Source organism: Tiliqua scincoides, chromosome 1 (genome assembly GCF_035046505.1).
Source record: "Tiliqua scincoides isolate rTilSci1 chromosome 1, rTilSci1.hap2, whole genome shotgun sequence".
NCBI lineage: Eukaryota > Metazoa > Chordata > Lepidosauria > Squamata > Scincidae > Tiliqua > Tiliqua scincoides.
The window spans coordinates 208,864,893-208,936,981 of record NC_089821.1 but is presented as its reverse complement, the minus strand read 5'-3'; the positions used below and the strand labels follow the sequence as shown (position 1 = coordinate 208,936,981).

The following is a 72,089-nucleotide window of genomic DNA, read 5'->3' as shown; positions in this document are numbered from 1 at the left end:
CATGAACAACAAAACCCGCCAATTACAGTGTCATTTTCGGTAGTTGTTAAGGTTTCAAATGTCTCCAACTTTCTCTGGTAGGCCATATTGAGCATGTCAGAGTGAACATCTGAGATAACGATTTGCTAGGCAATGTGTAATTCTCGCTCCCCCCTTTTTTAATATCAGAGAAGAAAGAGTTCTTTATAATAATTTGGCTCCAATGTCTACACACATTGCTCCAGCGTCTGTAGCAGCATGTGTTTCTAGGATTGTTCTGGAAGAGAAAATGCAGAAACAGCAGGGAGCAGAAGATAAACAGGCAATTCGTGACTCATTAAAACCAGCACTGGTAGCCAACATTGTGGAGTGTGTGAAGGCCCCAGATCCAGCTCGCCTATAAACTTTTCTTTACCAGCTGGACTTAGCATCTGTCAGAGTTTGGAAGGAGAGATAATCTGGTACAAATGATTTCAGTGTGTCGCATTTATTAACCTGCCACCTTACATAACACTGCTGCTGATTGGGAACTCGGGGAACTGTTTGAACAATGACACAGCTTATTGTTGAAATGTTACGACTTTGCTGTTAAAAAGGCTTTTAAAAAATTGCAACAAAAGGCAACTAAAAATTATAATGAAACTGACTTGAATAGCAGCAATGCTGAGAAACGGAGGGGCCAGACGACTGTTTTAAGCTGTTTTTTTTTTCTTTTCAAAAAATCTCTGCTGCATTTTCTACTTCACATCCACAAACAGGAAAACATTTTTGTCACATTAAATTTTAGACATAACTGTGAACAGAACAAATGCCACACAGGGAATTCCAGTGCCTAAGTCCACCCCCTCTCTCTGTTCCTCCAGTTGGATGTAATTTAGTTGGCAAGTGCCCTGCTTCTAACTGCAAAGCCTGTAATCCTATGCACACTCACTTCAGAGTAAACTTCACTGTAGAACTTGTTTCTGGATAGAAATGCACATGTCTGGGCTACAAAAGTGGTAGTCAAATGGCTAGTCCCATTGCATTGAAAGAGAGAAAAATATTTACATGTATATGAACATTGTAAACAGGGTGTCCAGATACAATGAAGGACAGAGTACCTATACCTTTAACCACTGTATAAAGGAGGGAATTTTGACAGGTGCAGCTCAACATGGAAGGGTTTAAAAAGCTGCACTTTCCAAAATTCCCTCTTCTCTATAATGGTTAAAGGTATAGGAACTCTGTCCTTTGTATATGGTCACTCTGATTGTAAACTTTACCAAGGTTTACATCCTTACCTGGGAGGAAGTCCCATTGAATACAATGAAGCTTACTTCTGAGTAGATACAAGTCCTTTTATTGCAAGTCCTTTTCCTTTGTCACTATTGCTTAGAGCTATTACCTTGTTTTAAAGGTCTAATCCTGTGCAAAATTAAGCCTGGCACCGTGGCTTAAATTCCCTTTCATTTCAAAAAGAAAGCAACTGGGCACTGCAGCTATGAAGATCTTGCACTGTGATTGTACAGGCTAGTCCATAATGGTCTTTGAAACACTCACTTTTGGAAACCTCTCATACAGTAAAGTAATATTAAATTTGCATGTTAAGGGGTGGCTTGGACAAAATATTCCCCCCTCCCAACACACACAGATATGTGGTGGAAGGATGACACACACAATATAGAGGGGCACATGCATATGATCCTCCACCATACGATTTTAAGGGGCCAGCACAAATATATTGTCCTGAACTGCCTTCTGAATCAGCTTTGTAGTCTTAGTTGCAGGCTATGTTGCAGGGGGAAAAATGATTTAAATATTAGTATCCACAATGTCATCTAAATATAGACTTTCCAGAGCTTGTTTGACAGAGCAAATTTGCAAAGCAGGGTCTATTTGTTCCTCTTCCAGATCAGCTGCCAGAAATTTCAAATTAATGGGGATGTTTATTCTTTATTACAAAATGTGCACACATTATCTGATAAAATATGGATAAGCTGCTTTCCTGGAGCAAAATGCAGATGCCATTTCAAAATAAAGAAAAACTGCAGAGACTTTGCAAAGTGTGTGTGTGTTGGGGGGGGGAAGCAGGCAAAGGAACACCTCACATTTCATAATGGTTAGCCTATTATTTGTAGTTTTGAAACTTTATTGGTCCCCGATCTAATCTTTTCTGAGTATAAAAACATTAACATATGGTTTAACGCAGCACAGGGCTAGAAAGTCTGTATCCCAAATGCACATTGTATGCAGGGTGACATTCACACTAAATATCATCCCACAGGGTCTGTACTCCATTTTACCTGGGATTGGAGAGCCATGAAATCTCTGGAAAAGTTGTTCATGAGTCTGAACCAAATGGTGCACAGTGTACTGAGATAGTAACAGTGTATGCTTCTGCCAAAGGTTGTGGCTCAAATGTCTCTCTAAGTAACATTAAAAATCTGCTGCTTCATGCCTATGAATTTCAATATTTATAGTGTTCAATAAAATGGTCCACTGTCAGAGAGAGATGTGCCACTGTGCACTCTCTGAGCAGATGGGCTGCAATATGGCACATTTACATGGACCAGCTGTGGAGTGCAAAAATGAATGCTGGTCATAGGCAAGGTACAGGCACCACATCTGGAATGCTAACAGACTGGCCTCTGTATCCATTGTAAAGTTTCCTGCACTCTGATTTAGAGCTGCTCACCAGTGTACCTTAAACTGCATCAAGAGTCCTCATTAACACAAGAGACTACAGTGAGGTTTAGAGCCTGGAACTTCTCTGTTGGGCATCTGTTAGAACACAAGAATGGTACTCTGTAGTCTCTTGTTGAAGCACCCCGGGGAGAAATTCTTTCATGTACAGTGCTGTGTGTTCTAAATTTAACTTCTCTTATGCTTTCTCCCATATATGATGGAGTATTTAACATGGTCTGATAATAGCAGACAACATCTCCCTTCCCAATCCCATTTGTAAACACATTTTAAACCTTGATTGAAATGAATGAAAGAATGAAAAAATGTAAGATGCCTGACACATAAAAATAATAAATGCTTTTCACTAAATTTTTATGGTTAGTATCCTCAAGAATCTAAAGGTCTTCGGGACATTATGGACTAGCAAATTCACTCAACAGGGAGATGCAGATTACCACAGCTCCATGATGAATGTAGCTCTGTAATGCATTTGCTTGTTGCATGAGTTTGTCATAGTTGACAAACTTTAGGTATATGCTTAAAGCATCCTAGCTTTACACCTAAAAGTGCAGGGCCCCCAAACACCACATTTTCTGCAAGTGAAACTGAATATCATTTGGCCTCCGATTGTTTCAGGCTGATGCTGTAACACATGAAGTGAAATGAATAGCCACATCTTTGAAGACCTTTGTTAAAATCACTATATAGCCTTCCCTGCAAAGGTATAAAAGGAACTTAGGTCAGTGATAGCATGGGTGCATGGGCCCTCCAAACTGTCATGCCAGCGGGGAAGGGCGTCCTCTGGAAGGGAGAGCAAAGTTGGGCCCCAGGGGAACGCCCAGTAGGTGGGGTGTTGGTGGCAGGATCACACCTGGCAGGGAGCCCAGGACTACCTGGCAGGTAGATCTGGGCTCCAAGTCCAGGCAGGAGACCAAGTCTACCCACCCAGTAAACCTTGGCCACAGAGGCCAAAGTTCAACTGAGAGACCAGGTCTACCTGCCTGGTTGACCTAAGCTCTGGAATTAAGGTAGTGCTCATGCCCTCCACCCAATACAAACACTGTATCTGCCCCGAATGATAGTATACCTACTTTGCTTGAGGTAGATTCCGTGTTCAATTTGTGGCATCTCCAGGCAGGGCATAGAAGAAAATGCTGCCTGAAATCTTGCAGACCTGCTGCCTGTCAATGTTGTCAATACTGAGCTAGTTGGACCAATGCTGTCACTCAGGATGGCAGCTTTCTGTCTTCTTAAATGAACTGACAATAAGCATACAACACACCTTTATTTATTCAGCAACTGTAGGATAACTGGAAGAACTAATTTGGAAAAATAGTTTATATTAACTAATTTATATGCTGGATGCTTTCTGCTATAAATATTTCAAAAAAATCACACAATCTATAGTTATTCTCTGTAACCACCTGTAATAGTTCTTAATATTAAATATTCAAATTGTTCTGCCATAGCCATTTATTATAGCGTGTAGCATAGGGGGTGTTTAAGTATGTAGGTACAGAAGCTCAGATTCATAGGGTGCAATCCTAACCCCTTATGTCAGTGTTTTCCAGCACTGGCCTAGCGGTGCCAATGGGACGTGTGCTGCATCCTGCAATTGGGAGTCACTCACGGAGGCTGCCTCAAAGTAAGGGAATGTTTGTTCCCTTACCTTGGAGCTGCACTGCCCTTATTTCAGTGCTGGAAAGCACTGACGCACTGGCGTCGCTGGGGGGGGTGCGAGGAGTGCGGGCCACACCGGGTGACGCGACCTGGGGAAGACGCGCTAACATCGCGGGGTTAGGAGCTACCACATCATGCCATACACCATTGGATGTGGAATGGCCAGCGGAGTGCAGTGCAGTAAACAGAATCGAAATCGCTCCTTTCGTTCAAAAGTTATGGCCAAAACACCGGAAGGAAAAAATGCACGGAGCCCTTTGGGAAGTGAAAGTGAGCTGTGTCGCATGTTTACTCATGAGTAGGTGTACTTGCCATAGTCCGTCAGAAAGGACAGGCTGAGAGGAATCCAACAACACCAGAATGGTCCTGATCCAATGAATGCAGTCCCCCAAAAAACACCTGAGAAGCTCCCCCCTCCCAGCTGCGAGTCTGAGCAGAAACGAAGCCACGTGGCTGCGTTTACTCGCGAGTAGGCAGACTTGCCTTAGTCGAAGCAAGCCGAGAGGCTCCAAGGACATCAGAATGGTCCTCACCCAATGAGTGCAGCCCCCAAAAACACCAGAGAAGGAGGTTCCTGCCTCCCAGCTGCCTCCCTCCCAGTCTATGAAGCCCTATGGAAAGCAAAGCAGCCTCACTGTCGCATTTACTCACAAGTAGGCAGACGTTCCTTGGCTGGTGGTCAGGCCAGGCAAAGGGGAATGTGAGGACACCAGAAGGGTCCTGATCTGATGGAGCTGGAGTGCAACAGAAGGCAGCCTCCCTCAGCCCCCAAAGAACAAAAAAGAGGCTTGAATGGTAAGGGGAAAGTTTTCTATTTTGCACTTGCAAAGCCAGGTGGGTCTTTATTCCGATATGCCTGAAATAGAAGAACTTTAAACTGCGCACTGGCAGGGCTGAAGATCTCACTGATTCTCTTGGGGGGGGGGGAGTTATTGCAAGCAGACTACACAGTAAGCTCCATTGACCACTATGGGACTTACTTCTGAGTAGACATGCATAGGCTTGAGCTCACAGGCTGCAATCCTACCCACACTTTCCTGAGAGTAAGCCCCATTGACCACAATAGGACTTACTTCAGAGTAGATTCACTTGGTGGAACAGGACTGGCTCCCCCTCATTTAAGTATTTCTTTTCTTTTAATTTAATTATTTATAATTATTTATTTTAATTTGCTTGATGATGTCACTTCTGGCCAGGACATCACTTCCAATGAGTCCTGGACAGATTGTCATTCTAAAAAGTGGATCCCAGTGCTAAAAGTTTGAGAAGTGCTGCAATAAGGTGTTAGTAAGTTGAGAGGGGTGTGTGTGTGACTCTACAAGTTTTCAAAATCACTAAAATCAGAATTTGGAGGAATAAGACCATCATGTTATATATCAATCAATGTGTACTTTCATGCAGAATGCAATGAAACAAACCACACTGAAAAATCTGTGTTCTAACAAAAGGTACAGCCAAAAAACCAGTGGGGGTGGGGTGATGGTACATCACCACACCCACCTGGGGCATTGCCCCACCCCCTACATGGGGTGACGCACAGGCCTCTCGCACCGGGTGACACGAATCCTAGTGAGCCACTGCACTGACATAAGGGGTTAGGATTGCACCAATATTCATATTATGCCATAGATAAGAGCATATTTATTAGGAGGGAGTTAATTACTCAAAATCCAAACACAGATAAAAGATTTTTCTAAATCTTGATTAAAAGTACATGATGGCATAAAGGGACAAGCATGTAGATCAGGGGTGCCCAATATGTCGATCGCGAGCTACCAGTCGATCTGGAGGCGAAATGAGTCGATCACAGTCTTCTGCAGGAGAGTAACTGGCCCACCTCACCCCAGCAGTGTCTTTTCTAGTGGCTGTCTGCTGGTGCTCTTTTGCATCTTTTTAGATTGTGAGCCCTTTTGGGACAAGGAGCCATTAGTTATTTGATTTTTCTTTGTAAACCGCTTTGTGAACTTTTAGTTGAAAAGCGGTATATAAATACTGTTGTTGTTGTTGTTGTTGTTGATCATGCTGATGAGTTGTGATTCTCAGCACAAGGTCCATTGAATGCGCATGGGCTTGTACACATGGAAAAGGGCTTTTAACGGTTTTTCTCAGCAGCTCTCCATGTCTCACCAGAAACAGCTTCTAAATGTCTCTCAAGTGCCAAGCACAGCTTCTGCTGTGGCACAGCAGAGCTGCCTTTAAAATAGCTAAAAGTCCCTCTGTGTACACACATCTATGAGCAAGAGCCATAATTTCCACTGTTAGCCTTTTATTTTAATTTCCCAGAAATATTGTGGCAATTACTGTACTGACAAAATCAACTCCATACTTCCATACTCCACAACACCTTCAGAAGATACAGATCCTCATACAGTAGAACCTCTTTAAGTTCACCACCTAAGGGACTGGAGGAAATTGGTCAACATAGGGAGGTGGTCAACATATGGAAAAAAAGGGCATTTAAATATTATCATGTTTAGCTCCCAGGACAACAAATGCAAGGCCAAGTTATTATTTAGATTGGATTTTTAAAAAGTTTTATTGCAAATATCAATGAGAATTGATCCTGTTGTGATGCTTACTATTTATATCATCTATATCTCTATCAAGAGACAGAGAATAAACAGCCCACAATCGGTGTTTAAAAAAACCCCTGAAAATTCATAAGCTTAAAAAAAATTGCAAGTTAAAAAAAATACTTGGTTTCATAGCAGACAGGCAGACCAATGCTATCCCTTGCCAGCCCATAGCATGTAGCATGTTACATAGCTCCAAAAGCTAAACAAACAAACACTTTTTTTACTTAGGCTGCCTGGCCTCCACTGGATCTCCTCAGATTCACTAAATGCCAGAAGGTGTTTGATACGGTCCCTCACCAAAAGCTGTTGAGAAAACTCCACAGTCAGGGAATAAGAGGACAGGTCCTCTCATGGATTGGGAACTGGTTGAGGACCAGGAAACAGAGAGTGGGTATCAATGGGCAATTGACAAAAAAAGTGGAGAGAGGTGGAAAGTGGAGTGCCTCAAGGATCTGTCCTGGGACTAGTGCTTTTCAACATCTTCATAAATGACCTGGAAACAGGGATAAGCAGGGATGTGGACAAGTTTGTGGATGACACTAAACTTTTCTGAGTGGTGAAGACCAGAAGGGATTGTGAAGTGCTCCAGAAGGATCTATGAACAAGCAACCTCATGTCCTTCACAACTTGGTACATGTCCAGGTACAATCGGCAGCCGGCACAGGTCTCTCGGCTATGTGCAGTGTGCCCATAGAACCTATAAAAACCCTTTCGCACGCGCTAGCAAGCTTAGGGGAGGGATTGTCGCATGGCTTCTTGCTTTTCCAAGATAGGACAAACCAGATAAAACACAGGCCCACAGTATCGCGTTCAGTGGGCAACTTACGGGGGGTAAATTAATACTCTGTGCAATGGTCGAAGTGGTCAAGATACAGCTTATGGAGGTGGTCAATATAGAGAGGTTGGTCTCCCATAGTATATATGCCGTGTCTGTCCATACTGTGAAAATTAGGTCAACTTAAGAAGGTGGTCATTATAGAGAGGTGGTCAACTTTGGAGGTTCTACTGTATGTAATAGTTTTGCTCTATGGTTGGTGGAGATCACATGGTGAAAAGTGTATAGAGCTACTTTCACAACTGGCATGGAATAATCATAGGAGATTCTTAATCTTTCTGTCTTTCAAAGCTCCTCAGATAGGACAAAGGCAGCTGTTAACATCACAAATAACTCTAATGGCTTGTCCATCAGACAAGCAGTGTTCCACTTGAGAGTTGTCTGGTCTGACATGTGCTTGTCATGGATGGCTGAACACTCAAGTTTTCCCATCTTGGAGGGGGCACTCAGAGCATGGTGCTTCTGACAAGAAACATATCTATTTATAACCCATTCAGAGAATGTATGTGTTCACACTGGGAAAAGTGTCAAACTAACTGCGCAAAAACTTTTGAGACAGATAGAGCATCCTAAGCACATTTCTCAGAAGTAAGATCCGCTCAGTTCAGTGGGGTTTACTCTCAAGATCTAAGGCTGCTAAACTATCCACACTTCCCTGAGAGTATGCTCCATTGACTATAATAGGACTTATTTCTGAGTAAACAAGCATAGGAGTGGGTTCTAAGTTAACATTTACAAGAATTTTATCAAAGAAATCAATGCAACAACTTTAAATTAAAATGAGAAGTCTATCAATGATTGATTATCCTAATAATTGTTTTGAGTTGGAGTTTGTGATCCTGTTTATCTGTTACCATTTGTGGGAACAAATTTTGGAACATATATTTAAGCAAGGCCACAGTCTTATTCAGATGCAATACCAGCCACTACAAATGAGCAACAAAGCAACAGTCAACAGAGCCAACCATGAACAGATGCCTCAACACACACGCAAATACAAAAATGTCAGAGAAACACACACACACACAAACACACACACACACACGCACACACGCACACACAGAGGAACCTGTGCAGCAAAGCTGGTCTGCACATCTTCAGGTTCAAGAGAAAAGTGCAACAAAAAGATGCCCCTTTGTTGGGCCACTCCTCTGAGGGTGAGGGCTGCTACCAAATCAAGAGGCTTTCCAGACAGGAATGGATAAGACTTGCCAAAAGCAGATAACATGGATGATTACAGTAGGAAAGAATGTACCACAAAATGGAAAGAAATCTACTGGCAAAGCGACCACCAAATGGACAGTAGCATGGACACTATCAAAGACTGAAAAGTGATGATGATAAAATTCTGCTTCCCAGTGGGGTCATTAGGGGGGGTGTGGGGTGCAGACTGCACTGGGTGATGTGCATGGGGGGCTGTGTGTACGTGACACCACGAGTGACCAAAATCACTGAAGTTGTGGTTTGTAGGATTAATATCATCATGTTATATACCATGTGATGTGTAATTTACAGCAGAATGCAATGAAAACACAGGAGTGAAATATCTCCTTTCTATCAAAGGGTATGGCCAAAAATCCAGATAACAAAAATGCAACTGTCTTATGTAACAAAAAAAGTACATTTCCATATTTCAAAACGAACCAATGATTGTGCAAAGAGCCAATGAGATGTTATTATGACACAGGAACCAATAAGGTGTTAGTAAGGTGACACCGTTGGGAGGGTGACCCCACTTGTGACCAAAATTGCTAAAATCACGGTTTGTAGGAATAATACCATCATGTAATAACCCATTTGATGCATAATTTACAGCAGAATGCAATGAAACAAACCACACCGAAATATCTGTGTTCTATCAAAGGGTATAGCCAAAAAACCAGCAGGGGTTGGGAAATGGTACATCACCATGCCAGCCATGTTGTTGTTCCACCCACCGCATGCGAGGATGCATGGGGATGGCGCACTGGCCTCCTGCACTGGGTGACACAAACCCTAGTGACACCACCCTGCTTCCAGAGAAAGTATGCAAACCATTCAAAAATGGATAGAATAGTGTTTCTCAAACTGTGGGTCAGGACCCACTAGGGGATGGGTCGCAAGCCAATTTCAAGTGGGTCCCCATCCATTTCAATATTTTATTTTTAATATATTAGACTTGATGCTATCATGGTATGTGACTGCATTTGGGGAAATGTGACTCATCTGTACTTTGAACAGGCTACTATGTATATGCTTTTAACAATGATAGTAAATGGGACTTACTCCTGGGTAAGTGTGGGTGGGATTGCAGCCTAGGATTGTTAAAAATTGTTCTGCTTGATGATGTCACTTCTGGTTATGACAACACTTCTGGTGACAGATTCTCATTCTAAAAAGTGGGTCCTAGTGCTAAAAATTTGAGAACCAATGGGATAGCTTTTCCTGGATGTGAAGTTAACAGTTCCTAAACTTGCTCAAGTTTAGGTGTGCCCTTCCAGGAGGACACAAAAGCTTGATTGCATCCCAATCAGAGAAGTTCCTGAGGGACAAAGGGTACGGCAGGGTGTATACTGCACCCATGCAGAGGTCATTAGTGGGGGAGGCTTCCTGATGAAGGAGTCCAAAAAGACTGTCCAACTGAGCACCGGGCAGCTGGAACAATTTAGTATCCAATAGCAGAGGCGGTCCTGGGGCTTTGTCCATCCGGGCCTCCTCCAACTGTGCCACCCCTGTCCCTGACCAGAAATTAATTGTGGTGATGCCATCACTTCACTGCAATCACTTCCAAAACCACGCTGGGAATTGAAGCCACTCCCAGCACAATTCTGTACTGCTCTGGGCTGTCCCCTTCCTCCTCTCCATAGGAGATGAAAGTCGAAGCCCAAAATGCAACTGAATTGCATTGGGAATGGCTGCAACTCTAGGAGTGACGCCTTGTGGGAGACAAAAGATGCGGACTAGAGTGGTGCAGAATTGTACCCAGAGTGGCTGCAAGTTGCAGCCACTACAGAAATAATTCTGTGCTGCTCTGCCGCCTCCTCCTTCCTCCCGTCCAGAGGAGAGGAATAATGTGGCCTAGAGTGGCATGGAATGCTGCGCTGGGCTGCGTCTTTCCTCCCCTCCTATAAAGGAGGAAAGGAAGGGATGGCCCAGATTGGCATGGAAGTATGCCCAGAGTGGCTGCAACTCGCAGCCACTCTCATTTCAATTCTGGGCTGCTCCCTCCTTCTTCAGGAGGTTGTTTTAAGGGAAAGAAGCCAGAGGAGCTGTCAGCCTCTCTCTCTCTCTCTCTCTCTCTCTCTCTCTCTCTCTCTCTCTCTCTCTCTCTCTCTCTTTAAAGATAAAACATGGGCAGCAGGAGGGCAAGGCTGGCAGTGTCACCCCTGCAAGCATTGCACCCAGGGTATTTGCTCCCCTTGCCTCCCAGGTACACCACAGTGCAATAGGACTTGTGCTTGCAGCAAAATTATTTCAGAATGGAGCACTCAAAATTGCAAGATCTTAGAGCAGCAAGTCCTAAACTCTCCGGGAGTTTGGGAATTGAGGTTACTGCTTCCAGGGGAGGAGAGAAGGCTGCAGTGCAATCGCCAGTATCGTGTCACTGCTGGGGCAAAAAGGGATTTTTAAGACTAACCCCTGTCAGCGCTGTCTCTCTGGATGGTACAGGAAGCCTGCAGACCCCTCTGCAGGGCTCCCCAGTCCTCTACAAAGCTAAAAATAGCTATCACAACCCACTTCTAGTTTCACAGTCCAAACTGGAAGTGAATCACGATAGCTATTTTTAGCTTTTTGGAGGCTTGAGGAGCGATGTAGAAGAGTCCACGGGCTCCCCACACCATCCAGAGGGCCTCAGCTGTCGGGGGTAAGTCTCAGAAAAACCCTTTGGCCCCCGGCAGCAATGCTATTATGGGGGTCACCTCACTGTCTTCACCATCAAAAAGCCTGGTGTGTTGTGCTGCACAGTTTGCCTTAAAGGAAAGGAGACACATAGATGCCCCACAGTGCTCCAGCCTTCCTTTCCCCTTAATGCTCCCTAAGAGCTCAGCATCTCTGCCAGTGGTATTGCATCAGTGTCCAGGGTATGTCAGAGTGCTGTTTTTTTCAGCTTTGTGCTAATGCCCCTGGCACATCTGTCTGAAGGTAGAGTTCTGCACTGGAAGGGCCGTCATTGCGCTGGTGTACGTGGAGAAATGATGGTGTATCTCAAGGATAGGATTGGGCTGTTAATTTTAATTCTTCATTGATGCAACTGACAGCCCAATAATACAATAATAATAATAATAATAATAATAATAATAATAATAATAATAATAATAATATGGAGAACTCGTGCAAGGAAAGCGCCCTACAGGTAGACCACAGCTGCGATACAAGGACATCTGCAAGAGGGATCTGAAGGCCTTAGGGATGGACCTCAACAAGTGGGAAACCCTGGCCTCTGAGCGGCCCGCTTGGAGGCAGGCTGTGCAGCATGGCCTTTCCCAGTTTGAAGAGACACTTGGCCAACAGTCTGAGGCTAAGAGGCAAAGAAGGAAGGCCCATAGCCAGGGAGACACACCAGGGACAGACTGCACTTGCTCCCGGTGTGGAAGGGATTGTCACTCCCGGATTGGCCTTTTCAGCCACACTAGACGCTGTGCCAGAACCACCTTTCAGAGCGCGATACCATAGTCTTTCGAGACTGAAGGTTGCCAATATATATATATATATATATATATATATATATATATATATATATATATATATATATATATATATATATATATATATATATATATATATTATAATAATAATAATAATAATAATAATAATAATAATAATAATAATACAGGTATTTCTATACCGCCTTTCTTGGTCCTCAGATTTCTCCTCGGACTTTATTCAAGGCGGTTTACATAGGCAGGCAAATTAAATCCCTGTAGGGATTTTTACAATTTGGAAGAAGGTTCTATCTTTCAAGAAACCACAACATTCAGATGTTTCTTTCTGATCTGGCCGCACATTCTGGCCTCCATCCTCCCACGCTCAGAGCAGATGGAATATCTCGGCTCAGCTTGTCAGCTGCTTCAAGGTCGCACGGTGCCGGTGGCCTCGAACTGGCGACCTGCGGATGTTATTTTCAGGCAAATGGAGGCTCTACCCTCTAGACCAGACCTCCTGCCCAATCCAGTGTATGTCCCCCCCAAACAGTGATGCAGGGTGCTGGGTAAGCTATGCTGCAGCCTGTGTGGAAATTTTGAATGCTGCTGGCCTCCAAAAGGTAAGGGGACATTTGTCCTCTTACCCCAAGCTAAGCCCCAGCAGCTGCCATGGGGTAACGTGAACCTGGGCAATCTACATTGCTGCTGCAAGTCCATGTTGCCTTCTGTTGGCTGATTGGGCCCAGGATGGGGGATAGGATACAGCGTGCACTTCTGCTGCTGATCTCACCTTCTCTGGTGCTCAGTTCACCCACCCTGTCCCTCTTGCTGCCCTTCCCCCCACCCTTTTACACCCCTCGCTATCTTCCCCCTGCCCTGTTCCACCTCCACACTGCTCAGCACAGAACTTACCTTCCATGGCACAAGCTACTCCTTGTGCCAGTGCACAGGGGCTGGAGCAGACCTTTGCACTAGTGCTGACAACCACTATGCCATTGCAAAGTGCTTTACGTACAGTATACAGTGTGCACTGTATTGTTGCACATGCTGCTCAAAATTATACTTTGTATTACTAGCCATTTTATAACAGGCAAATTAAGGCTTGAGTTTATCCATGGGGTTAAATATATCTGTGACAGATGCCCTATTCCCCACCCCCATTTTCCCTTACTTTTGGACCCTTGTAACTCTCCAGAAGCTCCTGTGCAGTTTCAGCAGTTGAAAAAGCTGCTAGGACATACTCCTACAGCAGTTTTTGTCCTTTGTGAAACACCGTTATCAGCTCTTAAGGATTTGAATCATCCTTCCTTTTGTAGAGTGACTGAACCTCACTGATTAAACCTCACCAAACTTGTCTATTTAGGTAATGGGATGGGATAGAGTGGCCATGTGCCAGATACCACACAATCACAAAAGGCAGAACCTTCACGTCAACTCAACCTGATGTCAACTCAAATACAATATTTTTTTTCAACAGAGACACTTCAAACATTTGTTGAGAGTCAGCACCTGTCAAGGAACCAAGCTATGAAAGACCAAATGATATCCATGCTTGCATCAGCCCTCTCACTGTCGCCATGCCCTCACTGTCCTTACTTCACTCCACATATTTGAGATTCAGAGAACCTTATGGTCTATCTAACACAGAGTCCAAGTTATTCATGTGTTCCAATCAACTTGCCTTGGCAGACCTTCAGAAGTGAGCTAGTGTCTCAGTGCTGCTGAAGTCTCCCACAGGCAAGCAGGGTAGTCTCATATGCATATAAATTCATGCCAGTCTTTGGATTTATCTTGGAAATAGAAATGAATAATATATACACCATGATAAACACTCACTGGGGAAATCTAAACAGGCGATCCGTCCTGCCGCTAAATTTTTCCTAATATCTATCATGCTACCTTCTTACTGACCTGGGAGATTTTGTAAAGCAGTAAAACTGTCACCAACCAGTAAAATGAGAAATGGGGTGGGTGGGAGCGTGGGAGATGAGGACATTTGCATTCGACTTTGTCCTATGAAGACCAAACATTAAAATGCTATTTGGTAACTTAGTAATAGAGAAGAATGGCTAGGCAGTATTCTTTTTTTAGGCCCAGCTCTTTTAAGTGTCTCCTTAAGAGAGCTCGGTAGGGTGTGTCAATATTGCTCCCCATGGTAATCATATGGTTTGCCTATGCAGACGCTGAATTGTTTTGTGGATGTGAAATATTGTGTGTTACCCTGTGAGCAGTGGAGTCAGTGGATCTGGGGGCCGTTGTTGAGACTGACAGTTACATTGTGCCTATGAATAGTGCAAAGGCAGAATCAAAAACTCAAGTGGACCCAGACAGAATGTCCTGACCTTTAAGAAAAAAGCTGATTGGTTATGGTATATAAGCTCTCCTTCATCTTTCAACATCATCCATTACACCTTTCTTAGTGAATGCTAGTAATTTATGAGGACGCATAGATATGTTTCCCATAGATTCTTTATCAGAGAAACAAGTTCATGACAATATAATATCCTACATATAATTATTTTAAGTATTTTAGATTCACATTAGTTTGTTTTTACACCTACGCTTTCTTATGCAGTCTTATAATAGAATTCTAACTCACTTAAATAGGAGTCAGTGAATTACAATGCCAGTCTCCCCAAATAAATTTGTGGCATACCAGTCTAACAAAATATTTCCACAGTGCACAAAAAGTGAGAAGTGGAAAAAGATCTATCCTTATAGCCACCATGAAAAAATAACCCAGCTAAGCCAGATAACAGCCATGAACATCATCATCATTATTACTTTATATCCCTCATTTGAGTTTCTAAACTAGATTTATGGAAATATTTGTAGCAGACATGATAGATCATGTAAATTTAATGCGCTATATTTGGAAAGATTGCATCGTAAAACTTAAAAGAAAAGAAAATCATTGTGACTGTTTGCACAAGTTGTGGAAAATGCACATGCAGCATCAGTGATACAGGAAAAAAAATATTTTTACTTGCTGTAATGCAATTATTTATAATGCAATACTGAATGGATCAGTACTGCTGTATCTTAATGAATATATAGTGAACTAATACCATGATTATCTTTTTTATTGTTGTTATTACTAGGTGTGCTATTTTATTGTGTGGGGGAAAGGACAAAGAATATTTTTGACATAATCTTTTAATAAATATATTATTTTATCAGCAGGAGGAATGGTGTTAGTATGAACAGCATTTAAAAAAATAAGCTAGGGATTCAGCAACTTTAAATAATAAATATTAACAAATTGGGAGGGTCCTATGAAATTCACAGTGGTGAGGAAAGTGCACGGGAGAAGGCTGTCCATCCTTTATTTTGCCCTCCCCTTTCACATCTGACTTGCTTTTTATGGATCTGCCTTGTACTGAGCGAACCCATTTAGGGATGGCATCAAGAGCTGGCCAAGGTTGCATCCACATCAGTCAAAGAGTCTACATGGCCTGGCCAACCCCTAAACCTTCAACATCAATGGCAGCAGTAGTACCAGTGCACTGTCAGCAGGCAGACAGGGGCCCAGTACATGGCATTGCCCCAGAGCTCCAAGCAACCTGGTGCTGACACTGAGACCATTGGTCCATCTAGCTCAGTATCATCTTCTCTGCTGATTGATAGTAGTCCTCCAGGGTTTCAGACAGAGGTCTGTCCCAGTCCTATCTGGAGATGGTGGGAAGCAAATCTGGGATTTTCTATGTACAAATCATGTGCTCTAACCACTGTGCACTGGCACCTCTCCATCATGACTACAAGGATATTTTGAGGAAGTCTTGGAGCGGGTGGCTTCATTGAAATGGAAGCCACAGTTATTGTCATCACCACAACCACCATTTATTACTTATACTGTGTTTAGAAGTCATGGCCCAGCCTATCAGTTTACAATCTACTACAATTTGACATACAAGGAAAGGAAATTAGGAGGACAGATGGATAATGAGCCACATATAAATAAGGAAAACCAAAATGATTCATGGAGACAAATCAAGATTAAAAGTTCAAGAGATTCAATAACATCTTAAATAAAGGAAAAGAAGCATTGCATCAATGGTGGAAGAACATTCCAAGCAAAGAAGCCAATGACATAAAAGACATGGCAATGGCACATATAGGAGTGGCATCAGAGGTCAGTTCTGGCACTGGTCAAGGGCCCACTCTCATTTGAAGGCAGTGATCAATGAACCCTCAGTACCAGTGACAAGGGTGACACTCAGTACATCATCGGGGGGTGGGCAAGGAGGTGCCAGAGAACCCAGGGCAGCATTCCCTTTGGGCACATGAGTGACAAGGTTGGTATCTGAACTGTGAAGAGATCAACATGGAGTATGAAGAGAAAGCAGAGATGAGAGACAGCAAACACTAAGACCATGAAGGCACTTTAAAACTAATGCAAGAAAGGTAAAACTAGCTGCCCAATCCTATCCTGGGCCAGCCAAGAGCATGCAGTAATGCTGGGGTAGGCTTCACTGCCTGTGACAGGCCGGCCAGGGACCAACTAGCAACAGAGGCAAGTGAAGCACTTTTTTACTTAGACCTGCTCTGCCACTGCCTGGTCCACAATGGGCCTATTGGGATCTGTGCCAGCTCTTTGGCTGGAGTAAATCCAAGTGGGTCCAAGGGGGGTATGCTGAGCATGGGCTTGGAGGCATAGGATATCAGCACCACCACTGCTGCTGGTATCTGCTCCCAATCTGCCTTTGACAAACCCCCAGCTCAGCCTGATCGTTGCCCCAATTCTCCCCTGGAACATGCCCTCCACTGGCCTACCTGCTCTGGCAGGAGCTCAGCACTCCATCTGCGTGTGCACGCATTTGGCAGCTGTGTGCCTGCCATCAGCTGTAGAAAGATTCCCTTTAGTTGTTTTTGAAAAACTCCAATATTCTGTAAAGTTTCTATGAACATGGGAGTAACCTGTTGTGGTTCTGTTCCCCGGGAAAGGAGAATGTGGTGTTTTACGTGAGCTAGACTGCACGTGATACTGGCAAAAACATAGGCACAAATAGCCTCATTATCGCAATAGTCCTTTAAAACTAGCATAGGACAACTGTCAACATATAATCAATGTGCCATGCTCTGGGGCAGCTATCTGGAAGCAGCTTCTTAAACAAAGCAACCTTTTATCACCTGTATGATTTTATTTTTCACTGATGTGTTTGTAAAATATAGATTTTCTCTTGTGAAACAATCACTATATTTCAAAAGTGCTTTTTTTGTTAGGGGGACTTTGATGTCTGGCTAAAAGGTAGCCTCTTCTGTGCTTTTTTAAAAAAAATTTTTTAAGTACTGTCTTGCTGCCCCTTGTGTACTACAGAATCCTCTGCCTAAGTTAATGACCTTGATTTCTGTAGTGTTTGATCATGAAAGCTTTAAGACAGGCCATCTGGTGAATTTTTGTGTAACAGTGTTTTCCCTCCTAGTCCTACAGCATGCAGTTTACCTTATCCTGTACAGTACAATTCATCACCCACAATCCCCCAAGTTTACACTCGCTCAGTGCTGCTGAAGGGCAATTTTGCCACCTTGTTCTGTGAGAAGCATTAAAAAAAAATCTTCTAACTCAATTAGCATTCTAAAGAATGGGTTCAGTTTTGTGCTCCATTAAAGTCAGCTAAATTGATGCCCTGCATGTCTTTATTTCAAAAATAAAGCTGAACAATTAAAGCCCATGTCTCTTTGCTCAGCTTTTGATTCCTCACAAAGCTTTCCCACTTGCCGCCTTTGGACATAATGTTAACAAAGTCAGTTAACATCAAGAGCTGCGGTAACAGGCATGGCAGAATTCCTTGTTTTTGCTCAATCAGTCTGTGTTCAAACTCTCCGATTGATTTATTTGTCCAGCCTGACCCTTCATCACCACTTAATTATCCTTGTATAATGTTTCAAGAGCCTCCTGACATAAGGGAAAAGACAATTGCTGATGTTCTGGGAAACAACTGTTGACCTGATGGCCAAAATGATGGCTGCAGGTTGAAGGTTGGTTTAATTTTGAAGATAAAATGCCATTCTGAAGAGGTGTGGCTGGAGACACCTAGCTGGAGTGCTACCAGCAGCCTGCTCAGTTTGTCAATCAACTTGCAGAGCTACTACTTAGGACACAACTAGTGAAGAGTTAGGTATGAAGCGATGGCTGCCCAGACAACAATATGAATTTAGGATTTGCTCTTGTTTAAAAATAAACACTGGGCTTAATTCTGATCTCACACTTATTTGACATCATTGAAGTTTAAGTAAATTAACAAGAGGTAGTACTATCCCATGTGTTATAGCTTAGTAGGTGAACACAGTGGCTCTCCTGGCCCCTGTGCCTCCCCAGGGCAAGTCTGGAAATGCCACCCCCACTGGTGAGTCCAGAGGTCTTCTGAGGGCCAGAGACTCCATGCATGACTACACCAGTCCTCAGAAGGCCTTCTAAGGCCTCCCAGAGGCTTTAGAAAAGTACGTCCATTTTTTCCAGGAAAACCAGAAGTACCTTTCTACGGCTTCCAGAGACATTAGAAGGCCTTCTGTGGGCCTCTCCGGCCCTCAGATCACCTCTGGACATGAAGGCAGGGGTGGAAGCAGTGGGCAGCTCTGGGGTGACACAGCCGTGTCACCTAGGAGCACTTGCACCTGCTGACCCCCTCCCCCCCAGTACACCAGTGGATGAACAACTATATGGTTGACACAATCCAGATGAAGTTAATGCACAATTTTTTATTTCAACATGTCTCAGGGCACAATCCTGTCTTGCGCTTGAACTGGCACAAATTCCTTGTTCCAGCCCAGGAGGGTTGCAAATGTGCCATAAGGCATGTTGGCGCCTCCTCATGAGTCGGCTGGGCTGGTGCGTGGAGGCGCATGGAAGTGCGCTGGTCCACTGAGGCTGAATTCAGCCTCTGCGCTGACAGAGGTTGTGAGCCTTGCATCGGCCTTCTCAAGGTATGAGAACATTTCTTTCCTTGCCTCGGAGCTCCATTGCAGCTGCACCTGTGCTGGAAAGCTGAATAGGATTGGGCCCTAGAACTCTAACACAAGCTCCATGGCCCCAGACCAAACCCATGAACTTCATGGCTGTAGTTTGAGAAAGAAAAGACATCTGGAATCCCACATCATGTCTACTTTGAGCTCTCAGTTTCTCTTATGGCCCAATCTTAATGGACCTGGGCAGCAACAGAACTGAACTTGTGTGAACCAGTCTGCACACTCTGTGGCACTCTGGCAGCACACTGAGTAGCAAGCTGCTGAGACGCAAGTGGGAAGGCCAGAGTCTTATCAGTGGATTCCCAGTTGTCTGCTGAGCAAGGTAAGGTGGAGGGGAGGTGGTGAGGGGGTGGGCAAGAGCAAAATGGGTCAGGAAGGGGGCAGAACCGGGCAGGAAAGGGGCGTAATGAGTGGCAGGGAGGCTCTGGGAGAAGGTGGATCTGACAGTGATGATACATACCAGGTCCTATCCCCCTTTTCTGCAGTCTCCCTGCCACCTTCCTCTCCTTGGACTTGCGCTAGCAGAATGGGGAGGAGGACAGATCGCACTCGGGAAGGGAGTGGGTTTAGTGGCAGCAGTGCATTTTGAATCCTAACCCCATTCCCAGGCTCAGTCTACCTTCACAGGTCAACATAGACTTACACCAGCGTTGAAGCAGCAGAGTGGCAGCAGGGGCTTACCCTGGGGCAAGCAAACAAATGTTCCCTTCTCTCAAGGAACCCTCAATGCACCTAATGCCATGTTGGCCACAGCATCACCATGTGAAGAGATAAGTAATGGGTTGCTCCTCCTGGGAGAGTGCAATTGCACTGCAGCCTTAAATTGTAGGGCCCTTCCAGGCCCTAACCAACCTTCCAGGACCTATGTAGCCTCAATGCAGCTCTGAGGGAAAGAAACAAATGTTCCCTTACCTTGAGGATGCCTCCAAGTTATGCCGGATCCCAATTCTGTTGCCCGGCAGTTATGCTGGATCACAACCCTATTCCTTCAAGCCGCCCCACTCCTCAGACTTGTGCCACCTCAGGAGGCAGTGCAAGTCCGAGAAGACCCAGAAGGGCTGCAGTGGCTTACCCGGGAATAAGAGGAACAGTTTCCCCTTACCTTCAATTGAGCCACTGTGGTTCCAGTGCAAGATAGGATTGTGCCCTTAATCTCAGTCATGAACTAGTACAAGCATCTCCAAACCCTAGCGCAGGGGCCAGATGCAACCCTCAACCAGTCTCTATCTGGCCCACAGCCAGCCTCTGGTCCCCTAAGAGCCTCTGGTCCACTTGACTGAACACAACCGGAGCTGTGCTCTGGTTGCATCCAGAGGGTGTTCTGAGGGCCAGGGAGGCTGATGCTCTTTACACTCTCACATAACCACAACCAGGGGACATCTACTAAAATTGAGTGTTGGGAGGGTTAGGACAAACAAAAGAAAATATTTCTTTACTCAGCATGTGGTCAGTCTGTGGAACTCCTTGCTGCAGGATGTGGTGATGGCATCTGACCTGGATGCCTTTAAAAGGGGATTGGACAAGTTTCTGGAGGAAAAATCCATTATGGGTTACAAGCCATGATGTGTATGTGCAACCTCCTGATTTTAGAAATGGGCTATGTCAGAATGCCAGATGCAAGGGAGAACACCAGAATGCAGGTCTCTTGTTATCTGGTGTGCTCCCTGGAGCATTTGGTGGGCCACTGTGAGATACAGGAAGCTGGACTAGATGGGTCTATGGCCTGATCCAGTGGGGCTGTTCTTACGTTCTTATGTTCAGGGCACCTTCTAAAAAACATCACTTCCTTGTTTTCCCAAGAAACCAGAAGTAACTTTTTGTGTCCTCTGAAGCAATGTTTCTCAAACTGTGGGTCAGGACCCACTAGGTGGGTCGCACGCCAATTTCAGGTGGGTCCCCATTCATTTCAGTATTTTATTTTTAATCTATTAGACTTGATGCTACCATGGTATGTGACTGCATTTGGGGAAATGTTACAGATCTGTACTTTTAACAACCTACTATGTATTATCTTTTAACAATGACAGTAAATGGGACTTACTTCTGAGTAAGTGTAGTAGGATTGCAGACTAGGATTGCTAAAAATTCCAGTGGGTCCTCCTGACAAAATTCCAGTGGGTCCTTACTCCTGGGTAAGTGTGGGTAGGATTCAGCCTAGGATTGTTAAAAATTTTCCTGCTTGATGATGTCATATCCGGTCATGACATCACTTCTGGTGGGTCCTGACAGATCCTCATTCCAAAAAGTGAGTTGTGGTGCTGAATGTGTGAGAACCACTGCTCTGAAGGCTTTGGAAGGATTTTTGAAGGTTGGAGAGAACTCCCCTCTCCCCAGAACACACTCCAGCTGTTTCCGGTGATGTGCAGGTTCTGAGTTATCTACTCCTGTATATTTAAGTAAGCTGCTTGTGGGGTGGGGGAATGGGAGTCCATTTAAATGTGTGCTTTATTTCTGTGGTGTGTGCTGGTGCTTGGAGAAATCCTGGAAATTTGATAATGAAAATAAATTTCATTCATTTATTCATTATCTAAGTTCCATCTCTAATGTATTCATTTAAATTTTATATTTAATAATTTATTTCCCAGTCAACCCAAGCACCATGCCAGATATTTAATGGGACCCTCAGGTCAAAAAGTTTGGAGATCCCTGAACTAATAGATTGTCTTAGGCATGTCTCTATCTAACATAGGGTAATAATATTGATCTGCTTTACAGGGTCATTGTAATGTACATGAAGCATTTTGTACCATCTTATAGAAATGCAAAGGAGTGTTATGCCTAGAAAGCAGCATCTTTTTTAATATTTACAATCAGGGCATCACTTGTTGGAAGGCTGAGGACAACACCAAGTGTCACTGAAAGTTGTTCAGCAGTCCTGAACAACTTGAGTGTCAGGTACTCAAATGTGTGAACTGACTGGGGTCACATCAGGGTGGTTTTATGGCACTTAAAAAAAAAGCAAAAGGATTCCACAAATGGCAGCTTTTCATTTTAGAAAGTGCTTCAAAGTGCTCATAGTTTAGATGAGCAAAGTTTTGAAAGAAGAAGAAGAAGAAAAAACCCTTGTCTGAGAGATGGAAAATTTATGACTCCAAAGGGCAGTGTTCTATCAAAAAGTTTGGCCAAGGCCAATGCACCTACTGGGTGATGTGAGGACACAGCAAGATGAAAGTGAAGTCAGTTCATTTCTTCCCATCAAAACAAAAAGGTTGATGAAGAATATACTTGATGTCCTGCTGTCCCCAGTTACCTGGGAGTTTGGAGCCTGCCGTTTGAATAATGCTCCCTGTACAATAGGGATGACAGCAGAAGTGTGGAGAGACTGATGGGGCTTCCTGCAGGTTCAGCTTTTATAGTTCAAACTCATTCTTTACTCTGAGGATAGAGCAGATAATAAATGTGTAAATAAATAGTTAGCAATCTTCGGTCATACAGCAGAGTAACTAGTCTCTTTCTTGTCACTTCAAAACTACACTTGGAAAGAAACTCTTGCAACTGAACCCTGCCCCTATTGCTTCATATTTCACTGTGGATGTTTGCATGAAACGAATAATTTGCACTATTTGCAGCAGAGTATGAATAATGCAAAATTAAACCGCTCAATGAGTTGTTAACCAGGGCTTTAGTTGAAGTGACAAGGCTCAACTATGCATGTTAAATTGTCAAGTGAATGATGCACCCACCAACAATATGGCCCACTACTATATGTACATGCAGCATGATCAAGGGGTTCCTTATGCATGTAGGAATTCAGATGTGTGCTGGGGCAGCTGCATAATGGCCCCCCTGTTGATTTCAATGTTGGGAGCCATTCTGTGCCTGCATTCCTATTGTGCTTCATGAGCTGCCCTTAACATTAAACCCCCAAAAGAAGCACACTTCTGCAGGAGTACTGTGTGCTAAACAGATTGCACTCACAATCTGGGATCAGAAATGGTTGGCAACCTTCTGTCTCCAAAGACTATGGTATAAGCCTACAGCACCTGGTATTCCCAGCTGGTCTCCCATCCAGGTACTAACCAGGTCTGACCCTGCTTAGCTTCCAAGATCAAACAAGATCAGGCATGTGCAGGGTAACAGTTGCTGCTGGGATCAGAACAAATGTGTTCAATACAGACCTGGATATGTTTGTCCAATACGAATGTTGTTAAAATGGCATCTTGAACTTACAGTCCAACAAAGGTGATCATTGTTTCATTACTGCTTTCAAGGGCGTAACAGCCCAATCCTAAGCTGCCCAGTGCCCAGAGGAGCAGCTGTGCTGAAATGGCTTCCACTGCATCCTATGGGTACTGCGACAGCTGCCAGAGTCTCTTGGAGGAAGGGGACATTTTTCCACTTCCCCCGGTTAAGGGCACAGGCCCCACAATGGGTCTCCTCCAGTCTGCACCGGCTATTTTGACTTAGTTTGCCCTCAGTAACATCATCAGATAGACAAATCACATTAATCATCTTGTTCACTGAGTAATCCTTGAATGCCTGGGATTGCCCGCATAGCTAAACCAAGAAGCATCACCCTCATATTCAACCGATTTGGTTTGTTCTAAACTATGTCACCATGTAGCCCAAACAGATTCATTATTTTGCATTATGACATCATCATAACGGGATCACCAATGTGACTGACAGGATGATCCTATCTTGCAGCTGCAGATCGACTGGTGTGCAATGTCATAAAAGTTGCACTGCTGCTGTGCATTTCAGGGCCACAGGTACAAACAGCTGGAGACCCTGTGCGCGTGGCAGTGGCTGCAGGGTACCTTGCTGGTGCAGGTAAGGTGTCGGTTAGGGTGGTTCAAGGGCAGGAGAGAGAGGAGCAGGGTGTGGAGTGGAACAGGCAGGAGGTGTTTCAGGGATGGAAGGGGTGAATCCTGCCAGTGGCTGTGCATGCCAGGATGCTATCCTTGTTTTCCTTGCCCAGTACACTCCCTGCCTCTTCTTGGATTTATGCCAGCAAAATAGCTAGTGTGGGTCTGAGGTGACCAGGTGGCCACTAGTCTAGATGGCCACTACCAGGAGGTAAGTAAAAAAAGACAAAACTGTTTTACTTACCTCTCCCAGGCCCTCTGATTGCCCCCTCCATGGCATGCAGTGCACAATCTGCAGGTGGTGCTGTGGACTGAGGGGGGATAGGATTGAGTGGTAAGACTGATTTATACGACGCTTCCTAAAAGCTAACTTCATTTAGTATGGTTTGACTTACTGCTGAGTAAACGTACATAGAATTCGTTGTAGTTTGGGGATAAAGATAACAAACAGTAGCTGGGAAAATGGTGCTGAAGCTGCAACAGCTCAGAGAAACCAAAGCACTGGAAAATGCTCACAATCAAAGCACTTTGGAAGAAATAATTTCTGTCCCCAAATCACTACTAAAATAAACTTTCCCCAAATGACAAACAATTCATTGTAGACCTGGGGAAAATTCTTTTCTGCTGGTGTTGCCATAAGTTACATCAGTGGTTCTCACACATTTAGCACCATGACCCACTTTTTAGAATGAGAATCTGTCAGGACACACTGGATGTGATGTCATGACTGGAAGTGACATAATCAGGCAGGAAAATTTTTGACAATCCTAGGCTGCAATCCTACCCACATTTATCCACTGTCATTGTTAAAAGAATATACATACTAGCTTGTTAAAAGTACAACAGGTCTGTGACATTTCCCCAAATGCAGTCACATTCCATGGTAGCATCAAGTCTAATAGATTAAAAATAAAATATTGAAATGAATGGGGACCCACCTGAAATTGGCTCGCGACCCACCTAGTGGGTCCCAACCCACAGTTTGAGAAATACTTTTGTTATTGTTTCTTAACTCTGGAACACCAAAGCTCCACAGATAGCAACAAAACAAAACCCTTATGGCTGGTATTCTAATCTGGAAACTTTAATTTCTGTATTTCTGATTAACTTGAACACTGGAAACATATGAGATGAAGCCTCTCTTTCCAAAAGTATAGACAGCAATTTGTCAACTCCTGCCAATACATTTAGTTCTACAGCGGGAATGACTTCAGTTGGGTTTTTTTCAGCTGGGTGGATGCCTATGTGCCAGATTTGCAAATCAAATGCTTTGCCACTGGCATGGGGAAAGGAAACCGTAACTGCCACACTCCAAAACGTCTGTCTTTCCAGTCACCTGGCAGGATTTACAGCCATCGACACAAAACTGCATCTGTTTTCAAGGAAGTAGTGAACAGGGCAGTTGATATCTGTTTGGATGGATTTTTTTTGGTCATTTTCTCAGTTATCAATTTAGGCCCGATTAAATACAACTATCTGTCTTTCTAAAGACAAGAATAGATGGTTCTAGAATGATTCATGTACAGGTTGGCAGGGTGCAAAAACTTTTTTCTGGTGTGCACAAAGAATCAACTTGCACGGCATGGAGAGAAGCAAACACTACCCTCAATCCATATGCATTTATTAATGTCTGGACAGTGCACCCATGCATACAGTAGAACATCGTGAGAGCTGAATCCACATGATGGACAGCTATAGTTTTGTAAACATTTTGATCTCACAGTGAACATCCTCAATACATACAACATACGCATGCAGGCGCTCTTCAGGTATTCAGATGAATCTGCAAGGCAGGGAGCTTCTCACACTTACACCCCTGTGCGCATCCCACATATATCACAGATACTTGAGTATAAGTCAATCTCACAGATAAGGCAAGGACAGGTTTTGAGCCGAAAATTATGGAATTTTCTCTGACCTTCAGATAAATCGGGGGGGGGGGGGAGGTTAAACTTAGGGGAGTGTATGACAGTGGCGGACATCACCAGCTCTGTGCCCTGGGGCAAAGGTTTGTGATGGTGTTCCCTGCAGGATGCCGCAGCCCTCCCACACGAATCCACCCCCCTCACTCACTGCAACGTTCATGTGACTCCAGGACACACTGAGGAAGCCTCCTGAGGTTTCCCTGCACTCTTAAACTGTGCTTCCAGCAACCGGAAGCACAGTTTCCAACCACATCAGGAGCCTCAGTGAAGCTTTCACATGGTCCTAGAAATGCACGAGGTTCCACGCCAGGGGCATTTGCCCCTTTTACTTAATGGTAGATCCACCACTGGTGTCTGACTATAATTTTGTCTGACTTTATCTGAGCCCAGATCCTGAGAAATAACCTACCAGTAATGGTTACAGAAGAACTGTACAGTCTTTAATTTATAAAAAATTTAGTAAAAGATCATAAATACATTTTTATTCATTAACTTTTTAAATTCTGTTCTTCACAGCCTTTTGTAAACACTATCAGAGTAAGTGCACTGTAAACAACATACCAGTAGAACCATTAATCAAATCGTTCTTTAAGGTGCCTGGTGTGTTAAGCCAGAGGCTCTATATATAACATACAACATATAACACAAAACTGGGAGCGTGCAATTCAATTCACAGCAGAGAGACAAGCAACAAGGACCGAGTGTGAGCAAGTTCACCTACACATAGTTGCAACCCTATTGACTCAGAAGTAGACCCATTGTTTTCCATGTGTGTTATTCTTCAGTAATGGTACACTGAATTGTAGCCACGGATGTTGTTTCAGATGGAAATGAGGATTACATCCTGGTGTTTTAAAAACCAGACCTTTGTGAAACATTTTCAAAATGGTGCAAAATGTAAAATTTTCAAAATGGTGCAAAATGTTTTGCAAAATGTTTGTAAAACATTTTCAAAAAAGGTGCAGAAGGGTTAGATGTGATCCTGCCAAAGAGAGTGAGGCTTACTTGATTTCAATGGAAGCCTTAAGCCCTGTCTTACATTTTTTCTCAGAAGGAAGGAGTGAAAGGGTTAACTCTGGCTGCAGCTTGCAGTGACTAATGCTTTGGTTGCCCTGGAGACAAATAGCCCTTAATTATCTCTGCATTGTCCTCTTGCTCTCCTCTGGGCTTCTCCTGCCTGCCTGAGCAACCCTACCCCTGAGTGATCAGCAGATAAGGTGAGGAGATGATTGATTTATTGACAGAAATTTCTCAGCTTATAGTTGAGTATCTACCATGATTCATGTCTGAATGAGGCTTTACACAGCTCACTCATTTCACAGCTCTAAGCTATCACAACATGATCTCACCACAAGCTACTGAAAATCAAGCTAGTAGCATGATGGAGGTATAGAAAGTACCATGTCCCCCATAGCATGGCAACCACTGCCTATAGTGGCCAACCTTCTTAACAGGTGTGCCATAAGTCAAATGCAAAGTATTAAATAGTGCCACTCTAAAGCATACTACAGTTCTCCATGCATTGGTGGAGTTTAGCCTGTAGTTTAGTGAGCTAGGGAGCAGTACAGTACAAGTGAGGCAGGCAGGAGTGCAAGTCTTACCTTTGCCTATGGTTTCCAGAGTGTGTGCCGCAACACCCTGGTGTGCCACAGAAAGCAGTCAGGGGCTCCACAGCACGCTCTCATTCCTTTGTGAACCGCTTCTTGCTAGCATCACGCAATGTTAACAGGAAGCAGGTTGGAGGGCTGCAATTAACACAACACTATCAAGAAGTGGTTCACAAATCCCCCATTGCACAAATGATTTATCTGTCTCTGTGTCTCATTCTCTCCTGTGCTGCCCGCTTCCTGTTAGCCTCATGTTGATTGTAGCCCTCCTATCTGTTTCCTGTTAGCATTGCACAATGGGGGAGAATTTTCTCCCTTCCCTATATTTTCTGAGAACATAGGAGGCCCGGACTCCATTTCCCATCATGCCACATCATGGGAGAGTTTTGTATACACATACAAATGTATACATACTCATAAGAAAGGGTGCCTCTGAGTGTGTAAAGAGTGTGTGTCTCTTAAGTATACCACCTGTTTTGAGATTGATTCTGATTCTGGGGAGCCACTGCCAACAACCAGTAAGACACATGGAGCCACAGTAACAACCACAGAGCCACAGGTCGAAAAAGTTTGGAAACCACTGCTCTATGCCATGTCCAGGTCCCCAGATTGTTCTACTCCTTTGCTGGAGCACCTCTAACTTCTGCCATCTCTGCTACTTGTAATATCTGTGTCACATATTCGTCTCTCATGATGACTCACATATACACATATCTGCCTGTCGTTCAGACTGCTTTATAATTTGATGAAGCAGGTTATTACTGGTTTATTGTAAGACACATTTTCTCAGGTGTGATGGTGCTTCCTGTTATCTTGCTGAGACAGATTGTGTAGCTGGTCCTCTGAAAGTTTTCCAAAGTGCTAAGGAACCTTATTTTTGTAATTCTGGTGCTGCAAAGGCAGAAAATCCTTTTGCATCCTGTGATCAGACAATAGAATTGCGTGATGTTACATTTTTATGCATGGGCTTCCACAGAGAATCAGTGTTATGCCTGATTTGCTCACACTATGTGTATTTGGTTGAAAAGTCAGGCTGTTTGGACCACAGATAGACAACAAATGTTGGATATGATCTCTCCTCCTGCAAGCTATGTTTGAAACTGCATTTTCTATAGAATAAAACACTAATTCTCCAGAATTTCCAGATATACATATATAAAGCTTCTTAATAATCTAAGCAGTCTTTTTATTTCTATTCCTTACAGCATCATCTTACAGATGATGCAAGAATTCTTTGCTCTCCTCTGCAATAAGGCCTGGAAATTGGCCTGTAGAATCAGTCACTCCCAGTGTCTAAAAGAAGAATAGATCAAGCCTTGAATGTTCATGTTGGATATTGTCTGAAAGGTTGCCCATCATGTTACTGCTTGGAAGCTCTGGCGGTCAGGGATGACACGCTCCGGCTTCCCTATTAGACCCCCTACACAGCCCGGACAAAGGAAACGGCAGGCTCCCAGCCAAGCACATACATTTGCAAACTGCCGTCAGTCAGTTCCCAAGGCCAGAGGCTGGATGCCATTAACAAAGGATCTGTGATCTGGGGGCTCAGCCCATTTCACTCTCCCTGCCGAGAGAGTGGCGCTTCTCATGGACATCTATAGAGGTTGTTCGCTCCCCGGTCAGGAAAGAGCTGCCAAGGAGCTGCTGCTACTGCTTCATATTTTAATCAAATGCCCTTGCACTCGGCACGGGAGTTGACAACACATGAGCTGTACTTCTTGAGCTTCCTATCAAATATAGGTTTGCTGTATAAAGGAACTTGCCACATTCTTGATTTCTACAGTCTGTTTTAAATACAAACGTGAACTAACCCCAGTCAGGAATTAGCTATTATATTTAGCTTCAGCTAATATGTAGCTCTAGGGAAAGTGCACTCTTTTACTGGCTTTGAAATGAACATGGGAGTTAAAATGTATTACTATGGGGGTTGAAATAATTGTTGCATATTCACATATTCTCTCCTCCATCTTTCTCTTCTCTCTTTTGCTGCTTCCTTTTCAGTTTCCTGTTTTGTGCTAACCACAGAGGCCAGGACTTCCAAGTGAGCAAACTAGGGTTAGTACTTGTCCTCCAATCAGAACCATGCATTTCTTCTGGTTTAGGGGAATGCTTTGCCAATGTGGATATTGTGTTTACTAAACAGCAAACTAAAAGGGAAGCCACACATAGGAATGGAAGATCAGAGAAGAAGGGAGTGCTGGGCTCACAGCTCAAACCATGTTTTGGAGAATTATTTAAATTGTGCTATTGTTTCAAGGAAGTGTAGATTCCCTCTCCTCATTATAAACTGCCACCATTTCCATTCTAGGAGTCACATAGCCCAATCCTATTCTTCCCGCCTGCTGATGAGTTGACACTAAATTGGCTACCATTGCATCCTATTGGGGGAGGGGAACTGTGGAGGTCTCCTCTCAGTAAGGGAACATTCATTCTCTTACCTGGAGGTAAGCTTCCACAGCACAGAAGGATCTATTCCGACCTGCATTAGTAAATTTGCTGGTGCAAATCTACAGAATAAGGTCTGGGAAAGGAGTTAGGATTTGGTGGCCACCACTGCAGCTGAAACTGCCCCCTTCCTGGACCTGATCTGCCCTTTGTCTGCCCCCATCACTGCCTTCTTCTACCCTTCCCCAAACTGTTCCTCCCTCCCTCATTTTATCCAGTCCTTCCCTGCCATCACACCTGCCTTAGCAGGACCTCCAGAATTTAATGATGCATGCAGGCTCCAGCCTTCCTGCCTTTGGGTCAAGGCACGAGTTTGTTTCTCTCAAGAAATCAAAGACGCTTATTTCCATTTTGGTCAGCCCATCATCCTAACCAGCAACTTAAATTTCAATAATCAGGATAGATCCTTCTTCCTAACACCACATCTTGGGTTCTCCTACTTTCTCTTAGAAGTACTGTACTGGGCATTGAATAAATGGGGTTTGGAAAGCACCTTCAGGAAGAATAAATCAGAGTACCCTTTTGCAGAACAAGCTGAATAAATTTTTCCATGTTGTTTCCCACGCTAGAATTCACCTTGGAAGGCATAATGTTGTTGTAGGCTGTTCCACATGACTGAGGTGATGCATTAAATGGCCCAACCTTATCTAACACCCCATGAGGTGATGCAGCAGCACTGGCACAGCTTCTGTTGCATCTGGCAAGGGAGATTTGGCTGCTGCTGGTCTCTTCCTTGTAAGGAGAAATTTGTCCATGTGCCTGAGGCACCCGAGGTAAGCCCCAGCAGTCACTATGGGTCAACCCAGATCTGCACCGGTTCAATCGCTGGCACAAGTCCACATTTACCTATGCAGGCAGATCAGGCCCAGGAAGGAGGTTGGGATTCAGGATGTGCTACTGCCCCAGATCCCAGCCCCCCTTCCCAGGTCTGACCACCCACCTGATCACTGTCCCGTTCCACCAACCCCCTTACCCATTCCATCCATTCTTCCTCTCCCTACCCCATTCCACCCCCTGTGCTGGCTTATCTGCTCCAGCAGGACTCTTGCCTTCACCTCTGTGCTCTAGCACTGCACACACACTTCCAGAGCACACTTTACAGATGCTTTGCAGCAGCTGGTACTGGCAGAACACAAGTTCCACCAGCAGGACAGTCCATTAGTACTGGGCTGAGAGTAAATTATTTATATATTTCTGGCAGCAGAGTGCACTAACCACACTACTATAGTTCTGGGTGAACTGGGCCTAAATCCAGGAGCAAAGAGAACTGTTTATATCCATATTTACCAGCAAATGTAACATAGCTCAAACATGTATGAAAATATAGTGACCAAAATCCACCAGGTTTTAGGAAGCAATTCTTATTTTTAAGAGGCATGTTAACACACCAATAACAGAATGAATTATTTGTCCTGTGTGACCCTTGAAATTTCATTTCATGCTCTGATAGATGAAGTTCTGTAGCCCCAATCTTAATGTTTTCATTCATACCTTATTATTCAACCAAATACTGTGTTGAGAGAAAGAAAGACCCTTCAGAAAGAGGAACCTTAGCATATGAATAACTCTTAAGCATTACACTTAGAAGGGCAGTCTTTGTGTTGTGGAATGCAGAGATGTGACGTTTTGTATTTCTGTCAAGAATGATTCAGGAAGTGAGGTTTTAATATATACTTTCCCAAAACCTCTCAAATATACTTAATATACATGCTTTTTGTGATACGAAAAGGTAGTTTAAAAAATATCACTCTATAAGCACTGGTTCCCAACCCATGGTCCACGGACCATAGGCAGTCCTCAGTACCCTGAGACGTAGTCTGTGAGGTCTCGGGGGGGAAAAAAGATTGCTTTCTATCACTTCCAGTGTCTCACCAAGTGAGTGCCCCCCCCCGGACCACCAGAGAGGGCAGAGAACAGACCACGTACAACTTCTGGCAGTGTAGCCCTTAGTTAGGATTGGGCTGTTAGACTATACCCACTTACCTGGAAGTAAGTCCTACTCAACCCAATGGAGTTTACTTTTAAGCGGACATGAATAGCTTTCTGCTGCAATAATCACAACTCTTATTCAGGACCCCATAGGTGTATGTTTTCACTGAGATGCTTGAAAGCCCAGTTAGATGTGACTGTGGCAGACCTGCCTTTTTCAATGCAGGCCTGCTCCAAGCATGTGTAAAGCAGAGATGGGGCTGCTGAACTATCCTTTCTGCAGTCTGTCCTGCAGACTTTCTGCCAACTAAGCTCACAGTATCGGAGTGTAAGGTGATTGATTTTCTGCCTGGTAAGCTCACAGTATTGGTGCCTGCTGGGAAAAAAAGTGGAAAAGGGTAAGTTGAGGGTTGTACGGATACATATCTCCACTAGTTACAATGTGCATATCCTGCTCTTCTAGCATTGGCTGTCACATATATCGTTCATGCTGATGTTCAGAATTCTTTCATCCTAATTTAAGGGCTGCCTGATCCCATGCTAGGGAACAACAATACATCAAGGAGAAGGCTGGAAACAAAGGACTGGTCATTCCACTATATGTTATATTAGAATCCAGAAGTTTTAATAACATTACTGCATTCATTGTGCTAGGACAACATTTCTACAAGGGCACAGATGCAAACACAGATTTTATGAGCAGTAGCTTTTACTAAGGAGCAACATTTATAAGCTGTAATTTATAGCTTTTAAATGCAAAGATATAATGCAAATAAGTTTTCCCCTCTCTCTTCTCCCACTGATCAGCTCATGAATAAGGCTGAAAGGATTTCAGACCATAGACAGAGCGAGTGCAAGGAAGAGGAGATGAAGAATGAATTAACTTGCCCCTGATTTCCCTCCCCCCATCCCTTACTTAAAATGCCCTCAACTGACCATAGGATCACTTCACAGCTCAGCATGAAAACCGGGTGCATACCTATGTTTCCTTGATAATATATAGTACCCCTCCCATCTCAGGCCCGAAAACAGGAATTTACTTGCCTATCATGCAACAAAAATGTAAGAAATGTTGTTAGTCGCAAAACAAGATGTCTTGGTCTTGACCATAGGAAGGCACAATGACAGTTAACATGAAGGTTGATGTCTAATTGAATGTCAGTTTTCTTGGCAAGAGCATCCTAAACATTTATTCAGGTCATCTGCCTGAGAACATCTCTATAATGTGTCATGTTTTTGTGACATGATTGAGGCTTAGGACCAAAGTACATGTGACGCTTAATGTGTCAGAGTGTGGTTACAGGTGTACGTTTACTCTGTGCAGCAGTCATGTGGAGCAACGATTGAATTGGAACCACAATATTGAGGTGGAGGGTATGAAATTGTTTACGTCTGTGCAGTTTTCTTGCTGAAAATTGCCTCTACAAAGCTATTGTTCAACCCTAAAAATGCAATTTGCTAGAAATGTGGTCTGAATTCACTTCAACCACCCCCTCCCCTCTTCTCATGATGGGAAAGGAGAAGGAAAGAGAGGATAGGATTCAGGCACCTTGTGGATATTTGTGGTGAAATCTGGGGATGGGGTCACACAGATTTGTATGCAGAAGGACCCATTTTCAACCTCTGGCATCTCCACTTGGAGCTGAGATAGACCCCTCTCTGAAAAACCCTCTTCCACAATGATGATACTGAGAGAGATGAAGCAATGTTCAGACGCAGTTTAAGGCTGCTTCACATGATCGGATCTAAATAAAAAGAAATCAATCAATTTGCCTACCATGTGACCATCTGTTTTGGCCTATAAGAATCATTCTCAACCCTGTGTTCAGAATTACTCATGGAGCCCATATATTTGCTTCAGAGATACAGTGCAAGGAACCCAGCTCTCTTTTGCACATAAGGCTCCTGATCCAGAAGTGGGATTAGTACGCAAAAGAAAACCCTAATATACACCCACTTTGCTGGATTAGTGTGACTACAAACTAATTGTAGGCAATGAATGCTACTATCCTGCACTAGCACAGAAGAAATGTACTTTTATAGAAAACAAAACTCCCCTTAGGATACATCCACCATACATATGTCAGGCAGCCCAGTTCAAACCTGAGCTGGTGCGGTTGGGCTGAGAGGCCTACACCATATCCAGTGCAGTTTAGGAGCAGGCTGGAGGTCTCCTCAGGGTAAGACCTCAGGTCCCTTACCCCATGTTGAGCCCCAGCCTGCTCACTGGGGCTACTCAGATCTGTGCCAACTGGCACAAACCCTAGAAACCTTGTGTTGGGCTTCCAAGCCTAGGAGGGAGGATAGGATACAGCAAAGGCCCTTGTTAGGATTGGGCCGCAAGTGTACCTATACCAGGGGTGTCAAACATAAGGCCCGGGGGCTGGATGTGGCCCAAGGAAGCTTTTTATCCAATCCTTAGGCTCTTAGATGCTGAGCAGTGCTAAGGTGTTACTGCAGAAAAGGCAGCTCAAATGAAAATTGAGCTCTCCCATAACTTGAAATATGATCAAGAATTGCATATTTTCTCTTCTGTCATTTGCAAATAATGAGTTCCTGAGTGAGGAAAAAGTACTTATTTTTGGTTTTGACCTGTTTAATGACATCAATTCCTGCCTAATGGCATCAGTTGCGGCCCTCAGCAGGTGTCATGAATGCTATTTGGCCCACTGTATGAAATGGGTTTGACACGTCTGACCTATACAAGACACATGTTTTCAAACACCTCTGTCAAATCACACTTTATGTTTTAGGTGTGTACATTTCTTAGATGTATACCTCAAAATGTAATGTGTGAAGAGGTTCTCAATCCAATCTTACTCAGTTTCTTTCTTTCAATAAACCTTCAAAAGACAATAGAGAACATTGCAAGCTCCATAAATTATGCCATGCTGAAAATGTTTCAGTAAAATTCAAATATTAAAATTAAAGCCGACAGATAAGAGTAAATCTCTACTAAAGTTTCTTTTACTGTCATTAAACTGTTGCAGCACTACTCCAAGGTTTAAAATATATCCATTCTATTTAAATCTTTTGCAATAACAGAAGAAAAATTTTAATTGCCAGTAACAAGCGCTGACGCAACTCTCATACAAGAATTACATCAATTTAGTATATATTATTTGGGCAACTGGAAAGATGAGTAAAAGAAAAGCAGTGTAGAAAATGCTGTTTTCTGTAATTTATTTTCATGGATCTACACAATCCCCCCCCCCAAAAGAAAAATCTGTTGAGCTCTGAGACAAATTCACATTGTCAACAAAAATGTGTTAGCCATGATCAAGTCTAATATTTGAATTTAGACTGTCATTATTCCAGGTCCCCAATGTTTATTTTTCAATAGTCATTAAATATTCATTTAAATAATGTTTCTGGAATCATTTATCTGTTTAAACACAACTATAATTATATAGCTACAGATGTAAATATGTGTCATCAGCACAAGAAAAATAATACCAACTGCATCAGTACTTTCAATCCTCTCCCTAGCTTTTTTACAATGAAACTTTTTAAAAATATGGTATTGTTCTTATTTGTCTAATGTTATGTTAATCTGAGGATCATTTCATAACCATCAAAAGAACTTGAAATTTTATTTAAGCTTAGGATTTATAGCAATCCCACAAGTAGTACATAAAAATAGATTTTAAGGTTGTTTTGTGTTGCAGAAGAACATGGGTGTTATGAAACCTACACAAGTAGGTTTCAAATAATTTTCAACAATTGATAAAAAGATTGTATACAATATCTCATCAAATGTCTGAAGACATTCACCTCAATTTGAAATTATTTTTTAAAAAATAATTGATTAATAATAAATAATCAATGAAATGTACAAATGTACATTAATAATAAATAATCAATGAAATGTACATTTACAATTATATTTAAAAACATTTGCTAAAAATGCAAGCAGTATCCACTCGTCAGTCAATGCAGTAACACTGAATATATTTTATAATACATTAGCAATTAAAGTGAAAAAAGATCAGGCAAAATTATTGGGATTTTTTTTTTTTTTGTACACGAGAATCTTATATTAAATCACATGAGAAAAAAATGAAAGAAAAGCAAGACCTGAGCATTGTTTTTGAAATCATCAAAACAGATCTCTCCAAGTTGAAACATAGTGGCTTGCTAATTTTACAACACTATATCAAACTGAAATTTACCTGGCGTTTCTTTCCAAAATCAGAATACTCCTAAATTATTTAGCATGGAAAAGCAAATTTTAAAATCAAGAAAATTTTTTGATCTGCCATGTGAGATCTTTGCATCCTACAAAAAATAAAGTAAAAAAAAATAATCAGGAATTTCTAAAAGTTTAATATGCCTTTAAAAAATTAACACCACTGAAAATCCTCCCTCCAAGCCTTCCAGTTGATATCCCACCCGCTTTGGACATGGGTATGTGCTTCAGTTTTACTCAATAATGCAGCAGAATTTCACAGCCATGCAATCAATGTTGCACTGCCAATTTCTTTCTATGTGCTTAGCCTCAAAGTGTCAGCACTTTGAAACAGAGACTAAAGTCTAAACAAACACCTAAAAGCCAACACTTACGGTAAGTCTGTTTAAAATCTATATTTTAAAATTATTGTTCTAAATGGTTTTGAATAGAGCACACTGATACTCCTCTCTGGAGTATCTAAGGGCCTTTCGAGACAAACTCTGCAATGAATGTGCAGTTGACACAAAGTTAATTCAGTTATTGGAGGAGTCCAAACATATATCTGTTGTGAAGTAATTGGTAGTTGGGCACTGGGGAAATGCAATTTTGCTGTTCTGAAGTACAAAATGTAATGTGATTGCATGAGGGTTCTGGGTACTCTTTGACTAGAGCGAGAGAGAGAGAGAGAGAGAGAGAGAGAGAGAGAGAGAGAGAGAGAGAGAGGTTGACTACACTCCTCTGTACCTTTCCAGCACAGGAACATTCAAGGCACCTTTTATAAAAGAGAAACAAAAGCTGACAAGACTGACCCTGGCCCTGCAGTATTGGCCCACTAATATTTCTTTAAACATATTTCTCTGCTTTCTGTCCCCAGCCCTGCTGTTTTTCACAACATTTGCAAACAGGTGATCCTGTGTCAGCACAGTGACATCACACTGCAACAAAAAGTCTACGTTACCCCCATCCATTGTGTGGAGAGACAATATTTCACTCCTAAAAACTCCTGGGTGTTATGAAGTTTACATATGCACCAGAAAGAATGCGAACTTCTTGTAATATAAAATATATATTAACTATTTGAATGTTAAATGTTTGGTCCATCTAGTTCATTAGGGTCTACTCTGATTGACAACATCTCTACAAGATCTTATGGGGGGATATTTTCCCATCTCTGCAACATGATAATCAATATGAGGATTGAACCCAGGGTTCTCATGCATTATCACCAACCTAAAGTCCTTTTTTCCTTCAGTTATGTCTCACACTCACATATTCCATAGACTCACAACGTAGAACACATAAAATAGCACAAGAATGAATGTCCATAGTGTACTTTGGATAAATTGTCAAAGATTCAGTGCCTTGGAGTTATAAGAAAACAGGGCACAACCTTTCCATTCTCAGAAAATTACTAGAATTTTTGTTTGTTTGTTTAAGCCTTACAGCTTCTACCTTTTTGAAACTACTGGACAACATGACCACTTTTGCAGTGCAATCCTGTGCATGTTTACTCAGAATGAAGTCCTGTTTTGTCCAATGTAGTTAACTGCCAGTTACTGGTAAGTGCGCATACTATTTTTCTGTGGTTTCATTACCACTAGTAAGACATTAGTGTTCTTTTCAGTGTAATTTATACAGCTGACATAAGACTACTATGCTAGTTGCTGTGTTACAGTGACACCAAGTGGATTTACAAGGCAAGTACAATGTCTTAAAAAGTGAACCAATATTGAACCAATACCCTGAACATTAAGTAAGGATGATTGACTATAGTCAGAAATCCTGCACTTTGCTGTCAGCAAGTGATAGGAATCTTCATGTGGAAACAATCTTATGTGCCTCGGTTGCTTTCCCTATCAGGCCCAGGCACAAATATGCTGTTTAGGGAAAATCTCACGTGTAGTACAGTAGTTGCCTATGGGGGGAGGGGAGAGGAAGGGTAGTGCTTCACCAAAGTCCACAATGTGGCTAACAAATATGGCCCAGTTACTGGCAAGGCCATGCTGGATCTCTCCAGGCCTGTAAAGTCTGTGATCTTGGGGCCCACCATAGAGACTGTGCCATTCCCCCAGAGACTCAGACATCCCCCAGGTCCTGTCCCATGCTGCCCAGACACCTCGCCACTTTGGCCAGCCTCAGCTGGATATCTGCCTACTTGGCCATATATGCATCTGAGACCTGTAATGTCACCAGGATACCATCTGGGTGATATGAGGGACCAAGTCATCCTATGACAAGATTGGATGAAGGCCAGATGGTATGGGGGGGGGTGGTGTCCAGGACATGTCAGAGGCACATCTGACTGGAGTCTGAGTCCCAACAGTGACATCATAGTACTACATAACAGGATTTAATCCCATACAAAAATGGCTGCCATACCAGTCCCCTACCAGCACTAGCTATTTGTAGCCCTGGTCAGGGCAGTGGAAGAGAGCTTTCAACCAGACTATGTGGGTGGCTGTGGAGCAGGCCATGAGTGCCCACACTTACTCAATGGCCAGCTTAGAGGCTGGCGGAAGACCATCAAGGCAGCCTTCCACAAGTAGTCCCACTGCATTGACCATGGGCAGCTCAGCACCACCCTCACCTCTACAGGTAGATGCACTGGGACTACCAGCTGGGGACTACTATCATATGGGTAGGTAGCTGCAAGGCTAGGAGGGAGCAGCCAGCACAGGACTACTGCAGGGGCTGGAGGGTGGCCATTCCAGGTTGGAGGCAGCACTGCTATTACAAATCTCCCCAGCAGCCACAGGCCAGGCAAAAATGAGGCTGGCAGAGAAGGTGGAGGAGAAGGTGGCCAGAGCACCACTGCCACCCTCCACCATTTAGGGGCCCATGCAGCAGTAGCAGCAGGCTCCTGACGATCCACAGGTGCAATAGAGGAGGATGCAGCTGGTGGCAGTGAAGTGGGCCAGCCATGATGAGGCAGTTGCATAACAACCAGACACAGTGGCTGATGCTGACAGACCTTTATTAGGCCCAGACATGTGCACAGCCCCTGGGCACCTGCTGGAAATCCACAGGAGTTGGTGCAGGGCTGTTATGATGGCCAGTCACCCATCCACCTCCAACAGCTGGTGTCAGAAGCCATTTTACCCAAAGGCACACCAACAGATTCTCTTTTGCTTTCCCAGGTGACCAGGAAAAAAGGGGCAGATTGGCTGCTTCTTTCTCAACATCCCAGTGGCACTGAGAAAGGAGCAATCAGCTCCTGTCCTTTACCTTCCTGGGCCACTGGGAAAGTAAAGGAAGCCTCTCAGTGTGCACTTCTTCAGTGATCAGAGGCATTGAAAGAGGAGCATGCATGAGCAGCAGCTACTCCTCTCCTCCCCTAGTAAATGGCTTCCTGAGAGGCCCCATATCATTGCTGGATCCTATCATTGCAGGAAGCCCACTTGCAGGTGGGGAGATAGGAGAAATTAAACTAGGATCAAACCATACCTTGGTTTGCAGGCAAGCTATGATTTGTCCAAACCATAGTTTGCTGGGTTTATATGAAATGACAAATGATGACTTTCGGCAAGGTAAAAATGGAAGTTCCGAACATCCATTCTTCTGCCTGAAGGAAAGGAGAAGGAGAGGAGAGAGCATGTGAGCTTGGCTTAAAGCTGGCCATTCTCATAATGGTAAACCATGGCTGGCTATTACAACTAAGTGTAATCATGGTGAAATGAATGCACAAATTCCATTCAGTTCAATGAAATTTGCCCCAGCAAGTACAGCGGGCCCTCGGGATTGGTCGGGAATCCATTGCTGGACCCCCTACAGAAACCAAATTCCACAGATAATTGAATCTGAAACTACTTACATGGGGGCTATACCCCTGCCATCCGGAGGTTGCATGCAGCTCCTAGCCTCTCAGAATGCCAGAGGTTTGCTAGCAAACCAAAAGTGCCTTCTAGTCACTCCAGGAGGCTTCTGAGGCATGGGGAGACTGTGCTCAGCCTCCTTTCACCTCAGAACACCTCCCAGATGTGACCAGAAGCCCCTTCCAATCACATCCAGGAGGTTCTCTGAAGCCAACCAACTGCGGGTTCGACATCCAAGGATATTCAAATCCCTGGATGCCAAGCCTGCAAATAAGGCGCGCCCACTGTAATGTGTAATATAATTCATGATAGTACAGTAGCATAGAGACAGATCAAAGATTTGTTTTAATTGTTTTTAATCATAATGAATCACTATGACCTAAGAAAAGTCACCCAAATGTAGTCAAATGTAAACAAAAAATGGAAAATTGAAGTTAAGAGTCCTTATAAAGAGAGGCAAGTGTGACTTTTATTCCATAATATGTTTTCCATTGTGTTGCAAAAGTGCAAGACATTTTTCATGTGTCAAGCAATGATTTAATTTGACAGGAGCGTAGGTATTAATATTTATATTATCTGTTAAAACCACTAAAGCAGTGAAAGTAGAATAGGTTAACACTTTTCAGCTACTTTCATTCTGAGGTGAATGTTTCCTGTGCTGTGGTGAGTAATGTGTTATTACTATGGTTGTCATCTCCTTAGAACGTACAATTGTATATGAAATGTGAGCATTAGTGAATGGTTGGCAACCTTCAGTCTCGAAAGACTGTGGTATGAGCCTACAGCACCCGGAATTCCCAAGTGGTCTCCCATCCAAGTACTAACCAGGCCTGACCCTGCTTAGCTTCCAAGATCAGACAAGATCAGGCAAGTGCAGGGTAACAGTTGCTATAGTTGTTGCTATTTCATTTCATTGCTATTTCATACAATCATGTAAGTATATAAAATGAAGCATTGATTGTTCTGAATACTTGTTTTGATCATATGCAAAAAGTTTTCCTATGGAAACCGTCTTTTAGAGACACCCCCAAGTGACACTTGGTTCCTTGCTGGAATCGTCTGCTTTCTGCAGTGAACCTGCACAATATTTTTTATACTTGTTGGTCTGGGTTGATCTATGGGGGCAGGAGCTGGTGTGTATGTGGCCATGCCAACTGTAAGGATTCTACAGAATCTGTTCCCTTGACTTGGGGACAAACATCAGAAATCACAATAGGGCATATTTGCGGAAACTTCATAAACAGTTCTGGAGATCGATATGGCTTCTATCTTTCCTGGGATTGGGCTTTTATATCACTGCAGTATTATGAAGTATACAGTTCTTATGAGGCTGTTAGAGTGGGTATCTGTGAGCTATGGTTAAAGGGAAAATTTCAAAGATCTGCATGAGGATCTATGAAGATCTGATGAGTGGTGATGACTAGGGACAGGGCCTTGTCTATTCGTGGCTCCCCTTTTCAGCACAATCTTATGCATATCTGCTGAGAAGTAATTCCCATCATGTTCAGTGAGGCTTACTTCAAGGAAACTGTGGATGGCCTGTGTGAGCTGAGGCACCTTTTATTGCCCTTTAAATGATTGTTTTGATGTGCTGCTGTGCTTTTTATCATTTTACTCTTTTTATTGCTTCTACCGCTGTTCTAGCCTGTCAGTTTTATGAGGTGCAATTTTAATGATGGAGCTATTTATTTTCCACCAGCAGTAGGTTTAATGTACTCCACTATTTCAGGATACAGGTGGAGTGGGATGCATGTTTAAATGCTCCATAGTGGTGCAGCAATTCTTTGCTTATAGAAAAGTAGCACATCAGGGAGGAGAGTTTGACTTTAGGGCCAAAGTTGAAGTCCCAAAACAAGCTGGCTCCAAAATTAATTCCTGGCATGATTTTTTCCCCCCAATACACACTTTTTTTGGGGGGGGGGTTGTTTTTTGGGGGGGATGGGGAGCATCATGCACATATGCAAACTACATCTGTTGCCCATTCTGAAATAAGCCACTCCAGGAAAAGCTTTTTCCCCTCTTCTGCTGTCTGACAGCCCAATCCTATGTATGCCCACTCAGAAGTAAGTTCCATTAGTGTCAATGGGGCTTACTCCCAGGTAAATGTGGATAGGATTGGGCTGTAAGGCTGCAATCCTATACATACTTACCTGGGTGTAAGCCCTATTGAACTCCACGAGACTTACTTCTGAGTAAACCTGCCTAGGATTGTGCTGTTACACCACTGGCATGAAAAATAGCCTACTCTGGCTCAAAAAATAAAAAAGGCATGCCCATTTCAGTGGCTGCTTTTCCAACTCCTGGCATCCTTTAGGAGACTGGGAGAAGGGCGAGCCAGGCGTTCTGCAGAGCTGTACCCAGAAGAGGCACGGCTGCAACCATAAGGGAATATCCGGCTGGAAAGCCCCGCCGCCACCCCGCCTCTTCGCAGCCGACGTCGGGTGGAGCTGCCTTGGGAGGGCACTGCTTCTCCCCGGCCTACAGCGGCGGAAGCGAGCGAGGCTGGGCTGCTTCCCCCCCGAGAGCAGAGGGGCCAGTGCGATGGGGCTGGTGCGCGCCTTGGTCGGCCTCGCGCTCTTCTCCTGGGTCTGCTGCGGCCAGCCCGGTGCGTGGGAAGGTAGGGCCGCGGAAGGGAGCTGCGGGCGCAGGGAGGAGGCTTCCCGGGAAAGCCACACTGCGTGGGAGGGCCGTGATTTCTGCGGGTGGAGGAGCTGGGGGGGCCCTTGCTGGGTCCACTGCCGGGGAGGTGGGGTTGGGTGAGGCATCTGGTGGGTCACTCCTATCCACACTTGCCTGGGAGTCAGCCCCACTGAGTATAATGGGGCTTACTTCTGAGTAGACATGCCTAGGATTGGGCAGTGTGAGATGCAGGAAGCTGGACTAGGTGGGCCTTTGGCCTGATCCTCTTCTTGTGTCCTTAGCAGCCAGTTTCCTGGACTTCTGGGATTCAGACCTGGGGGTTTCCCCATTTCCCTGTTTTCTCTGCGTTGTCTCTCTTGAGCTCTTGTTTTGGTGCATGATCTCTGTATGGTGAGACGCAATCTATCTAGCCAAGTCCGATAGAGGCCAAGTGTGGTGTCTCTTGGGAATGGGGTGGTGGGAGTGGACAGGGGTGTGTGTGTCTTCTAAACTTAACAACCCAGAGACGATTGGCACAGCTCCATTTCCTGCCTTTGTTTTTCACTGGAGTCCTTAAACATCCTTAGATGAGCTGATCTGACTTTCCTCTGTGCCCAGATTAAATTGGCTCACCTTTTGCTTTCTTTGTTCATGTCTAGGCTGTGATCTGCAGAAAGTTGTTTTGCTGCCCCCTTCATCTCTCTTCTCTATTCCTAACTTCCCCTTTTGATTTTTCATGCTGTGTGCATCGCCACGTGCAACATATCCTCTGAATTAATGTGAAAGAGTCATCGCCCCTTTGTTCTATAGTTGCCATTGTAATGCTGGCATAGTCAACACCTCAGTGTTGGCATACACTGAAAGACTGGGTAGTGTCTGTCCACCTCTTCACCAGGCTGCTTACAGCATGGAGAGTGGTTTAGCAATGTCAGATTACTTTGGCGTGCCCCACAATCGGGCACTCACTCACCTCTTCCAGTTGTGTCTCAACTCAGTTCTAGGGTTTAGCAGGATCTGGCATTTACCAGGGCTAGCCCCAGAACCTGATTGAATGCCAAAACTCAGTTCCAAAACATGCCAGAGAAATAACCATAAACAGTACTTCTGAATATGAGATAAAGTAATTTTTCTCCCCAATGAGCCATCTCCAAGTGAGGAGCTAGTGATCTCAGGTCCCAGGAGTGGCATCCAGCCCCGAAGATGTTTTTGAATTACATCTGCCAGCTTTCTTCTTGATTTCTTGTAAAACTTTGTAGTTTGGGGAATGTTATCTTGCTTTACGGTTTGGGGAATGTTTGCTATCTTTAGGCAAAGTTTGGGGAATGTTTGCTATCAGTAGGTAAACTGTAGCAGGACATGACCATCTGAGAAGTGTGGCGAAATCACTTCCTCCCAAGTGAACATATACTAAGCAGGTAGAACTGTAAAAATGCAAGAAGTTTATTAAAAGGCTAAAACAATAAGTAGAGATAAGGAATAAAAAACAAGGCACTAAGGATAAAGGGGGCTGTTGAAGTGTTGGCAAAGAGATTGAAATGCGAGATGGTTGGTTGGCAACCTTCAGTCTCGAAAGACTATGGTATAAGCCTACAGCACCCAGTATTCCCAGGCGGTCTCCCATCCAAGTACCAACCAGGCCTGACCCTGCTTAGCTTCCAGGATCAGACAAGATCAGGCATGTGAGATGGAAATAAAATGAATTGCGTGAAGCAGTGAACTGAATACTGTTCCTTTTCTAATGATTCACACTGTCCCAGGAGTGTGGTCCTTTCACTCACACAGGCAAGTGGGTGTGCCTTTTGCAGAGTGCAGCTGCTTATAATGATGGACAAGTCAGTGCAATGCACCTAAGAATCCTTGTGTGTTAGCTTAAAAAACCTAGAGTTGATGATGTCATGGGTCCATCTAATTTGATAGGTTATGACCACTGGGGCACCACACTTACCTGCCCCTTGATCTGGTTAGATGTGTTGGGATGCCCAATTGTCATGTGCCAATGTCAGTAGGGGGGCTGGCTAGGGTCTGTTGTCTTAGGCGGACCTGGATGAGATAGATAGCAAATTCACAATGTGACACGTCACCTTTGTTGTGCAGCTTTTCTGCAATGGTGCTGAATTCAGAGTCTCAGGGAAGCATCCCAGAACAATGGCCTCTGGGGTGGGGAGTGGGTGGGAGTGAGAACGTTCAGACATAGGGAAATATAGGCAAATAATAAAGGAAAACAAGAGAATTTCACCACAATGTCATTAAAATTAGTGGGGCATACTTTGGACTATAACTTAGGATTGCCTTGTTACTGCTTATTCACACAAGGAAGTTGGCGAGAGTTAAGCAACTTGACTGCTGTGTGAAGGATTGCTGTCAAAGTGGTTTATGATGATGTAACCATAAGAGGTCTGTTAGTTCCTGGCCTTTTTGTTTTTGTTGATTAGGTGATTTTTGAACCACATTCTGAGTAAGCCTAGGGTTTCTCAATTACAAGACCTGAATGATGGACAAACTTCCCTGAAACACAAATTTCTTGCCACCTTTCCTCTTTTGCAATGCACAGCTCTGTACAGTATTCATGACTCATATATCATGACTCACTGGATGTATTCAAGACTCATCCATCCACCCACAGAGTCAGACAGGTAGGGTTCTGGCTGAGAACCAAGTCACCCAAAAATTCACCTGGCCAACCCCTCCCCTATTTGGGGAAGATGTTGAAGGCTCAGACTGAAGAAACTAATCATAGTTTTTTCATCTTCAGTCATAGAATACAGTGATTTTTGGAGTATTTCAAACTTTATAAGTACTCTAGGCTACAAGTTCTTCTAAATGTGAATAGGCAGTAAATAGAAATAAATGAGGAAACATGCAATGTGACCACAAATATGAAACAAATTAAATTTCTATGGGCTATGATGAAACTTTGTACCCCAGGGTGCTGCTTTTTTCCCCCACTATTCATTAAATGAACTTTGCTCAGCAAAAATAGAGTTTGTTCTTAAAAGTTTAGTTTAAGAACTGATATTCTAGATCAGGGGTGCTCACACTTTTTTGGCTCGAGAGCTACTTTGAAACCCAGCAAGGCCCAGAGATCTACCAGGGGGGAAGGAAGTGTCTGACAGACACCCCCTTTAATGTATGGAGCCCCTGCTGGAGTCTAGTCAGTTTCATCAGTTTTGTTGCTGCATGCCTGAAGAGCAGCTAAAGTGTCAGTTTCAGTTTAGTGTCAGCTAAATATGTCAGTTTTGTCTAGTCACTAGACAAAACTGACATATTAACAGTTTGGAGAGACAGGGCTCCGCGATCTACTCATTTTGCCTCGCGATCTACCGGTAGATCGCGATCCACCTATTGAGCACCCCTGTTCTAGATTGTAGTTTGTGAAAATGGAGATTTTTGAACTTGGTCATTACAAGTCCCTTACCATCAATATGAAATTACTGTCCCAGATTTAAAGGTGACAAAACAACCTTTAGTGGATTTCTTTTGGTAGAGTTCAATTTTGCAGTGGTCTCTTTAAAATGCTATCCTGCATGTCCACAGAGGCCTTCTTAGTATGAATTTGGAAGGACCATAGTCATCCTTTGGCAAATAGCAGTCATGGAGGGGGGCTTGGTAATAATTTCATGGGGAGTTTCCCTATGGTGCAGTATCATTTAGATTGGGTCCACCACAGGTGCTATTTGAAAAAAGAGAAAAACATGCAGGAACAGGGCACGCACTACAAATAGCATATAATTTGGCCCTAAGGAACCGTGATTTGCTAAGTGCTGGGAATGTCTAGCAATGCACAAGTTATATCAAGTTTGGAAAATACATGGTCAACATAGTCAGTAGTCTTTTTCTTATGTTTGATTTTAACTTTTCACATTCCTGGAAGGCACTCAGCTTAAAATAATCAGATACAGAGGATCCCTGTTATAAGTGTCCTCCCCCCCCCCACTGTTATATATTTCCAGCATTTAAATCCTCAACTTTTTGAAGAACTAGCCTAAGAATAATATGGGCTTACATCCTTTACCACCATGGCTCTGTGCTCTTCTTTAATCTCCCCCACAAGCTCTTAAGGCATCATTATTTATTACTGTTATTGTCAATTTTGGCATTATTGTCATAATTAATAAGAAAAACATTCAGGGCCTAGAAAAGGTAAAAGCAAGAGAGGTGTCTTTGTCTTAAGCCATTTCTGCCCAATGTTGCATATACACAACAGGGACCAAATGTATACACCTGTGGGCTGGGCAAAAATTGGTTAAATAGGGTTGAGGTGCTCTTCAAGAGACAGCTGAGCTGTGAACTACAACAGGCACTTGTCCACAGGTGCAGCGGGAAGAAATTTCTCCTTTTCATGTCTTCATTAGGTGCTTGGGCTTCAGAGCATTGGCCTTCCCTAGAGAAACCTCGCCGATTCCACAGGCCCACACACATTTTGCTTCCTTAAACGTTACACCAATTCCTGGGTATATTTGGGATGCCGATTCCAAAAATGGCATCCGTTTTGCCCTATCACGTCTAGTTTTGGAGATATAGTATAGCTTCTTTAGTGGATGGTTCAAGCAGCTTCCTCATGAGGAAGCCTACACCATGGCACACATGAGGTGGATTATGAGAGGAAGCCCATGAGACTTGCCTGTTGGAGTAAACTCTTTTGACTTCAGAAGAAATCCCAGACTATTTGTTTATTTCTATTATTCATAGTCTCTTTTAGCCATAAGGTAACAAAAGAGCTTCAAATATATACACAAATCACTCAAAGGTACAAAATATGAGCATTCATAAGTTGTGTTTTTACTCAGAGTTGTCCAAGAAGCTGCTGACATTTCAAATGATTGTCTTGCATCTGTTCTCAGCTTCTCTTGGGCAAAGAGTTTCTCATACGCAGCTAGATGTACCAATCTCGCCATTCATCAGAAAAGGAAATGATTACTCAGTTTGCTTCCTCTCTCTGTTATTAATGTGAAATGCATTATTTTAGGACCAAACTACATATTACATCTTATATTCACTCCCGAATCGGCCTTTTCAGCCACACTAGATGCTGTTCCAGAACCACCATTCAGAGTGCGATACCATAGTCTTTTGAGACTGAAGGTTGCCTACTACATATTACATGAAACTCATCATTAAATCAGATGTCCTTAACTTTTCTTTCCTAAATAGGATCTTGTGGAGATCCAACCTGGATGGGGGACCATTAAATTGAAGGTTAATGTTTTTTTCTCCAGGTACAGTTCCAATCTGATCCCCTTCCTCCCAGCAACTATTTGCCTGAGGAGAAGTTAGGGATCAGAAGGCTTTGCCTTATAGCAAAACTACTTATAAAGGGGAATTCTTCCCCCCCATAAGAAATAGTTTGTTTTTAAAAAAAAATTTTTTTTATTATTTTCCAAAATAAAAACAAACAACAAATATAAATAAACACAAACTCAGTACACAACACAAAAAAACAAACACAAACACACCGTTGGAGGGTGCAAGCAATCATATATCAACATATCTAATCAATCAATACATATCTTCTAATCTTGTTCCTCTTCTTGTTTAGCCTCTTAATATCATTTATCTATCATATCATATCCTGTATAATATATCATGTATACAATATATTCATCTAAATGCCCTATCTTATACATCTACAACTTCATTTTCAACCAAGCATAAAATGGTCTCCATTGCTCTATCTGTGTTGGTTTGCGCTATTGATCCAAAATCTCTGTAAGCCTATCCATTCCCACCACATTCATTATTTTCTCTATTAATTCATCTTTCATTGGAATTTTAATATCTTTCCAGTATCTAACATATAAAATCCTTGCAGCAGTTAATATCATAGTAACTAAATACACGTCATTTTCTTTATCTATAATATCTAAGGTAATATTAAGCAAAATTGACCCTGGTTTCCATGATATCGTAAATCCAACGATCTCTTGTATTGGATTTCTTACCATTTTCCAGTATACTTGCATTTTTTTAACATGTCCACCGCATATGATAAAACGTTCGTTCTACACATTTACACTTCCAACAATTTTTTGATTCATTTTTACCAGTTTTACTGGTGTCATGTACCATCTATAAAACATTTGATATATATTTTCTTTAAAATTTGTCACTCTAGTAAATTTTATGTTATAATTCCAAATCTATTCCCATTGTTCTAATGTAATATTATGATCTATCCATATTTAACTTTTACAATTGAAGGAAGACTTTCTTTCGTTTTTGAGATGAATTTAAGCCATTTATGTTGACAGAGTAAATACTCCATCCTCCCTTAACCATCATGTTTCTTTTTACTATTCACCTCTGTTTGTCTTCTTCTTGTTGCTATTGGTGAATGACTCCTTGCCCCTCTAGTTTCTTCCTTTTCTGATTCCTCAGTTATCTCTGAATCATCTGATTTCTTTTCTTCCAGCTCCATTTCTACAATTTCTAGTTCTTTTCTTCACAGTTCCTCTTCCTCAGTTTCTTCATTTCTCATCTCATCTTTCATCACTGTACTCAAAAACTTTTCTGCTTTCATTGTTGAATTTATATTATATCTCTGTGACTGGAATTGAAAAAACATACCTTCCGGGAGAAGCCATCTATATGATATTTGCTTTCCTCTTAAGAATTTTGCTAGCTCTTCATATTCTTTTCTCTTCTTTCTCACTCTCCGTGGGACATGTCTCAGAATTTTCACTTTGCTACCCTCCACCATCCATTCCTTTTCCTGTGAGATCTTCAATATTTTCTCTCTGTAAAAAGTTCTAATGAATTTCACCTGGATTTCTCTTGGTAGTTCATGTTCTCTTCTTGCTGAATCCAGATCCATGAGTATCTCCTCTGTTGGCGTGTCGATCCACTCTGATATTAAATCACCAGTCAGACATTGTGTATCTTCCCCTTTCTTTTCTGGTACATTTTGTATTCTCACCACTCGAGCTGCACTCTCCATCTGAATTTCCATTAAAGTTGCCTCTCCATCATATTGGTTCTGTTCTATCTCCAGTATTCTAGATTGATCTTTTGTTGTCTTTTCTTCTGATTTTCTAATCTTTTGTGTATTCTCATCTGCTCAGCCTTTAACAGCTTTCAGCTGCACACTGAGATCATTTAGTTGTGTAGTTAAAACATCCAGACTAGCTTGAACCTGCAGAAATTGATTTGTGTGCTGCTGTCCCATTGCCACTAATTTTTCTATATTATCTTGTATTGTCTGCTTCCAATATTTCCCTTTCGGTTCCTCTTGTGTTAGTTTTCCCAAGCTTGACTCCAGGGCGGGAGAGCCCCTAACTTTTGCTCCTTTTCCTATCATCCTTTTTCTTCCTTCTTATGTCTTCTTTCCTGTAAAACTCAAATATCTGTTATCACATATATCACTATCAGTTACCCTTATATCACATCACATCATCGAGAAATCAACTGTTCACCCATAAAAACCAACACAAGGAAATTTTAAGTCAAATAAACCTTTGCCTTGCAATATTTTTAACGCCACTAGATGTCCTTAGCGTATCGTCTTCCTTACTTCACTTGTCAAGTCCTGTTCTTGTCCTTGCAATGTCTTTTTAACTCCACTAGATGTCCCCGCTGTTCTATTCTTCTTATTCTGTTGTTTTGATTCTTTTGCTTACATTTGTTGCCGTACCAACCACATTCCCTTCCAAGAGATAGTGAGATGAATTCAAAACAATAAACCACATTTGCAAAACAAAGAAATGCAGATCTCCAGCCCTCTCCACAGGCACTCCAGGATCTCCAAAGAAAAACGAAACTGAGCGTTCCAAAACAGAGTTTATATTCCAAAATGATTAATTTGTAATCCAATGAGTTTTAGATTTGTAAAGTTAGAGTTATGCTCTCATATTTCCACAACAAACTCGGCAGGTCTCCTCCAAAGTTTCTTCTCACACAAGCAAACAAAGGAGCAGAGAAAGCCTCCCTCCTCTTTCCTCTTCCCAGAGGGGGAAAATCTGCCCCTTCTTCTTCTTCCCTCAAGCTTAAGGCAAAAGCTTAATCAGGCAGTCAAAGAAATAATGTTAACAGGGATTAATGGGGACCCATGCCCCACACTGGACTGTCTTCCTTAAGAGCTAGTGGAATAAGGTTAGAGAAAATAAAGAGTAGCTTGCAGCCCTGAATACAGGGTGGCCCATTTGTGATGCACATTGAGAACTTTGCATCAGGCTGCAAATTGGGAGAAGTGGTGAGTTGGCAGAGGGTACCCAACACCCATCTGCCACAGCAGCAGTGGTGGATGCTGAGAGAGAGTGGTAGATGAAGTCGGCAAGGGTAATTCTACCTGTTACCCCTATTAATGACTGGTTCTTGTAAGACATTTTAGCTATGATTGTTGAGTTGACCACTAATAATGATCAGTATACAAAATACTGTTGTAGTGGACTGTATTGGAAAAAGTAGTGGCCGGGCAGCCCAATCCTAAGCTGCTCAGAGTGCAGGGCTGCCATAGCAGTGAAAACAGCTGCCACTGCATCCAACATTCCCCAGGCAGCAGCCGCCACCACCACCTCCTTGGGAGAAGGAGACATTCATCCCCCTCCCTCAAGTAAAGGAAGTTGCCCCGCAATGGGACTACTCAATTCTACTCTGGAGCTGCCGCAGAATCGGAGAGCTCCATGTTGGGCCATGGGGCCCAACACGGAGCTCAGTCCTGCCCTCCTCACTCCCTCCCCCAGCATTCCTCCTCCCGCCTCCCCCCATGCTTCTACCTACCTCTCTGCCATCCAGCAGTTCAGGTGACTGCCAAGTGGCAGAGCACCGGCTTTCCACTGGCTCTAGCCCAGCGCCAGCTGTCACTGGGCTAGTTCCAGCGCTGGGCTGGCACTGAGGACTCACAAATGTGCTTTACGACACATTGTGACAGTGCGCACCGGTGGTCAGCCAGCTTGCACTGTTTAGGATTAGGAGTTATGTAGTGGCCAGGGCCAGCCCAAGACCACCTGGAACCTAAAGTGCCATTCCAAATGCTGCCCACTCTTATCTGGTGATATTCCACTTTCTTCTCCTTCCATGCCCTGGCTTGGAAAAGCAAGAGGGCACAGAATGGAAGGGAACTTGTGGAGAGGAAAGTGATAGGTTAAGGCAGGGGTGTCAAACATAAGGCATGCAGGTCAGATGCAGCCTGTAGGAGCTCTTTATCTGGCCCTTGGGCTCTCCCAGCACCCCCATCAGCTGCTTTCAGCTGTGCTGTCACTGTTGAAAGTGTGGCCCATGTGATAGTTGGGCTCTTCCAAAGTTTAAAAATTTTAAATTACCTAGATGGATAAAACCTCTCGAAATAGCAACCAATCCGAACTGGATTAAAAAAGATCAAAATAAACCATACAGTGACTTGCTGAATAATAAAGGAGAGATTTTAAGTAAGTCTGAGTTAGAAGAGAAAGGAATAAAGCTGGAATGAAATGCAAATAAGAACAAGATTACGAGAAGACCAAAAAATAGGTCTATATGAAGAAGATATAAGTTTTGATAAAATATTTTTGATTGATGAGGGGAAGTATATAAGAAAAATGTACAGTTTTCTCCTGGAGATGAGAATGGAAGATGAGATAGTTAAAGATGCAATGGTGCGTTGGGCAAAAATTTTTGGATATAATATATCAATGGATGATTTGAATCAAATTTGGAATACGAATATTAAGATAACTAAAGCAGTGACTTTTAAAGAGAACTTATATAAAATGTTTTATAGATGGTATTTAACACCAGAGAAGTTAGCAAAAATGTACTCTGGGTTATCAAATAAGTGTTGGAAATGTAATGAGCTAGAAGGAACTTTTTATCATATGTGGTAGACATGCAAAAAAGCAAAGAAATATTGGAAGATGATACATAAAGTGTTGCAAGAGATACTGCATTGTGTATTACCATTCAAACCAGAAATATTCCTCCTAAATGTGACATCAGAAATTAAAGACCAACTTAAGAAACACCTTATTGTAAATATTGTTACAGCGGCAAGAATATTGTTTGCGCAAAAATGGAAATCTATAGATGTACCAACTAAGGAAGATTTAATAGATAAAATCTATGAAGTAGCAGAAATGGAAGTTTTAACAGAAAGAATGAAAGAGAGAGATTTAGATAGAGTAAGAAAATATTGGAAGTTTTTTTATGATTGGGTAGATAAATCTAGTTAGATAAAATTGAGTGTTTCGTAAAAATTAATTTTTTTATATTCATAAATATGTGAACCTTTGTATTGACGATTATTGTGTTTTTTTGAGTTAATTGAATGATGTATGTTGGAATCTGGGGCCAACCCTTATGTGTAACCTGTGTCGTACCCTACCCAAAATTAAGCCTATTTCGTTTCCTGTATCTGTAATGAATGAATAAAATATATTGGGGGGGGGGGGGGAAACAAAGTTTAAAAATATGATCATGATTTGCATATTTTCTCTTCTGTCATTTGCAGTAAATATTTCTAAATAAGAAAAAAATGCTTATTTCAGGTCACAATCTCCTTAATGACACCACTTCCTACTTAGTGACACTACTTCTAGCCCTCAGGAGGCACAATGAATGCTTTTCGGCCCACTATATTAAATGACTTTGACAACCCTTGGCTAGGGCATACAACTATTCCAGGCAACTGGCTTGCAAGTCTGCTAAAGTAGCCTGTGCCACTTAAGTGAAGGACTTGCCTGCTGATGGGATGCCTGTTCTGTACATCCCTGCAAAGATGTCCCAGATGTGTTCATAGTCATTCTTAGTTGATGCATAATCTGCTGTCTTGAAATCTATGTACATGTATCCTAAAATGTTGAATTTAAGTTGAGTGCAGAATTCAAGTTGGGTTCAGAGCTGTTCATTAGCCCATTTTGGCCCTGACCTGCTTCCATGCATTTGTCATAAGCTCTAAGTATGTTGTAGATCAGTGTTTCTCAAACTGTGGGTTGGGACCCACTAGGTGAGTCATGAGCCAATTTCAGGTGGGTCCCCATTCATTTCAGTCCTTGTTGGCAACCTTCAGTCTCGAAAGACTATGGTATCGCGCTCTGAATGGTGGTTCTGGAACAGCGTCTAGTGTGGCTGAAAAGGCTGATTCGGGAGTGACAATCCCTTCCACACTGGGAGCAAGTGCAGTCTGTCCCTGGTCTGTCTCCCTGGCTATGGGCCTTCCTTCTTTGCCTCTTAGCCTCAGTCTGTTGGCCAAGTGTCTCTTCAAACTGGGAAAGGCCATGCTGCACAGCCTGCCTCCAAGCGGGCCGCTCGGAGGCCAGGGTTTCCCACTTGTTGAGGTCCATCCCTAAGGCCTTCAGATCCCTCTTGCAGATGTCCTTGTATCGCAGCTGTGGTCTACCTGTAGGGTGCTTTCCTTGCACGAGTTCTCCATAGAGGAGATCCTTTGGGATCCGGCCATCATCCATTCTCACGACATGACTGAGCCAACGCAGGCGTCTCTGTTTCAGCAGTGCATACATGCTAGGGATTCCAGCACGTTCCAGGACTGTGTTGTTTGGAACTTTGTCCTGCCAGGTGATGCCGAGAATGCGTCAGAGGCAGCGCATGTGGAAAGCATTCAGTTTCCTCTCCTGTTGTGAGCGAAGAGTCCATGACTCGCTGCAGTACAGAAGTGTACTCAGGATGCAAGCTCATTTCAGTATTTTATTTTTAATATATTAGACTTGGTGCTACTATGGTATGTGACTGTTTTTGGGGAAATGTTACAGATCTGTACTTTTAACAAGCTACTATGTATATTCTTCTAACAATGATAGTAAAGGGGACTTACTCCTGAGTAAGTGTAGTAGGATTGCAGTCTAGGATTGCTAAAAATTCCAGTGGGTCCTCCTGACAAATTCTCATTCTAAAAAGTGGGTCCCAGTTCTAAATGTGTGAGAACCACTGTTGTAGATGCATCTACACAGGCAGAGCCCCTCTTCCCAATTTTAATGTATAGAGATTCCCTAATTTTGGACTTTTGTGCAAATGGATGTTCCTTGAGAACGTTACATCTCCACACACATGAAGGTAACTAGAAAAGACAGGGCACAGTCTTGCACCTCTCAGTAGGTTCACACGTTTGGACATAGATATAGATGTCTTCTTGATTACACTCAAGTTTCATTATTCTGTTGCATTGAATCATATTTATCTTTTTAGTGCCTCCACCAACAAACGTTATCATACAATCATATAATTTCAACACCTCCTTATTCTGGGATTACACAAGTGCGTCCTTGGAGCCTCTCTTTACAGTGAGAATTGATTGCTACATGGGGTAAGACTTGATCTTCAAATGTCACTGTTTAATCTTGCATGTAATATTTTTTCCCTGAGTTTTTGACTCATTAGACATCTGTTGCTACTCTATAATGAATAGGAACACAAAAAAATTGTTGTCATGTTCTGTAGTACTATATGTTTAATGCAAACTTTTTTCTTTTGCCAAAGCGACACCAAATATGTGGTTGATACCTGTGTAAACATATCGCAACGTTACTGTGATCTTACTTACAAGATTCCTTCAACATGTACTCGAATGTTCTGGGCATATGTTAAAGCTGTTGCTGGGTCACATGGATCTTCATATGCACGATCTGGACTATATGAACTATTCCATCATGGTAAGTTGTTTTCTAAACATAACGTTTTAGATCTTGACTATTAGCCATTTTTAAGAGTGCAGTAATATTGTACTTCTGCTTTAGCTATGCATCGTATGATGTCTCTGGTGTGTGTTCATTATTTTAATCACTTCTATGGCACCCATCCATGTCCAAAGTTGGGTATAACTGTTGTGGTTGCAACAGTTCTATGTGAAGAGTCAAGTGTGATTAGCAAGCCCAAAGCAGCCCAATGCACTTCATAGCCATAGCCTTGCTATGACAAGACTTGGGAATATGGGCCATTGTGTCAGCCATTTGTTGCATTTTAACATTTCCTACAGTTTGAGATACTCTAGTTTTCCAACTAGGCCAGGCATTTCTCTAAGTAAAGCTTCCATGGTAGGAGCAGCTGGGTCCTTACTGTATCTGTGTCATATAGAAGATATTTTCCCCAAGAGATGCATCACCTGGATACAGCTGTAGGGTAGAAATATGCCCAATAAATATTTTTTCCATTTACAGTGAAGTGGTACTCACTCCACGAGAGCAAGTAGAAGTTGGAGGTTGGCTTTTGTTTTTGTTGTGTTTTTTTTTATCAGGGTGAAGGTGTTTGTGTCCACCCCCCACCGGCAAAGTGTAGTCCTTGTTTTTTTATGACTGAGGAGATAGGAAATATTGAGAAGTCAGACAGTTGAGTGGCAAGTCCCTCTCTCTCCTTATAGGTTTTACCAGGTTAGATGTTGTTGCCTGACAAGCCTTTTTATATAAAGCATGCAAGGCGACATGCAGGTTTGGTGCTGGGTACCTGCTAAGGGAGCATGTTCCAGGTCTGTAATGTGGTTTCAGAAGCAGGACATGGCACGAGGCCTTAGAACCACAGGCCAAAAAGATAACCACACTTTTAAATTGTTAGCACAACTACCACAATTCCACTCTGTGAGGCTGGCTTTGATGGAGCCTTGCCTGATTTTTGGAATATTCCATGAACCATCGCACTTTGCTCACCCAGTACATTTGGCCGTAGGAACCCCTTCCCAGCTGCTCTCATCACTCTGTCCAATTCTGACCCTGCATTGTTTCTAGAGTGCTGGGTAGCCACATTGGGCTGAAGCACCAGATTGCAAAGCATTGTCCTTGAGGGATTTCTGTCATGGTTCCTGTTACATGCTGATCGGAGCACTGGGTGAAAACCTTGGGCAGCAGTAGTGAAAGGATATTGTGAAACTGGAAGCATTCTGCCACATTGTGATTCCGATATTCTGGCTCTGCCAAATACTTTTTTCTGGATAGGACTCTAGCTTCTGGTTGTTCAAACTGGTCTGTAGAGTTGGGCTTTTGGTTACACTTCTATCCACAGATTGATTACAGAAAAGATTGTACAGGTTAACTGTGGATCAGGTCCACCTTCGCACCCCCTCCAGAGGCAAGGAGAGCTGGGCTTCCTTCACCTCTGTAGGGTCTTCTGCGGACTGCAGAGGCTGCACACCAAAGGGAAACCAGAAATAGTGTTTTTTGGCCTTTTTTGCCATTCTGAGGCTTGCAGTTGCCACATGCAGTCGCACGTAGCCTCTGCGGGCCTCAAACCGAACCTGATCCAGACCTGAACCTGATCCAGATTAACGAAAAGCACAGATATGGGATCTGTGGATATGGGGGTCCCTGTACCTGCTTTAATTTCTGTATTAATAACTGTTTTGCCTTTATAAAAATTTAAACATTGGCTAGATCTACATTTCTTATTTGATTTGAGTGTTGCACTGTGTGCCTTGCTATTAATAGAAGGATTCAACTATTTCAGGTCGCATAGGACCACCAAAGCTTCACCTTTCTCTTCAGAATGCTGAAATCAATGTTTTGATTGAGGATCCTCTCACTCCGTATTTTGAGGACAATTACCCACTTAGCGTGAGACAAAATATCACCGACCTCAGCTATCTAGTATATATGAGGCCTAATGGAAGCTCGGAAAGGGTATGTTTAAGACTAAAATGCATTTTCCTAAACTAAAAGCTAATTCTGATGCAATGCAGGAAATAAAATGGCTTTGAATAGTCATAGTGTGCCAGCTCTAGCTTTCCACTTGGAATGTGAGGTATTTCACACATTTTGTAGGAAATTCCTTTTGTTGTACAGGACATTAGAAGTGGTCTGCAGATTGGACTTTGGGTAGCACAATCCTGACTTGCGCTGGAACAGGCAGGCCTGCTGGTTGTGGCTTTGCCCGAGGTAAGGGGAAATAATTCCCCTTACCCCGGATAGAACCTCAGTAGCCCCAATGGGTCTACTCGGATCTGTGCCACCTCAATTGGTGGCACAAATCCGAGCTGCCCGGAGATGCCCAGGCTGCCTGGGAACGGGGCTAGGATCTGGCATAAGTGCCAAATCCTGTCCCCACCTCCCGATCTCCACTCACGGGACCACTTACCCTCTCCCCACACTGAAACACCTCCTTTCTGCCTCCCCCTGCCTCCTCCCCTCCCTCCCTATGCCTCACCCAGGCCCCTGTGTCAGCCTGGAAAGGCTGGCACAAACTTGCCGGGCCAGTCTTTACGCAGTCTTCCCTGACTTACAAGTTAGCGCAAACATGCCATGTTTACTAATCTTACTGTTTCATTCGTACAAAGTTAAAGGTGCTCTGCTTCTTTGCGGTTAAGCAAGTACTGTATAAGTGGGAGACAATAAATCCTCATTTGCCTGCATTACATAGGTGAGGGTTTCCTGTCTTTCTCCCTGCTGATAGAGTGGAGAAGGTCAATATCTCATGCCTGAAAGGGTCATTTGGTCTGTCTGTTACTTTCTTACCAAATAGGACCTTGCTTTGTGTACCACACAAAGATCATGCAATATCCTTACATGAATGAGCACTGAATGTTTTGCAAATATTGCACACTTCAGAACAAGTATACACAACAAGGGTACACAAATTTTTAGATCCAACACCAGAATTTTTTTTTTTATCTAAGACTACTGTGTTTTTGGATGGCATCCACCTATATCTCTTTGAAACAATAATTGCACTTTACTTGACTCTTGCCCCCAGTCTGTTGCTGCTGTTACATTGGTTTTAATGAGACAGATTTATGTATGTGCTCAACTTTTAGGTATGGGAGATAATGTGATTCAGAATTCATAATGATGGTTGAACAAAATTACTTTGTTGAAAAAACTTCTTTTTCCTTTTTTTGGGGGGTATGTCTTATTTTAAATATTTGTGCTATCCAACGCAGTTTAATAATTCAACATAAGCATACTAAAGCAATTCAGTATGAAAACACAATCAGCAAAAGTCAAGTGGGTATAATAGGGTAAAATCTATTACACATTAAAAGCTTTGGTGCTTTTTTAAAAAGCTTTTTAGTGCCCACCACTGAAAAGGTCTTCTCCCCAATCTCCACATACCTGACTTTTGAAGTCAGGTGAGGATTGACATAAATCTTAAACCATCGGTAGCTTTCATGTGGGATAACACTGCTGTTTTGTTTTTTTTTCCCCCAAGTACCAGGTCCCAAGCTATTTAGGAATCTTAGGCCCAAATCCTAACCAACTTTTCAACACTGACATAGCTGTGCAAATGGCTGTACTGCATCTTGCAGTTGGATGGCAATTGTGGAGGCCTCCTCAAGGTAAGGGAATGTTTGTTCCCTTACTTCGAAGCTGCATTGCCGTTACCTTGGTGCTGGAAAGTTGGTTAGGATTGTGTCCTTAAATTGTGCCTTGATATTCACGGGAGCCAGTGAAACTCTTTCAGTCCAGTGAATATGATCAGACCAGCATGTGTAGTTAACAGTTGTATTCTGGACTAGGTGAAGCTTCCAGACAGTTCTTAACCATAGCACCATGTATAGCACATTGTAGTACTGGTAATATAAAGTAGATGTTAGATAATGATATTTAGGAAAGTACTTCACTTGTCTGATGAAATGGGGTTTGGATCACATTAGTTACTACATTACATTTGTTAGAGTTATATTCAAAGAAAGTTAGCCATGATAAAGCACCACTGAAATATATGAGACCAGTTAGTTGTGACTAACTTAAATCTCATTTATTTCAGTAGTTCTTCCAGCCCAGTTCTACCTAAGTTCTCATGCAATGGCACTGGTGTGGGGTGTGCTGCATCCTGTGCTTGAATTTTGGCTATTGGAGGTCTCAACAGGGTAAGGGGACATTTGTCCCCTTGCTCCAGGGTAAGCTTCAATGGGGGTACACTGGCCTGTGCTATTGAAGTCACTGGCACAAGTTCACATTACTTCATGTCGGCAAATTGGGCTCAGGAAAGGGGATAGGATGTAGCATGTGCCGGCACTGCTGATCTCCCCTCCCCTGCCCCGTTTGCCACCTTCCCACCACCCCATTCCACCTCTGCACTGCTCAACACAAACCTTCCCTTCCCTGGCATGCACTTGCTTCATTCCTATGGCATGCATAGGAAGGTTTTGGTTTAAAAGAGAGCAGCCAAAGGAAGCTGTGCATGCAACTAAATGTGAGGGGTGCAAAAGGAAGAGAATGAACTAGACTCGGGGTTAAAAAGAAACATCATTGTAATGAAATAGGGGCAACAAAGCAGAAAGGGGAAGAATGAGGGAACTGCAGCAGGTTAGAATTCGAAAAGAGAAGCCTAGAGAAATAAGCTGAGGACCATCAAGGATATGCAATATACATAATGGGAGGATGACAATAAAAACATACTGTTGAATATCTGAATAATTCAGAAAGAGAATAAAATGCATATAGAAAAAAATCTGACTCTGCCTCAGAGCTTGTAAAAAGAGCTTTCTCCATTTGTTAGTCTCATGTGGTTTAAGCTGAGTACAGAACAGCTAAGCAGTCCTCCCTATTTACTCCTGTTTAACTAAACAATTTGCAATTAAAAAAATAACTAAAACTGACCTTTGTAAATATGACTCTTACAGCCTGAACCATTTGAGGCAAAGGAGGAGGCATGTGGAAAACGTTCCTGTACCATCAGTCTTACAGTTCAAACTCCCGATGTCGTGTACTGTATTTCAGCTCAAGGAAATTCAGAAGAGGAAATAGAGACAGTTTTTGAAGAATCAAAAGAAAGCTGCATAATTCCTTGGGTCAAACATTCATTGGGTAAAGAAATAAATAATAGTACTTTTCGTGTAGCACTTTCTGCAAGGTAAAAGTGCTTTCGTGTGTTATCTCTACAACAGTCCTGGAAATCAGACGAGTAGGGTTATGTTGATATTACAAGTGTGGCATGATAGGAGCAAGATTCAAGTGAGGGAAATTCTGGTTCACACCTTGTTTCTTAGCCACTGTGTTAACACCAACTTTAGTTCAATATTTGATGATGGAGGTAGCTTCTTGAGATGCAAAACAGTGGATCACATTGGGGAAACTAGTAGGTCATATTCCAGCACCATCTTCCAGCTTGGTTCAGTCAGCAACCACCTCTTCATATGAGCCTGAATGCCTTATTTGGGCCTATATGGACTGAAACCATAGCCTCTGTACAAACTGAAACTAGCCTGAGCGCAGATTTGCCTGATTTAGTAGCCATGATAACCTTTTTCCTCTCATGTTCTCATACTTGAGTCAGGAAACCCTGGTAACAGATTGCCCAGCTGGAAAACAGGCAGTGAATTTCACAACTAGCAACCACCTGTTATTTTAGAACAAGAGGCAAGAAATGTCCCAGTTGTTACTCAACTGGGATCTGATTGCATCTGGTGTGCCGGGCAGCCCGGTAGCCAGGATTCTAGAGGTGGGGGGGGAACCATTTTTTCAGGGGGGGGGGGGGCAATTATGTCAGGTATCTATACTGGTGTGCAAAATGAAGGATAAGTATGGAGAAACATCAAAGACCCATAACTAACCCAAATTTCATTAGGAGGAAATATTTCAGGTAGTTGTTGTTTTTTTAAAGATGCATTCATTATCTCTAAAGCAATCTAACAGTGATCTGCATAGAATAAAAGCTTCTCTGTATGCAATGTAAAATCTATCTGTCTGCATAGAAATAACATGCAACTTGTCCTTTCATTTTGGACACTAGTGCAATACACAGACTTGCAACACTGCAAAAGTAAAACATATCACTATGATACAGGTAGTATTTACTTGTATTGAAAGCCTTTCATTTGCTGATGACAAAAGTAAATTTACTTTACCAAAAAGCAAGAAGAAAGATATTGAAGTAAAATATATATTTTAAAATATTGAAGCAACGCCATGAAACATTAGTTTTTTTTTTTTACATTACTCATTACTTTTAAAAAGCAAGGTACAGAAGATTTGAAACTACCTAGTAGAGCTGAATTCTCCTATCTTTCTGAGAATTGAATCAGAACCTTTTCCACACTTAAATTCTTGGTTCTCTTTAGCTCAAAAGCTAGGTATACTAAATTAGCCATTCTTGAGTGAGACATTGATAGTCTTTGAGGTCTGTTAATTCGTGTAAGCACTGAGAAGGTCGATTCACAAACTGCTGTGCTACATGCAAAAGTTCTTACTGCCGCTAACATACTGCAACAATATTCAAAGGCACTCCGGTGTTTTGTATATTTCACTGAAGAAATTTTGCTTTTCAATTTTGTTCTTCTCAAGGAAACATTTTACTACTTTCATTTCTTCTTTACTTGGAATGGTAATATTGAAATTTTTTAGATAATTAAGCCTACCATTTTCATCATCTAAATTTTCTGCTGCAGTTATTGCCTGAAGAATCTCTTCATTGTTGTGGAATCTTCTTTTTATTTCGGCTAGCACTACATCCAGAATTTCAAAAAAGTCAGAAGCATGCTTACTGTGAGTGTCACTACATGATGCTCAGTTACCTGTTGTTTCAGACACCACATAATCATCAAGTTAAGGAATTAAATTTCCTTTTCCTTGGCATTTTTACTTCTTCCTCTTTAGCCAATTTTGATGTTTCCTGCAGAATTGATTTCAAAGTCTCACTGTTTAAGTCTTCTTGTGAACTTTCTGTAGCTTGAATTGAGTTATAGGCCTGCTCCAAGGAAATGTCATGACTTTGGAGTCCCTTATCTACTGGAAAAGAATTTCCAAAATATTTTTCATTACCACTAGACAAAATCTAAACTCTTGCTTCTGCATTATAAGATGGAGACCAGTGCTAAGAACCACATCTTCCCCAGCAAATCTTTTCCCATTGATATTAGTTCAAGAGTTTCTGATATATGTTTGTATTCAATCGAATACAGTCCTTCGATCGAAATCCTGCGTAACTGATTGGCTCGGACTTATTGCTGGCCAATCGGGTGAGGCATTGAAATCCTACCATCCGATTAGCCCTCTATTTAATGTTTCAACTGCACCAATCATGGGAAGTCTGGACGGAGCTAAAGGGTATAAAAGCCAGGGGTGATTGCTTTGTGTCAGATTCATTCAGATTCATTGCTAGGTTCTGTTATGAAGATGGAATAAACGTATTGAGCTGTTATCACTATGCCTTCCTTTATTCGCATGGACTCACTATATAACATACCCCACGGGACAAAAAGTTGTATAATTCCACATACTGTCCAAAAAATTCCCTCACCATTGGCACAACTTCAAGTGCTTTAACTACAACTAAATGCAGCCTGTGGTTAAAACAATGCACGTATGGAATTTTTCTTCAGTTTTTTTTTTTAATTAATGCCTGCACACCACCTTTCTTGCCGCTCATAACTGATGCTCCATCGTAACATTGGCTCAACAGATTGTTAGGATTTAAACCATACCTTCGGAAAGTTGTGTTTTTAGGCAGCAACTGTTACCCTGCACATGCCCGATCTCATCTGATCTCGGAAGCTAAGCAGGGTCAGGCCTGGTTAGTACTTGGATGGGAGACTGCCTGGGAATACCGGGTGCTGTAGGCTTATACCAGAGTCTTTCGAGACTGAAGGTTGCCAAACAACCAGCATCCAAAGCAGTTGTTGTCTCTATGGATAGCATGGATTCGTAAATTTCACCATCTTTAACATAACTAGTAGCAATTGCTATATTTTCTCTTCAATTTTTGTCTTTTGTTCCATCCTCCAAGACAGGAAAAAATGGGACATCTGCATTCTTTATGTCATTGGACACTTCCTCTTGAATGAGATCAGTCATTACTTTAACTAGTCATTACTTTAACATTACCATGATGTGTATGTGCAACCTTCCTGGGCATCCTGAATCCTAATTTGTTTAAATAGGATTCTTTCCTTCCTCCCTGCTGATACCGTGGAGTTCTGCTATTCTATTTTTCCAATTGGTATATCAATATCATGGGCATGCTCTTGACTTTCGAGCATGCTCCGTCCATGTAAGGCTATTGGGGAAGGGAAGGGGTATTCCTTTACTATTTTATCTAAATTCATTTAATTTACCATTTTATTACCTAGGAAGTATCCAGAATACATAGAACCCACAATGTTGTCTGTGAATGGCTTGGTTTCTCATGCAGACCAATAGGCAGTCAGCTGTATAAGTTTGCTCTTAATGTATAGATAGTTAGGGCCAAACAACTTAAGAAAATCGTAGACCCAGGTCTCTTGCAAATTTTGTCTTACCTGTGACAATGATACTGAAGCCATGGTTTTTAAGGGGAAATCCTAAGTACTTTCCACTTGGGGTTCAGTTAGATGTGCACTTAAGGCTGCAGTCCTAGCCTCACTTACCTGGGAGTAAGCCCCACTGATCAAAATAGGACTTACATTTGAGTAGACATGCATAGGATTGGGCTATGATTGCCTCAGTTGGGGTTTGGATTTAATTTTAAATAGGAGATTATTTGGGGAGGAGGCACTTAGGATGCTGTGAGCATATGACACTAGATTAGTGTTCTTTTCTGCTCTGAATTCTCTACTTCGTAAGAGCCTGTCTCTCTCAATATATAATTAAAAAAATAAAATAAATGGCACATATTTTAAGCTTCTTTCACAAAAGCCTTTGTTTTCACAGACAGTGTACATTCATTATACCTGTGTATCCAGATTGTGGTTTGGAGTACTTTGTGAATTGGTTGTGCAGTGCTGAGATACAGCCTATTAACTTATTGAAAGTATCCTTGCTTTAGCAAATACTAAAGGCATACAGTGCCCTCTTAATGCATCAAACAATATCTTTTTTATCTTTGTAGATTTAAGAGGGCCCATAATTGGTGGTAGTCTTGCTGCTGCTGTGCTTGCAGTGATTCTTACGATCGTTGCTGTATGCATATGTTTAAAAAATCCAAATGTTAAACTTCCAAAGTCTCTGGTAAGTTCTATGCAGGCCAACAGTCTTTTACTTTCTATCCATTCCTATAGCGCTGAACTCTAGATATTATGTCAATAGGTCGATAGCCAAAACAGCATCACCCATAGATAACAGGCAGGTACCTGAAAGTAGATAATTACTTAGGGGTATGAGAGTTTTAAAGCTTGCTTTAAAAAAAAAAAAATCTAATGGGGGCAACCTTACATACAAAAGTCATTAAATAAGACTGCTCATTAATCACTCCATTGTGAGAATTGGATCATTTGCTGCCTGTGGGGTGCAAGGATCTGCAAGATGTAGTGGGGATTCATAGCCGCCTTGAGTGCCCTTACCAGGAGAAAGGTGGGATATAAATTCATTAAACAAATAGAGAAGCTACATGGATGTTAGCACAGTCCTTTCCTGCCAAGAATCAAGCAGGAACAGGCAAGAGGAGGAGGTTTATTTTCACAATGCCGCAGAGGAGAGAGAAAGGAGGAGATGGAACGGACAAAACTGGAATTGCAGTGAGTGTGTTCCACAGTTTTATAGTGTGATTGAAGAATGCTTCATAGAGTCCAGTGGGGCTTACTTCCAGGAAAATATGGTCAGTAGGCTAGAAAAATCGGAGGAGAACGGGGGGAGGGGGAGAGAGAGAGAGAGAGAGGCGCCAGAGGCTCAGACAAGCTCTAAAACTCTAAAAGTAAGTTCCACTGTAAGACTCAGCTTCTTTCCACATTGTTCTGAGACTTTAAAAAATGGACTGTGAAAAACTGGTTTGTGCTAATAGCTTTTGAGCTTGCAGTCATACATCAGGCAAACCATGCTTTACAGTAACTTCTCTGATCAAGACACTCTAGCCAACTATTCTCTTCTCCTTCAGAGTTCCTCTTCCCCCTCATTTTGAAATAGGGGGAAAAAGGGCATGCAAAGTAAAGTGAGGAGGGTGGCTGGCAAGATCAGCTGGTGAAGTGCCGACCTGTTGCCCACCTGCAACCTCAGTTGGCCTCATGGGCAGGCCACCTCTACATCTGTATGGATGTGTGGCCCCACTTGCTCTCTGATTAGTCACATGCAATTCAGCAGTTACACATGATTATTTTGCTGGTGGTGTTTTGGCACATCAGCTGTTTTATAGACTTCCTTTTCTGTTTAGAACGCATTAGTGAAACTATGACTTTGAAGATGTTTAGTTGCAAATGGACTCGCTGTCCCAGTCTCCTTGTTTCCCTCTAACATCAGCTTCCATTCAAAGAAGTTATCTATGCCCATGTGTGTATCAGGTTCCCATAGGCAGAAGTTTCTTTGGCTGCAATCCTTTACATACTTTCCTGTGAGTAATTCCCATTGAACACGATGGGACTTACTTTTGAGTAGATATATTGTACATAGGAGTGTGCTCTTAGGAACCTTGCTTGCAGTGCTGTGTCGGATTAAGGAACGGCCACTGTGCATTCATGAAGGCTATTTGCCTTTGGTTTCCAAGGATCAGAAGTGAAACTGCTGCTTATTTTGCGTTTAATATTTCTAAGAACTGTACAAAAGGTATAGATGTCTTGTTGCCGTGCAGGCTTATTTAATAGAATGGATGCAAGCTGAGCAGGGAGGGAAGTGGAATGTTAGTAAATTCAGACACCAGCTATTACATAATGACTTTGCATAATCCATAATCAGCCTACCTCCATATACTTGATTTTAATATGATGAGAAATTCTTTGTGAGTTACCTTTATAAGAATATAAGAGCCCTGCTGGATCTGGCCCAGGGCACATCCAGTCCAGCTTCCAGTATCTCCTTTAATTGTCACCTGTAACACCTTTAGTTGTCAAAGGACATAGTTAGCAGCTAATTGTTTCTTTGCTTTACCTGTTTTCAGGCTACTGTGGTAAGAAGCATAAAACCATCTGAAATACAACCAGAAAGCAAATGTAAAGTATCAATTTATAAACCAATGATGCCAAAATATGAAGATGAGAGCTTGATAGAACACACTGATCCCATAGAAGAGCTTCAGACCACAGATCTCACTGATTGTGGTGAAGTCAATACTGGTGACTCAAAAAGACCTTCAAGTATAGCAGGAGAGAGGAGCATCCAGGATGGCACTGCTGTAGAAATTCCTGAGAGTGAACACAGCCTTGAAGTAAATGACAACTATTCAAAATCTGTCAGTGGCCAAGAAGAGCCATGTAACATGCTTCCAAGTCTGGATGTTCCCCCAGCAGATGTGCGACAACCCACAAACATAGGAAGATGCAGAAACATTTCGGGGTATGATAAGCCTCATTGGCGTGACTCAAATTCTGATGGAGAAGCAGCACTCATCGTATAGAAGCTTAGTGATGAGCCAGAAGCCTAAATGTAACATTTGTCTTTAAAATTACACTGCTTAAAATTGTAAGAGTTCTTTGGTTATATACAAGCATTCACTGGAGGCACTTCTAAGTATTTTAAGCCTAACAACCAATTCAGATATGAACTCTGAGATTAGCATTTTCTGATGCCAAAGAAGTGACTGAGATAGTTTCATGAAAGCCAGAATGGCTATACATGATAGAACTATACATAGCATTTAGCATTGTAGAACTGTATGCGAAAACGATGATGAATATTTGGGACTTTCACAGTTAAGACAGAAGTGCCAGGAGGAGTCAGGAGGTGTGCAGGCCATGAATGCAAAAGATGCCAGTTTGGACAAAGAAGTATCATCCAAAAGAGACCATGGCAGCTCTCAAATATCGGGAGAGGGGAGAATTCCTCCAGCAAATACTCATTTAGATTTTGGGAGTTAAGAGGATGAAGTTAATATTGATGAACCTTTGTTTTTAGCTATCCTAAATGTTTACAGCATTTTCCCAATACTATTGTAAAAACTCTCTGTTGCCAAGACAACAAGGTGATTGATTTTATAACATGATTTGAAACTGAGATCCTCTCCTGAAGCAGATATCCTTTCCTCTCTTTGAATGTCCAAAGAGGTATTTGCCCTCCCTCTTTTTATCACTTTTTAAATTTCGGACATGAAAGGGTCTGAGACAAAGATAGTGACATTGTGAGAATCGGTAGCAAGAATTCCAATCTATAAGCTATGTTTGTGAATGCATCTATGTGTGCAGTCTTCAGTGTATTATTACTTTGTTTTCCAAGCTCCCATCAATCCTATTCAAAGAATTCAGTGCTGTACAATTTCCAACTAATGCTGACATCTTTGTATTCTTGTACTGTGCATTTTATTATTGAGCCACTATGACTAACAGTTATACTTTTGAAACCACCACTTTTATACTTTAAAAATAACGTTTTAAAGCAACAGAATCTGGGTGAATCTGAGTGGTTCATTGAACTTGTGCTTCTGCAATATGTTGCTTCTTTCTTCAAGTGCTACAACGTAAACGCCAAGGCAGGTTGCCATTGGTCACTGCCTTGCTTTGCTCTTGTTCCTAATTCTGCTCCATCCTGTCAGCTATGTTAAACGGGTGGGCATTCACTAAGACTATCCAGAATAGTTTTTCCCTGGCAACTGCTTTTAAGAGGATTGTTTCCCCCACAGGAATTTTTTATAAGCTATTTTGTTGACTGGATCCTAGATGGATGTCAGAATGGCACTTAGAGAGCAAAAAGTACTAAGTTGCTCTTTCACACTGAACACACATTCATGCGTATTGCATAGCCTCCCTGTTATTTCGGTTGTGACCTAGAAATATGTCTGTGGCCCAAGCTAAGTGCCAGTGTGGCATGAAATTCCGGCCAGACTTTTGTTCTTCATGATACAAACAGTGATACAAACAGACATCAAACCAGGTTCAAATTTAGCCCCCACCCCCACTCTCATCTGAAGGAGCCTCATAAAAATTTTCCAAGCTGCCATACCTTGCTCACAGTTCTCTTATTTGCTTTGTGGACACACCTGGCCCAGTCTTGGAATTTCTTACCATCAGAGGAAAACAAGCCATTTAGGAACTTGGCTCCCACCTTCATCTCTTTCCCACACAGATACAAATTCTAGCCATTAAACCATGTGCTGATATAGTGTCTTAGTTCTCTTTTTTAAAAATTTAATTTTATTTAAAACAAAAACATACAAACATAAATACAAAACACACACACACACACACAACACCTTAAAAATACCTCCTTACATTATAGCAATGGTGAAGTCACAAATTCTAATTGTGACTTATATTACATATCTAAAGCTCCAGTTTTTTCTGACAGTGTTGTAGTTCTCTTGAGCAACAGGATACACCCAATCAAGCCTTCCTGTAAGAAAGGCATCTCCAACCATTTCTTCAGTCTCTTACAGTGCATTCCTAGGCATGTTTATGATAGAAGTTGAATGGGACATTTTCAAGGACATGTGCATAGAGTTACAGCCTGAATCCCCTTATCTCCTCCAAAAGAAGGGCACTGACATACCCATGAAAACCAGGATGAACTAGTGCACATTTAATGGACAAAGGATTAGTATGGAATGAGTCCAGAGACTTTAGAGACAAAAATTATTATTATTATTATTAACAGTATTTATATACCGCTTTTCGACTAAAAGTTCACAAAGCGGTTTATAAAGAAAAATCAAATAACTAAATGGCTCCCTGTCCCAAAAGGGCTCACAATCTAAAAAGATGCAAATGAATACCAGCAGACAGCCACTAGAACAGACAGTGCTGGGGTGAGGTGGGCCAGTTACTCTCCCCCTGCTAAAAAAAGGAGCACCCACTTGAAAAAGTGCCTCTTACCCAATTAGCAGGGATAGGGACAAAAGGGATAGGGACAAAAAGACCTACAAGAAGTCTGACCAGACCTCCCCATCCATTGTTTGTTCTCCTTCCACCTTTCTCTGGTATCTTTGAGAAGTACCACTGTGTTGTGTTACACACTACCTACCATCTAATCAGCTACGCAATAATTACTGTGTTAATGCCAACACCTAACAAATTAACCCACCCTTTATCTTTTTAATTTCTGTTCTTCCTGTCTCATCCTTCCTCATGTGTCTTTCTCTTCCTAAAGAATAAACAGAACCACTGTGCAGTGCCTGCTGGGATTCACTTTTGTTTATACTGTTTGAAATGTATCTCACTTCCTTATCTTTTGCAAATGTCAGTTTCCTCTGAGCTGTGCCACAAGCCAATGGCCCAAAAACCTTAAGAACATGCATGTTTGGGTGCATATGTTTGAGCATGTGTATGTGTGGTAGCAGTGGCCATACTCTGAAGCTGTTTCTGCTGATAACAGTAAGGTGAAGCCAGAGCTGCATATTATGCAAAGGTATTTGTGACCTTTCAAGCAAGCAAGGTTTACCCCCAGTTATTTTCTCTGAATACTTTGCAGGCTGTCTGGTTTCATTTAAGTCCTTAATCAAGCCTGTATAGCCTTCATAAATGGCTTGGTTCTGCATTTATGCAGAGTTATGCTGAACAGGAGAATTCTGCGTGTGTTTATAGTTCTCTATTCACATAGATTTAGATTTTTCTCCCATTTCTAACTAAGTATGTTCTTCCTGAAAGTGTGCTTTTCAGATTTTGGTTCTTCTTACAAACAAGTGTAAATAAAATAAATGTAATTGTATAATAAAACATGGATATGATTAAGCTAATGTGACTGAAAGAATTTTAAATGTAAATGTAATTATAGAAATATAAACATTTCTGTAGTAGCATTTGCCTAGTTTTCATACTGTTGGAAGAACTAGTCTCCTACTGAGCTGAGTTTTCTTCGTACTTCTCAATGTCTTGAAGATGAATAGAAATTGCACCAAAAGCAGATGGGTTAGCTGAATTCAGTATTCATGTTCACTGAAGTAACATTTAGGGATTATACTTTACACAAAGAATCACCTCTATCAGATCAAGAAATGTGGGGTGAGTACATTTTTAAAGGCTTGTTTATGTCAAAAGAAGCAATTTTAAGCACATGCTTAACTGTCTCATTGAAATCATTGAGGCCATATGACATATGATGCTAAATGCATAGTGTACTAGAGTTAAGACTTTACTCTCATGTGGATCTGTTGATTCAGATAATGTGAACATTCCTTTATTCCTGAATAGGAACTTGTAGGTAGTTAAAAGGAATGCAAACTCTGGCAAAAGAGATGCAAAGAAAAGAATCCTTGCAAAAACTTCTTTAAATGCACCAGAAGCAGGAAACCTGTGGTGGAGGCAGTTGGACTGCTGAGTTATGAGGGAATAAAAGGGGAGATTGCAGAGAAGCCACCTGACTTATTTTCATTTGTTTGAGATTTTGACAGATACCCATGACTGAACTGATCTCAGGGTCAGAGTCTGAAGAACTGGTGGGTGAGGTTCTGGGTACAGTGACAAATTTTAATATGAAGAAATCACTGTGAACCCATCTTAATGTTAAATTACTGATCTCATAAGTGTTTTTTGTTTTTGTTTTTAACTAGGCTTATGACAAAGGATACTGGGAGGCTGCCAATATAGCAAAGGTTTGGGATCCATGAGGGATCTGGGAAATTTTAGGCTGATCAGCTTAATGTTTGGTCCAGGTATTCTAGTGAAAAGCATAATTAAAGGTAACATCATTAGGGATATAATAATAATAATATTGGTATTTATATACTGCCTTTCTGGTCATCGAATTACTCCTCTGACTTTATTCAAGGCAGTTCACATAGGCAAGCTATCTCTAAACCCCTGAGGGGATTCTTACAATAACAGAAAGGTTCTGTCTTTCAAGAACCACACAACATTTCAGATGGATCTTTCACAGTCTGGTCTCACTTCTGGCCCCCAGTTGCCTCCCACGCTGGCCGGCAAGCAGCTCCTTCATCTCTCACTTGAAGGACAGCCAAGACGCTTCTTTGCTCACACCAAAGAGCAGGTGGAATAACTCAGCTCAGCTTGTCAGCTGCTTCAAGGTCTCGCCATTCACGGAGCTGCCAGTGGCCTCGAACTGGTGACCTTCAGATGTAGAAGAACAAACCTTGCTAAAGGAGAATCAGCATGGTTTCTGGAAAGGTAAATTTCACCTTACTAATCTTATTGAGTTTTTCGAGAGGGTCAACAGGCATCAGAATAGAGTTGACATTCTGTATACTTGGACTTCCAAAACCTTTTGACACCAAAGATCCTTGAGTAACCATAGCAGTCCCAGAACAAGAGGACTGTTCCTTTTGTGGATGGGTAATTGCTTAAAGAACAGGAAGCAGAGAGTAGGAACAAATGAACAATTTTTGCAGTGGAGGGAAATAAGTGGGCCTCATGCTTTAAAACTTGTTTGTCGTAAACAGCGAGGTAGCCAAATTTGCCGATGACACCAAACTGTTCATGGTGGTAAAAACTAAAGCAGACTGTCAAGTGCTCCAAAAGGACTTCTTCAAACTTGGTGAATAAGCAGCCAAATGTCAAATGCAGTTCAGTGTAAATTGATGCACACTGGGGCAAAAAAAATGTCAGCTTCACATATGTTTTGATAGGTCCTGAGCTGTCAGTGACTAATCAGGTAAGATCTTGCCGTTGTGGTATCAAGCTCAATGAAAATATTGACCCAGTAAGTGGCACTGCTGAAAAAGGCAAGTTCCATGCTGGGGTCATTAGGAAAGGGATTGAAAAAAATATACTGGTAATATAATAATGCACCCATACAAATATATGGCATGGCTGCATTTAGAATACTATAGTTCTGATCACCACACCACAAGAACAATAGTGTAGAAGAAGAAAAGGGCAAAAGAAAA

General features: G+C 42.4%; 1 protein-coding gene and 2 pseudogenes across 2 annotated transcripts; 2 read left to right on the top strand and 1 right to left on the bottom strand.

Moving 5' to 3' along the window:
• Nucleotides 1-40,795: 40,795 nt before the first annotated feature.
• On the bottom strand, nt 40,796-40,915 carry LOC136637712 (5S ribosomal RNA; annotated as a pseudogene).
• Nucleotides 40,916-42,466: 1,551 nt separating this feature from the next.
• IFNGR1 (interferon gamma receptor 1) lies at nt 42,467-69,963 on the top strand. Of its 2 annotated transcripts, none has more exons than XM_066614969.1 (7): nt 42,467-42,624; nt 54,747-54,864; nt 55,038-55,210; nt 56,991-57,163; nt 60,106-60,289; nt 64,287-64,405; nt 66,261-69,963. In XM_066614969.1, the coding sequence occupies exons 1-7, from the start codon at nt 42,561-42,563 to the stop codon at nt 66,714-66,716; spliced, it is 1,287 nt and encodes a 428-aa protein (XP_066471066.1). In that variant the 5' UTR covers nt 42,467-42,560; the 3' UTR covers nt 66,717-69,963. The 2 variants fall into 2 exon arrangements, with proteins under 2 accessions (XP_066471066.1, XP_066471057.1); XM_066614960.1 differs by having other exon boundaries at nt 42,467-42,636.
• LOC136637999 (5S ribosomal RNA) lies at nt 62,926-63,042 on the top strand (annotated as a pseudogene).
• Nucleotides 69,964-72,089: the final 2,126 nt, after the last annotated feature.

Coding starts and splice junctions, on each gene's coding strand:
- IFNGR1 (XM_066614960.1), top strand. CDS start 42,561: ATGGGGCTGGTGCGCGCCTTGGTCGGCCTCGCGCTCTTCTCCTGGGTC. Junction 55,211..56,990: donor ATATGAACTATTCCATCATG/GTAAGTTGTTTT, acceptor CAACTATTTCAG/GTCGCATAGGACCACCAAAG. Junction 64,406..66,260: donor TTAAACTTCCAAAGTCTCTG/GTAAGTTCTATG, acceptor ACCTGTTTTCAG/GCTACTGTGGTAAGAAGCAT.